This window comes from Dipteris shenzhenensis, chromosome 18 (genome assembly GCF_047967505.1).
Source record: "Dipteris shenzhenensis isolate YYH24624 ecotype China chromosome 18, Dip_SZ_1.0, whole genome shotgun sequence".
Taxonomy (NCBI): Eukaryota; Viridiplantae; Streptophyta; class Polypodiopsida; order Gleicheniales; family Dipteridaceae; genus Dipteris; species Dipteris shenzhenensis.
In genome coordinates, this window is record NC_141613.1 from 15,701,410 (window position 1) to 15,773,498 (window position 72,089).

General features: G+C 41.9%; 1 protein-coding gene across 1 annotated transcript; it reads left to right on the forward strand.

Moving 5' to 3' along the window:
• Positions 1–25,833: 25,833 nt before the first annotated feature.
• On the forward strand, positions 25,834–51,051 carry RFC2 (replication factor C 2). The gene is made up of 8 exons (XM_087389604.1): positions 25,834–25,975; positions 45,209–45,389; positions 45,833–45,939; positions 46,153–46,254; positions 46,381–46,576; positions 49,627–49,755; positions 50,124–50,318; positions 50,423–51,051. The coding sequence occupies exons 2-8, from the start codon at positions 45,213–45,215 to the stop codon at positions 50,531–50,533; spliced, it is 1,017 nt and encodes a 338-aa protein (XP_087245730.1). The 5' UTR covers positions 25,834–25,975; positions 45,209–45,212; the 3' UTR covers positions 50,534–51,051.
• The last annotated feature ends 21,038 nt before the right edge of the window (positions 51,052–72,089 follow it).

The following is a 72,089-nucleotide window of genomic DNA, read 5'->3' on the forward strand; positions in this document are numbered from 1 at the left end:
TAATTAATGAAATAATCACAAAAAAAAGTAATTAATGAAATAAACGAAAGCATTGTTCGTATTAAATGTAAATTTGCATGTCATCTTATCTAACTTTTAAATGTACTTAATGCAATTAATGAAAGTATTTTTCATATTCTCATGATGTTCATATCTTGTTCAATGCCATTAATGTCTTATCTCATCTCATATTATTTTAAACATAAGTTCAAATATCATCTCATGTAATTATTGAATGTAAGTTTAAGTGTAATGCTGTGATACTTTTTTAATTGTGAATATCATGTGTCAAGCACTTTATAGCAAATCTTTCAATTCACGTTAATAATTATATATAAAGTGTCTCATATCCCAAAGCACAATAATTATACAAGTCAAATTCCAAACCAATATCATCCATATTGTCTCTCTCTTAAGCACTTTATAGCAAATATTTCACATAACTTTAATAATTATATACTAAATGTCTCATATCTCAAAGCATAATAATTATAGAAGTTAAATTCCAAACCACTGTCATCCATATTGTCTCTCTCTTTACTGTTATCTTCATCTCCTTTCCGATGTCCTTTCCTGTTTCTCTCATCTATGTTTTGGCTTCTATAGTGTTATCATCTCATTTCCAATCTGTTCTCCTATTTCTACTCACATAGTCAGTTCAATTTGCGTGTCATCTTATCTAATTTTTAAATCTAATTAGTGAAATTAATGAAAGCATTGTTCATATTCTCATGATGTTCATGTGTTGTTCAATGTCATTAATGTCTTATCTCATCTCATATTCTTTTAAATGTAAGTTAGAATGTCATCTCATGTAATTATTTAATGTAACTTTAAGTGTAACATTGTGCTACTTTTTTAATTGTGAATATCCTATGTCAAGCTCTTTATAGCAAATCTTTCACTTAACTTTAATAATTATATATAAAGTATCTCATATCCTGAAGCACAATAATTATCTTTGTCTCCTTTCTATAATGTTATCTTCATCTCCTTTCCAATCTCTTCTCCTATTTCTACTCACATAGTCAGTTCAATTCTCATCTCCTCTCCTATCTCCTCGCTAGCTTTTCTTGTCGTTCGTTCTTCTCTAACATTTCTACTCACATACTCAATTCACTTCTCCTCTCCTATTTCTACTCGCATATTTAGTTCTCATCTCCTCTCCTATCTCCTCGTTATCTTTTCTCGCCACTCTTTAGTTCTCCTCTCCTATTTCTACTCAGTGCATACTTTGCAAATGGAGAAAGTTCTTGTAATTATTAGTTCTATTGAGCACACAATCAACAACAACTTATCATGGATTGCTGAGAATAAAAGACAGCGAGAGGAGAAAAAGAGGCAAGGAACATTGGCACAATATGAGAAAGATGAGTTTGCTGCCCAAAAGCGGCTCAAGGCAAAAGAGAATGACAAGATAAGACATTGCAGAGAAGAGCTACAAAAGTACTCTTCAACAAGAGAAGAGCTTGCACATCCATTTGGAGAGATGTCTTATAGAGTCGTTGGTTTTGGATATATATATATATATATATATATATAGAGAGAGAGAGAGAGAGAGAGATATTTATATGGTTGAGCCGACGCCGAGTATGGGTATGGCAGCTCTAGTCCAAGCACCCGCCGATTTAAGGAGTTTTAGCGTGGTAAGCTGGAGGCCTGGGGGTTAAAGGCAAGTCCCGCGTGGCTGGGTCCGCCTAGTATCTTCTGTGAAGATAGTGGGAGAGAGGGAAGGAGTCTCACTTGCGGCTTTCTCACATACACAATGGGGGAATACACGCATAGGTGGAGGCTGAAAACAGTTTTCCTCTTCTTAGTTGTGAAAGCCAAAAGAACTCAAGTACAAAGAAATAGAAGAACCCTATATGTGGGTCTCAAACCAAACTCAACTAACTAAGGTGGCATACTAACTGAGCCACAAACTAGAGTAGATAAGGATAGCTGTCATCCAGCTATTATTCGTGGGCGGTGTACCAACCGCATCTGTAGCTAACAAGTCAGTGACATAAATGCACAACGGTCACCCTGGCATATCACGAGTGGAGCTCGATATCTCAACACTCCCCCTCGAGCTCAATCCCAATTCTTGCACACCAAGCAGCTCTCTGAACTTGCGCAGCTTCTCTGCGCCCAATGCCTTTGTGAATATGTAAGCGACCTGATCCTCTGTGCTGACATAAACTAGATCAATAAGACCTAGTAAAACCTTCTCCCACACATAGTGATAATGCACCTCAATGTGCTTTATTCTAGCATGATAGACTGGGTTATTTGCCAAGTGTATACTGCTCATGTTGTCACAATAAATGACAACTCGCCCATCTGTAGACTGATGCATATCATAAAGTAGCTTATGCAACCAAGCTACCTCACATGCAGCCATTGCTGCACCCTTGTACTCAGCCTCTGTGCTCGACAAGGCAACTGTAGGCTGTTTCTTGCTGCTCCAGGTGACTGCAGCACTCCCAAAAGAAAACACATATCCACTGGTAGATCGTCTATCAGAAATACTACTAGCCCAATCAGCATCAGTGTATCCATGCAACTGTATCTAAACCCCAGCCTCATAAAATAGTCCATACTACAATGTGGACTTCACATACCTGAGTATGCGTCTAGCCGCATCCAAATGCGGTTTCCTTGGAGTCTGCATAAACTGACTTACCAATCCAACAACATAGCTTAGATCTGGCCTGGTAACAGTCATATAAATCAAACTTCCTACTATGCGTCTGTACATAGTAGGGTCTTCCAGAAGCTCACCTACATCTGTGCTCAGCTTCACATTCTGCTCCAAAGGAATGGAAATAGGCTTACAGCCTGTCATCCCATATTTTGATAGCATGTCCAATCCATACTGCCTCTGCAAGAGTTGTATCCCACTTGGTGATCTAATCACCTCAATGCCCAAGAAATAACGCAGCTCTCCCAGGTCCTTCATCTCAAACTTCTGCTTCAATGGCATTTTCACATGAAGGATATCTTCATCACTATCACCTACGATGATCAAATCATCAACATAAATGACAAGCAGCATAATACCTTTCTCTGTTTTTCTCACATAGAGTGAGAAATCTGCCTTGGAAATCTGAAAGCCAATAGTGACAAGATACTATCCTATCTTGTCAGACCATGCTCTAGGTGCTTGCTTCAAGCCATACAAGGCTTTCTTCAACCTGCAAACAAACTCAGGATGAATAGCATGAACATAACCTGGTGGCTGCTCCATAAAGACCTCTTCTTGCAAATCACCATGCAAGAAGGCATTCTTTACATCCATCTGCTGATGTAAAGACAATCCCTTTGATGCAGCCATAGCAATGACTGCTCTTACAGTTGGCATCCTTGCAAACGGACTAAATGTTTCTTCATAACCAATGCCATATGTCTGTGCATACCCCTTGACAACTAATCTTGCCTTGTATCTATTCACAGAACCATCTGCATTGTGCTTGATCTTATAAACCCACTTACAACCAATTGCATTCTTGTCTTTAGGCAAAGGCACCAATTCCCATGTAGCATTTGCTTCCAAGGCATCCATTTCTTCATCCATGGCTTTCTCCCATTTTTCATTTCCCATGGCTTGCTCAAAAGAAGTGGGTTCTGGTTCCTGTATTACTTTGACCATATAAGCATAGTGAATGGCTGTAAATCCATCATATTTCAGCCTATCCACAGGATACCTAGCTCTAGTAGACCTGCGCAAAATAGGCTCACTTCCAGGTGCTCTCAAAACATCCCTGGTCTTTCTTACTCCAGGTGTAACAACAGAAGGAGTACCCAACTCATCATCAATGCTCTGTTCTGAGCCACTAGATTCACCATCCACATAAGAGTGACCTGCATTCACATCAAACATGGGCTAATCTACCTTCTCTTTTCCTTTTCGTGATACCTGTGTACCATTATCTGCATTGCTTTGAGGAGATTCTCCTAATCTCAATCTGCCTGTCCATGGCGAAGTATGTGAACCACTGCTAGAGGACATTGTAGGACCACTGATATTTTGTGATTGCTGGTGTGAATTCTGTGCAGCATTACCATTTTGTGCATCTACATCAATCATCACATTTACTGGTTTATACCAGCTGCTCATCTCATCAAAAACATCATCTTTGCTCACTGTAAACTTACGAGTAGAAGGGTTATAGCATCTATACCCTTTCTGCTGTAGAGAATAACCAATAAAGACGCACTTCTCAGCTTTTGGATCCAACTTGGACCTCAACTCATCTGGCACATGAACATAGGCAATGCAACCAAAAATCTTCAAATGAGAAATATCTGGTTTCCTACCAATATACATCTCCTCTGGCGTCATGCCATGTATTGCTGCAGTGGGAGTCCTGTTCATTATGTAAACTGCTGTAGCAACTACTTCAGCCCAATAATAATCTGGTAGATCTTTTTCATTTAGCATGGCCCGAGATACCTCTCCAATGTGCCTATTTTTCCTTTCTGCAAGTCCATTTTGCTATGGGGTATGACTGCATGAATATTTCTGCTTTATGCCATGCTCCTACAGGAACCTTGCAAACTCATTTGAGAGGTACTCTCCCCCTCCATCTGACCTTAGGCATTTTATTTGTAGGCCTGTTTCCTTTTCAACCATAGCTTTAAAAGCTTTGAAGTGCCCAAACACTTCACTTTTCTTTTTCAAAAAATACACCCAAACTTTTCTGCTGAAGTCATCAATAAAAGTGATAAAATAGTGACAGCCTCCAATAGATGCAGCTTTAGTAGTCCACACATCAGAGTGGATTAATTCCAATGGCTTTTTATTCTCTTGAACATGCCTAGGAAATGGTTTCCTTGCCTGTTTTCCAAATTGACAGGCTTCACAAACCTTATGCATTTCTGCAACCTTGAATTTAGGCAATCCTGCAACAATATTTTGGGCTTGCATTGATTTAAGTCACTGTATATTAACATGACCAATGCATTTATTCCAGATATCAATATCTGCAACTACACTGGTCCCATGTGCAAACATTGCTGCACTCAATTCAGACATGTCCGCATCCAACGTAAACATCCTGTCCTTCTTCTTTCCTTTTGCTATCAAGCGACCGTTATTTTTCATATCCTCAACAAAGCAACCATGAGGATTAAATCTAACCTGCAAGCCCTGCTCAACCATTTGACCAATAGAAACCAGGTTCTTGGTGATGTTTGGGACATGAAATACATCAGACAGGTATTTCTTTTTCCCATCCTGCATAGACAAAGGAATTTTACCAATCTGCACAATAGGATGCGCAGTATCATCACCAGTCTCCACAAATCCTGGTTTTTCCATTTTCCTTGCATCGTGCATCCACTCTGCATGACCTGTCATGTGGTTTGACGTACCTGAATCAACATACCCACGTCTTTTCGTTCTTCTGCACTTGTCACAGAATTGGTCATGTGCTGCACCATAAATAGATCCTCATTTCTGTCATCACCCTGTCTACTAGAAGATGCATAATTGCCTTGCTGCAATTTTCGATTCATAATGTCATTCTGCTTTTTGTAGCAGTCCTTAGCCATATGACCCATTTTACCACAGTAGTAGCATTCAACATTGTTATTTGCATTTTGGCCTCTCTGCTATCCACCACGGCCTCTTTGGCTCCCCCTGCCTCTAGAGTTACCACGTCCTCCTTCATAGGACTGGTTTTCTTAAGTTTGCTGCATATTCTAATTTCTACCACGGCCTGCAGATCGGCCTCCTCTTCCTCTGCCTCTACCTCTACCAGCATTTGAGTAGAAGACAGTTTCTTTTGAAGTTCCTCCTGAAGAAGATGCACCCCCATTTCTCTGCTCTTCAGAAATTAGAAGAGCAAACAACTCTTCAAAATCAAGAAATTTTTCACGGACTGCAATGGATGTCCAGAATTGTGCATAATCCTTTCCTAGACCATTCAAGGTCGCAGAAACTAGATCATCATCTTCCACTGGTGACCCAATGGAAGTAAGTGCATCTGCAATTTTCTTCACCTTCATGTGGTAGTCATTTATGCTCAAATTTTCTCTCTGCACATTGTGCAACTCCTATTTGAGTTGCATTTTCCTGGCTTGCGTATTTGTGCCGTATATTTTTGCCAAAGTATCCCATGCCTCCTTTGGCGTACTTGCATCCTGAATATGCACAATCATAGAATCCGAAATACTAATAGACAGCCAGTACATAACTTTTCTGGCTCTCTCATGCCATCCTTTAAATGCCTGCATTTCCTATTGATTGGGAACATTAGGAAGAACTGGTTCTTCTTCATTTCCTGTAATGAACTCCCAATAGCCTTTTCCCATAAGGAAATTCGTCATTCTAAACTTCCATGCCTAGAAGTTGTTCTTGTCAAGCTTTTCAGTGACAATCTGTGAAAGAGAATCAGATGCCATTACAGAACACTGCAAAATATTTTGTCACTGCGAAAAACACAGCTTTTGCCTCACACGGGCAGATCTACAAAACTGACGAAAGTGGTATTTGACCACACAGTCACTTCCTACTAACGATTTTGCATCAACAGGCAACAAGCATGATTCTGCAACTCCCAATATCTCTGCGCACAGGCATACGATGCAATTTCTGCGGCAACTTTTCACCGACCAGCCGAGCAGTGGTTGCACAACAAAAACAGGGCCTTTTTCAGAGTGCCTGCGAAGAACTTCCACCTTCAAAAATGGCCTCAAAATGGCCTCGAATCAGAAAAATAACGTCATCGAGGGCTCACAACATATATTGCACTCTTGCCACACTGCGAAGGGTGTCTCAATGTGCACTCTTGCACTTCTGGCTGTGCTACCTGCAAAGATTTGCTCCCAAACTCGAAATAGGAAAGCAACACTGGTCCTCTTACCAAGACACCGCGAACTTGGTTTGCTTTCTTGAGCTCCTTACCACGAACCTGGCTCTGATACCATGTGAAGATAGTGGGAGAGAGGGAAGGAGTCTCACTTGCGGCTTTCTCACATACACAATGGGGGAATACACACACAGGTGGAGGCTGAAAACAGTTTTCCTCTTCTTAGTTGTGAAAGCCAAAAGAACTCAAGTACAAAGAAATAGAAGAACCCTATATGTGGGTCTCAAACCAAACTCAACTAACTAAGGTGGCATACTAACTGAGCCACAAACTAGAGTAGATAAGGATAGTTGTCATCCAGCTATTATTCGTGGGTGGTGTACCAACCGCATCTGCAGCCAACAAGTCGGTGACATAAATGCACAACGGTCACCTTGGCATATCACGAGTGGAGCTCGATATCTCAACATCTTCTCCGCTCTCTAGTGTTATGTTATGTGTGTGTGTGTGTGTGTGTGCGCGTGCGTGTGTGTGTGTGTGTGTGTGTGTGTGTGTGTGTGTGTGTGTGTGTGTGTGTGTGTGATTCCACCATATAAATCCCTCTCCCCCTATATATATATCGTGACGTTGTGGCTTGCAAGTCAACACCATGGGCCAGCTCAATTGCACCTCATGGAAATAGTCCGTATAAGCAAGGCCATAAACGGCTAGTATATCACCTTGATTTAAGGACGCTAAACGAAGGAAGGTGTGCATGTTGTCACAGAGGATTGCCATCATTCTTGTTTGATGTCTATGTCTTTCCATGTCCCGAGTCCGTTTAGTTGTTGCATAATTGCTGGAGACACCAGGCAAGGGCAATGGAGTACGAGAATGTGAAACAAAGCTCTCCCTCACGTCAAGTGACACCTGATCTATTGGCAATGCTTATGTCCGAGTTAGTGCAATCAAACATGCTAGTTGCTAACCAGAGTGCACATTTGACTTTGAGGCAAGCTTCCAGCATGGGACATGATTCTCATGTGCACCTTAAACCATTTTTGGAAATTTGGAAGACGACATCTATCTGTGATTAGACCATTTCTCAAATCTTGCTGAGTACCACCATTGGTTGAATGCTCAAAAAGTTTTAGAGATCAAGCCATCCTTCCAAGGCTTAGCTACAACATTTTATCATCAGCTGGAAGAGGGCGTGAAGCTGCCTTGACCACTGCTTTTGGGACTGTCAACAACGCCTTGACTCAGCTTCAAGAGCTCTCCCAGTTACCCACAGAGTTGGTTTCCTAGTTTGGTGTCAAGCTGACACATCTTTTACTGGCCAATTGATCCAAATATGATTGAAGACCTCAAGCTGTACTTTTTGTGGCCAAGGTTGCGTCTAGATATCTCTCGAAGGACTCAAGATCAAGGACCGACTACACTCAACAAAGCACCCCTAGTTGGTCAAAGAATCGAATTTACGTCCAACAAACCGGGTGCTACTTTACCTCCTTTGTTGCCAATACCATCTCAATCGACTCCCATTCCTATCGAAATTGATCACACACAAAGTGCACAAGATTTTCATAAAATCAATTCACGTCCTCATCCTATGAATCACAGTGAAAAATCTAAGCTACTAGACCGTGATGCTCAAGGCAAACCATGTTGTTTCTACTGTAATAGATATGGTCATGTACATAAGCACTACCGACTACTCAATCCCATCCAAAATGCTGAAGTCATAGAGTCCTCCACACAGTTAGTGTCGGGAACTGATCATCTGGAACTGTGGTGGAGGATTTGTTTCCAGAAGTCATCAATCCTCCTTAACCAATAGCATTTGTGATTGAGGCATTAGTCTGCTGGATACCTACTCTTCTCTTAGTCGACTCTGGAAGTTCCCTTACTTCATCTTTTGCACCATTTATCGTAGAACATAAAATTCCAATCTATTCCTTCCTAGGAGCATTCGATGATAATCTCATTCAGTCGGCTCGTCCAACGGAGCTGACATTGAGATTGAATCAGCTGGCAGATAGCACATTATTCCCACGAGAGTACTCCCTAATCAAATCTTTCCTATCACGTTAGGATGTGATTGGCTTTTGAAGAACCAAGCCTTAGTCAATTTTCAACACAAATGTTTGCACCTCCCAAACTCAGATCCCATTCCTTGGTTATTCTCAAAGTTTGTTCATCCATCAAATGTATGTTCATCAATGATTAATGAAGAGATGCTTCAACAAACTCTGATAAAACAAATCCTTTCTTCCTGCCCAAACTCATTTGCTACTAATAATCCCATAGTTACTTTTGCATGCATTTTTCATGAGATTCCTATAGGGACGACACGTCCGATCACGAGGCTCAACGCCGCCGTTCAATTAAAGAGATTCAAATTTTGTGGAAACATGTACAAGCAATGCTTTGTGATAACATCATACAACATTCCAAGAGTCTATGGGTTTCAGAGCCACACTTGGTGAAAAAAGCGGATGGTAACTACCGTTTTCTGTGTAGATTTTTGACCACTAAGTAAGGTCACCGTACACAAGTATCCTCTTCCTTGATTAGATGATATCCTCGACTCACTTGCCAACTCAATGTATATAATGACATTGGATCTTAAGGCAAGATCCTAGCAAGTTCCCATCAAACCAAAAGATCATCATAAAATGAAAAATGCCCTTTCTCACACCTTCCGGCTTATACCAATTCAACATCATGCCCTTCGATCTGAACAATGCCCTGGGTACTTTCCAATGGGTGATGAGTTTCACTTTTCACGATTTGATAATTCAAGGCAAAGACATCATCGTGGGAAGAACATAAAGAAATATTATCTCAAGCTTTGCGCATTTTGCAAACATATAACCTCATGTTGCATCCCTAGAAACATAAATGGGCACAAGAAAAACTCAAATATCTATGTTTAATAATTTTGGCCGATGGAATTCAACCTGATCTAGAAAAAGTTGTTGTGGTGAAACAATTTCCAACACAACCAAATGCTAAGGCCTTGTACCAATTCTTGGGGATGACTGGTTTTAGTTCCAGATTTATCCCGGACCTAGCCAAGTTGTGGGCACCTCTACAAAAGTTGATGCTAAAGAAAGAAAAATTCTCTAGACAAAATACTATCAACAGCCTTTTAGTTCTATCAAAGATGTTCTACAAGAGGATGCTCTACTCTGTCATCCAAACCTGATGAAACATCTTTCATCTCGATGGCACAAGATCATACTCTAAACCCTCTAACAGCTTCTTGGACTTCTCTCCCTATTCTTGACCAGGTTCCACCTCTACTGACAACAAAAGAGTTGAGGCAGTTTCAAAAACAAGATTCAGAGGTGACTAAGATCGTTCATCAGTTATAATTGAAGAACCCACCTCCAAATTTTTGAATATTGGATGATATACTCTACTACCACAAGGTGCCATTTCAACATCGAATATATGTGCCAACAAGCTGCCATCATCCGTATCTCGATTCTTACCACAACGGACCCTTTGGCGGACATTTGGGTTTCTTGAAGTTACTCACAAAATTACAAGTCAATTTTTTCTAGCCAAAGATGCGACATTCACTTCATGAAGATCTTCAATCCTATCCATTTTTCTAGTCTTTTAAGTTGCCAACAACCAAACCTTCAGGCAACATGAAGCCCATATCTGTCACCCAATCATTCGAGCCAGTGGCCTACAATATTACAAGACCTTTTCTAGAGTATCGTTAATGCATTACAAGTGCTATGTTGCATGTGAAGCATGTGTCTTGAAGAATATAGGATATAACAATTAATTTAAAAACATCAAAAGTTTATTTTGTACATACATGCAACCATTCAAAACTACACTAAGGGATCCAGAGCCCTGGTGTGTGTGGTGATCAGTAGGGCGGGCCTGTGACTGCCTCTATTCCCTCCCACCTCCCTCCCCCTTCGAACCCCTCTCCCTCTCCTCGCCCTCCCCCTCCTGCCAAGCTCCCCCTCCTCCCCCCCTTGCCACTCCTGCTATGGTCATCCTCACCACTAGCCCCCTCCGCCCCCCCTCACGATTGTGTGAGGAGCTCTCACATGTCACAATCTCGAGACTCATAGAGGAAAGATTGTGTGAGACACTCTTGGATTGTGCAGAGACGGAGGAGTAGGATGACACATTTGGGAGGGGATCCAATATAAGAGGGGATAAAAGTTGCAGGAAGAGTGCAACAGAGAAAGGAGGAGAGGTAATGGTGAAGGGAGTCAGAAATGGCAAAGGCATAATTAGAAAAAATAGTGAAAGAAGTTGCAAATGGTGAATGAAATGGAATAGTGGAGGCTTAAGTAGAATGAAGGCTGCCTCCATGGTCTGGCTCATGCGACGGTGGTTGTCTGAGGTGGATAAACCATAAGTCATTTTCTAACAAATTAGGTAGAATGCAATAAATTAGTAGCCAATGCGCTAGCTCCTTGATGATTATTTGGACGAAGTGAATAATTGGCAGCTCAAATCTCGGGGGGTCCACCTGGGAAACATAAATATACTATGAGAGTTCAAAATGAGGGGTATTTTTATTCTTAAAACTTGCAGAAGTATATTTATACCAGGGGTAATTTTATACATAGTTTTAAAATTAACAAGAAGGGTGCGTTTATTTTCATATCTAAATTTAGAGTTATTTTTTAAATATTGTATTATTTAGGATGAGGTGTAAGAGCACTCACAATTTGATGATGGGCAGCTTAAAGTTTTAACGTGCTTAATAGACCTCAATCAATTCATTGCGCACCCTCTACGAGTCTTTACTTAACCATTTGATATGACTTGGAATAGGGAGAAATAAGAGGGGTGTGTGTGTGTGTGTGTGTGTGTGTGCCTCAATCTGTGTGAGAAAAAGATTGAGGCATGCACGTGCACGCGCATGTGCACACACACACACACACACACACACATAGCTATCTTATAATATAAAATGAATCTAGTCCATAGTATTGCCATCCAACAGCAAATTCTGACACTAGAAGAACTTCAGTCAGTTTTACTTGGTGAAGAAGTCAGGACTCATGCCATTCATGAACGCAAAGGTCATTCCAATGAGCAAACATTCATAGCTTTAGATAGAAGCAAAGGTAAAGGCAGAGGTAGATCATTCCAATGAAGTGGTCATAATCAGCAAAAAAATCATCATCAAAGTCAAAAATCAGCATCAACATCATCCTCAGCAACATCAACATCATCCTCAGCAGCATCAAAATCAGCAAAGAGGAAATCATTCCAATCGAGGAAGATTCCAAGGACCAGGGAATGCATCCACCAACGTGTAAAACATCCAGTACAACTACTGTCATAAGTTTGGACACTAGAAAGAGATTGCCACAAGAAGCAGTACGACCAAGGCGGTCAATCCAACAGCAATTGAGGAAATTTCCACGGAAGAGGGAATCATCATGGTGGTGGACATTCTAGTCATAGTCATTATGCAAATGAACATGGGAATATGTTCCTTGCAAATGAGAAAATGCAAAAGATTGATACAATGTATCTAGACACTGATTGCAATTCAAAAAACGATTTCAGTTATCAATTCAAAAATCAGGATCCTTGGTACATTGACAACTGCTTTCACATACAAAGCATTAGAAGAGCAAGGTAAATGTTTTCTTGGGTGTATCCAATCGTGGAACTATTTCTGGTAACAAATACATAATTGTCCTCACAGATTATCCGACAGTAGTTGGACGGTGGCTCAACCTCTTAAGTACATCATAGCTTCAGAGGTGGAAGAATTTCTGATGCAGCACTTGATTCTCCCTCATGGCTGCCCCAAAAACATCATCTTAGATCAAGGTAGCAACTTCAAATTAGAAGTGCTATGAATTATCGCACACCGGATAAACATCAAAACAACAATGTACTAGCCCTCATCATCGCAATTGCTGTAATGGATTCACTAAGCGGCTAGATTGTACAATCAAATTGATGCTCACTATGTACGTCGATCCTCAGCATACAAATTGGGATGTCTCCTTACTTTACATGGTTGCCACAACATTGCAAGAATCAACTAGGCTAAGTCCCTTAAAAGCTTTGTATGGTCAACCACCAATGTTACCTCTAGAAGTCGAACACATTGACAAAAGAAACATCAAGTCAAAGAAGCACAAGCATGGGCACATTATCCTCAGTAGGTTCTATCCTTTGTGAGGCATAATGAAACAGATCATCTAAAGAAGACGCAACAATGTCAAAGACTTCCCTACAATCGACACCAGAAGTCTATCCAATACTCTGATGAAGACCTCGTGATGGTACACTATCCCGTTCGATAGAAGGGCTAGTAGAAAACTTTTTGGCAAAATGGATCGGTCCCTACAAAGTCATAAGAAAGATGGGCAAGACAACCTATTCTCTAGAACACTGTGAATCAGACCATTGCAAGATGAAGATCCACTCCTCATGTGTCCAGAATGAAGCTCTTCCATGCTTGAACAACTCATTTGTCCAGGGGGGGTATGAAGACGTGGCTTGCACATAAGTAGCATGTGACAGCTTAGTTGTGACAACATGGTTGGCATGTCTACAGCATGGGCCAGCTCACTCGTGCCTCATGGAAATAGTTTGACTATATAATAGTCTCACCCGTGCCTCATGGAAATAGTTTGACTGTATAATAGTCTCACCCGCACTGCATGGAAATAGTCCGACTGTATACCAGTCTCTTTGCAAGAAGTCATAGACTTCTTGATGTATCTAAACGATCATAAATGGCTAGTATAGCACCTTGATTTAAGGATGCTCAATGAAGCAAGCCGTGACCTATTGTCATAGAGGATTGTCGTCATTCTTGTGTATTGTTTGTGTCTTTTCGTGTCCTGATTCCGTCTAGTGGTTATTATATGTATGGTTAACTTCTTCTTCTTCTTCTTCTTCTTCTTCCTCTTCTCTTCTCTTCTCTTCTGTTACTTAAATAAATATGCCAATGCTAATTTTGAAATGTTTTTGAGAGAAACTCTTCTCAAAATTTTCAAAAAACAAAAGACCTAAGAATACGTTAAATATGATCTTGCAACGTTAATTCTTTCAAATTCAACCCTCATAAGAAATATTTGTAAACTTTACATGATGAGTGAAATTTGTATTTGACGTCCATAGTGACACGATTTATATCGAGTAGATACATTGAAGAGCTAAAGAGTGCTTGGGTGTAGGGAGGTTCTATCAGGTGTAGGGAATATATTGCATATGGTAACTTGCTAGTGCTTGGCTTGGCTTTATGCTTAGTTTACTCTATGAAGGTGCATTATATCTTGAACATTTCTCACACTTATCATGTTTATAATCTCTCTCTCTCTCTCTCTCTCTCTCTCTCTCTATCCATCCATCCATCCATCCATCCATATATATACATATATATATATATCACACAAACATTCTCTCTCTTAATGCACATATTAATTTCTCTCTCCATCACAAACCCACGTGTGCTCTATCTTCCTCAAACATGTGAGGTCCCTCCCCCTTCTTCTCTTTCCCACATACTGCACACATATACATGCTCACAGCCTTGTTATAGAGACACTCACTCTCATACACAAAAATATTCTCTCTTGTGACTATTCCCATCACACACAAACACACAAGCATAATGTAAACAAAGGAAGTAATGATAAGCCTCTCTGCATAACAAGCCTCTGTGTGTGTGTCTGAGAGAGAGAGAGAGAGAGAGAGAAAGTTTCCATACCTCTTGCATATTCTTGCCTTTACTCCCCTTGTCATTACTCCCCTTGTTAGATTAAGAACTTGCAAAGAGGCTTACCATTACTTCCTTTGTTTACAGTATGCTTGTGTGTTTGTGTGTGATGGGATAATAACAAGAGAGAATATGTTTGTATATGAGAGTGATGTCTCTATAACAAGGCTGTGAGCATGTATATGTGTGCAGTATGTGGGAAAGAGAAGAAGGGGGAGGGACCTCACATGTTTGAAGAAGATAGAGCATACGTGGGTTTGTGATGGAGAGAAAAATGAATATCTTTCAAACATAGTGCACACATATACATGCTCATAGCCTTGTCACAGACACACTCACTCTCATACACAAACATATTCTCTCTTGTGACTATTCCCATCACACACAAACACACAAGCATAATGTAAACAAAGCAAGTAATGGTAAAGCTCTCTGCAAGTTCTTAAGCTAATAAGAGGAGTAATGACAAGGGGAGTAATGGCAAGAATATGCAAGAGGTATGGAAACACACACACATAGACTCTCTCTCTCTCTCTCTCTCTCTCTCTCTCTCTCTCTCTCTCTCTCTCTCTCTCTCTCTCTCTCTCTCTCCCCCCCACACACACACACATTAAATTAGCCTAATGTTTTTCTCATTTTCACACACACACACACACTCACAATCCCCCCACACACACTTACACACAATGAACCACCAATGATCCTAAGGAGAGGATTGCCCATGAGGCATACATATGTGATGAAATCATCCATCCTGAGTGCAATAAACCTAGCATGTGTAGACAGGCACATGTGTAGATAGGCAAAAGATATTTTTTTCATCTTTGGACAAGTGTTAATAGATTAGTTAACAATACCATTGATTAAGTGATGTGATTTGATGGACAGTGGCAAGTCCATAGAGTTAGGATTGTGTCTTGGAGCTAGATGGGCCCAAGAGGATGGTAAAAGAATGAGAAGAGAGAGTGCTTAGGGTTGGCCCTCCCTTCAAAAGGTGACATGTATAAAAAGCCAAATGGTTGACTTTGGTCTTCATTATTATATGCACAAGTTTGGAATACAAGCTCCCTCTTCTCTTCTAACAGTGTCTTTGGTTGTTTCCTTTGTAGTGCCTTTGTGTTTGCCACTCCATCCCCCTTCACACTCTCTTCTTCCCTTCTCCTTCTCCCTTCCTTCTCCCCTCTCTTCTCCCTTTCCCCCTTCCCTCTTTCTCTTGTGGAAACACATTGTAACAATTTGGACACATGCGGATGGCTCATGCTCTGCATTGCTCTCACAAGGAGTAGCTTAGAGTGGAGGCTCCATCGGTAGTCCTTCAAGATTCCCATGACACGTGAGTCACCATTGAGACCACATTTTTGGTGCCACTGTCGGGGAGTTCAAGGTATGCTTTTGCATTGCTCTTGCCTTTTCTCGTCATCTACCCATTGCTTATTGTTTCAAGCTTAACTTGGAGCTTTGATAGTGGAGTTGTAGGAGAGGAAAGAGTGAAGAAGTGTGAGTTTGGACAAAAAAGTGAGAAAAACTATCATTTTCTATTAGAAAGTCTTTTTGATCATTTGAAGCTTGTTTTTTATGCTTTTTAGCATTTTAAGTTGGTAAGAAGATAGTTGGGAAGATTGCTAAGGAGTATATATGTCAAAACTCACAAAAAACAACCAAGAATGAGGAATCAAGCTAAAAATCGAAGTGGCTTTGAGTGTTGACAGTCACCCCTTCAAGAAATCTCTCATTTTGCATTCAAATGTTGTTTTTATTTCTTCTTTTCTGAATTGAGGAGGTAGATTAGGTAGTTTAGCATCCCCCCATTACAAAAAAACATGAACAAAAACTTCCAAATCATCAAGAATCATCAAAAACCAATCAGTGCACTTCATGTTCCTATCCCCATGGATCATCGCCTTAGTGCTATCTCGTCGGTCAAACTTGCATTGATCCATCGCCTTAGCCCTATCCCTGCAACCTAACACATGTCAGTACCTAACTTGTCACCCTAATTAAATACTATCAACCAGCTATCCTGTCGGTCAAACATGCATTGACCCAGTGCCATAAGGCTATCCCATCAGTCATTGCCTTAGCTCTATCCACACGGGTCGTCGCCATAGCTCTATCTCACCAGTCAAATAGGAGTTGACTCGTTGCTTTAACTATACCCTGTGGGCCGTTTCCTTAACTCTATCCCGCCTACTTGCTATCCCCACGAGTCGTCGCCATAACTCTATCCTGCCTGTCAAACAGGCATTGACTCATTGCTTTAACTCTATCTCGCCGACTTGCTATCCCCATTGGTCGTTGCCATAGCTCTATCCCCATGGGTCATTGCCATAGCCCTATCCGCACAGCCATAGGGATAGCTCTGGGGACACAAAAATTAGGAAAAAGCACATGAAAATTGGGAAATTGAGCATGAGGAAGTGATGAAATTTGCATGCAAATTGCATTGAAATAGACCCCATTTTGCAAAAAAATCATTGGGGCGTTGCCCCCACACCACCCCCCGCCTAGGCACTATCCTTGGGCCCTGCCCTGCTATGGCACAAGGAAGCCACAAGGGGCTGCCGTCCCTTGACCCCGCGTTGAGGCGAACTCAACCTAGAATTGGAGCCTCAACTGTGCCAATGAACACATGATCTTGAGATCAGGAAGAGTCCTACAAGCTCACCCTAAGCTTAAAGACAGTGCCTCAAATACGGGGACGAGCATTTTCCGAGCGAAATCTTCCGAGCGTCCGAGCGAAGGAAAAAAAAAGCTTCCAACTATGCAAAAATATGACAAAAATGGATCAGAAGAAAACATAGTTTCACTTAGAAATATGAAAAGTATTATAGGAATGCCTATTTTATACACGAATATTTATGTGAATCTTTGGGAATGGTGAGAACATAATGGGATGGCTTTTGAAGAAACCCACATGTAGAGTAGACTTCTCTATGAAAATTCCCTTATGATCCTTCTTACAACTTTTTACTTAATAGGGGGTGACATTGAAAAACGTCTCTCAACCTATCTTCATGAAAGGGTTTCTCCAAAGAAAACTCATTGAAGCAAGCCATCAAGGTAGTTTCGCCAGCGAAACCCCTTTGAACAAGGTCTTTCAAGGTAGTTTCGCTGGCGAAACTACCTTGGACAGCACTTTTAAAAAGTGACATAACTTTCACATCCAATGTCCAAATATAGTCATTCAGCCACTCAAATTGATCGGAAAACCCCATTTGAGCACATCTATGGGGTTATATTTTGGAAAACCTTGCATATATAGTATTAAATATTACATGTATTTTATGAGAGTGATATATAAGCCCAAGTTAATACTTATTTACAGTAATTTAAACTTCTTTAGAAACATGTCCATAAATATCTTGTTATTAATACTATAAAAACACTTGAAAGATATTGCCATATGATATAAATGTGTTTAATAAGTAATTATTTATGTATAATATTATTATATTGAGAGTGATTATGAGGGACATTTCTTAAATGAATTATTTTTCAATACTTTTTTAAGGTAATAACAAGGGTACAAAGGGATGTCTATGAGTAAGAAGATTTATGTTATGTAAAAATGAATGAGTGACTAGTCTGTATAATTTTATGATAAAGGGATCTAGTTCTAATGAAAATAAAAGTGTAAAAACCATGTTTCCTAAAGAAATACTATTTTTAAAATCTCTTGAAAAACACGCTCGTATAAACTTGCTCATAGGTTTTTGCTCGTAAAATTGACGCATCCCTCAAATACCATCTAATCAACCTCCATACCTAGCTTGGCACCCTCATGGTCAGCAAGTGCAAAAGTTGGTTCTCACTCCTTGCAAGAACCACTACCAGACAAGTGAATTATCGATCTCGAAAGAGCCCATGAGTCAAGATAGAGACATGGGTGAGCCCTCTAATGTTAAAACCTCAGTAGCTCTAAACTCCATCCCTGATGATCTTCACTCTCGTGCCCCATCTATAGCAGCAGCTACTTGAAGGGAAACCTTTTCCAACATCATGGGGAAGGTTTGAGTTTACAGACCCAGCTGACCTACTAAACCCATTTGCTCGGCAAACTAGAGCACCAGAAGAGCCTCAAATGCTAGCCCAACCACTGATGTCAGAAGCAATACTCAGGGAGCCAAGTCCCATGATACCTAATGGCAATCAACCCCCATCGTACCAATTCTTTGATGATAGACAATCCTATGGGGATGGATTTGGACCCACATTCTCACAAGGGCCTCAAATGCTAGAGGAAAGGGGGCATAGGAGTAACCTTGAAGGTCCATAGTTAAGACCGTCCACCTCAAAATCCCCTATGATGCCTCCTTGGCAACAAAACATGGGAAATATTCCCTACCCAACAAGTGCCCCTTATAGGCCTATGCCTGCTGCAGGGAACATGCCACTCCCTAGAGGACCTCCAGACCCAACCTATTAACCCCAACCTGATCCAAGTCACAATGCAAATGCCTAGTGGTCCTGGATCCTCCCATCCCAACCTCATGCCATTTAATCCATGGAACCCTTCAATAGGACCACCAATGTATAGGATAGGGCCCGTCATTCCACAACCTCCTCATGTATCACAAACGGTCCTTATGAACGAAGCTATGAGAATCCTAGTGCAAGCGCTAAGAAGGGGGGCGACTGCTCCACCACCAATGTTTCTAGAAAGGGATAACAACCCCTCAAGGAGCAAGCCTATCATAATATCCAAGGTAATCACCAAGTTTGTAGGAGAAGGAGACCCGATCTCCCATGTTGAGAGATTTGAACAAATTTGTGAAACTTTGGTGATATCAGGGAACTAGACAAGGTCAATGCTTTTAGCTTGAGTCTTGATGGCAAAGCTAGACAATGGTTTAGAGCCTTAAACCTTGAGGATAAAACAAATTGGGACACACTGCATAGATCTTTCATTGTGGGGCTTGCCCCCAGTGGTCCCAAGTGGAGCCTGCTTAACCAACTTTATGAGGTGAAGCAAAAGGACACTGAGTCCTTAAGAGACTACATTGCTAGGATTAAACATTTTTGAACCCCACGAGAGGATGAGCGATGTGCAACTTCTACCATGCTTCCTCATAGGGCTACGAGATGCTAAGCTGCATGATCATCTATTTGCTATGAATCCCACATCATTTGAGCTATGCAGCAATAACATGAGGGAGACGCCCCAAAAGGATGGATCCTTAGGTTCCTCTAACATGTCTCAAATAGCACATGCTTCAACCTCAGAATTAACCAGGGAGGCAAGCATTATGCCCAAGGTGCTCAACATGGAAGAGTTGCCCACAGATCTATTAAACAAGTTGAGCCAACAATGGAAGATAGAAGCACCAAAAGATGCTCCTAGCAACCCCCATCTATTTCCACAAAGAGATAACATATGGTGTGGGGTATGCACAAATGCCGCATCTACCATGGCTTGCACCACCCAATCCATCCAATCAGGCACAATGGGCAATATAAGGAGCCACATTAGCCAATCAAGGGAAATTGAGGGCTCAAAATATACCATTACCCCCGCTAGTACTGGGACCTCAACCACCACCTCCACGAATCTCCCCTGAATCAAGTATTGGTGGAAGAGATACCTAGTGATTGGGGAGACCCCAAACCTACCTACAATGGACTCAACTATCCCCAAAATGGTGACAATGTAAATCGGTCTAGCATTATAAGTCACTACATTATACAAGGTGACCCTATACATTCTGTTCTACTAGACAACGTTGATTCCTCAAAAAATGGGATATATGAACTTGACCAAGACACAATCCATTCAATGCCATATGTGTCAAGGGCCATACCCAACCAATGAGTGTCCATGTAAGGGGCAATCTAATCAACCAATCACATGTGTACTAGTGTCTAATACACCACCACCATTATGCACTAGTGTGGACCATCTCTTTAAGGATTGCTCGCCATCTAAGTCCACAAGCCTTGAGAGAGGCCAAGTGTCATCAGTATCCTTGAATGTAATCACGAGGTTGCAAGTTAAAGCCCTTAATAAAGAGTTGCACAAACAAGCCAAAAGGGATAAAGCTAGCACGTCACAACCTAGAGAGGCAACTGAATCAGCACGAGTAAGCACCAAGGGTGCAACAAAGATTGGGAAGGGACATAATAAGGTCATCATCCGGATGAAGACATGGCCTCCCTAGCAACATCCTCTTCCTCTTGTGGTACTTTCTCAAATAGTAGCAACAACAAACACTTGCATGAGGCAAATGAGGCAATGATAATGGATTCAAAACCCTTGGCCAAGCCACAACACCTAAGGTTCACGATGAATATCCCAACCCATGGGTGAGGAAACAAGGTCTCATTGAGGCTCAAAAATTTGGTAAGAAAGGGCCAAGAGGAATGTGAGCAAAGGCTCAAGGCAACCAAGAGTGCTAATATAATTTATCCAAGATATGAGATAACCACTCAAGCCTCAAAAGCCTTGCAAATACCTGAAAGGGTAGATGAAGAAGGTGTGGCATGCCCTTCAATAGAGGGATCCACCCTAATGCAATGGATGTTTGAAGAAGACCTCACCTTGTAGCAAATCCTGAGAATATTGAATCTCCCAATCAAGCTCAAGACCTTCCAAGGGTACCAGTCGACAAACTGGGTCAATAATTTGAGAGTGATGGTATGAATGCAGTGTTACCCATCTCCTTTCATGATAAAAAATCCATGGCAATCTTAGACGGAGGAGCATGTGTTAACATCATCACGAAACAATCTTTTGAAAAAGTGGAAAAGTCTTGACTGAGAGAGTACTTCCTTGGTAGTTAAATTAGCTGACGGAAACACAGCTCATCCCATAGGAGTATTCAAGGACATTAAAATCAAAACCTTTGGTGATTGTCTCACATATCAGGTGTGTCTTATTGTAATGGATTTCCAAAACAACCCTGGGTATGAGGCTATACTAGGGAGACCTTTCTTGCATGTGGTAGGATTGATCCATGATTTGTGCTCCAACAATATTTATCTAAGGAAAGATCAGCAAATCATGAAGGTTGATCTCCAAACATGGAAGGCTCACACTAGGTTTGGAGATCTATTTGCAGCTGAATCAGATACCACCAATAGGTCTGGGCCAATAAAGCTGGTTAAAAAATATGAGAAAGAGGACAATGAGAAGAGTCTTGATGAACCTTGGTGTGCTCCTTTACCAAAACTAGAAGACTCACTTGATTGGATGCATACACTGGTGGAAATAGATCTACCACAACTGGTGAGACGGCACTTAGACGATGTACCTTGATGATGAACAACTTAACTCCATTACACCTTTTTACACCATAAGAGCGGTACTACCGAATCAGATTGAACTAGGAATTGACAATGCCATTGATCCTAATGAGATAAATATGACTCCATCTCAACTTTGTGTAGAGCTAACATTAGCAGGTGCAACTTGCTGAATACAAGCCAAAAACCTCATCTCTTGGGAGACATTAAAGCATCTCGGGCCAGGTACGCCTTCAAGTATGTGATTCTAAAATTCAATCCATATAGGGTACCTCTATTAAGGTTATTGATTCTTTAATGTTGAATGTTTCCTTGGACAATTACATTGTTCCTTTTGTAAGTTTTTTATAGCTCCTGCAGGTACCTTGACGAAAGCTGCCATTCTTGGTAAAAGCTGGATCCAAGGCCCTTACAAAGGGTTATTTGGTGATGAATCATCCCATCAAGATGCACCGATCGCTAGCCAAGGATCAACATCAGCAACTACTTCCACCTCCCCACCTCAACAAGGATGCCACCAAGGAAGAAGATGAAGACAAAAGGCAACCAAGCAAATATGGGTCCAAAAGGATCTATTGAAGGCTCAAGGATACTTTGAAGGTGAATCATATTTTTGGATTCCAAAGAAACCTCAACATATAAAGCCACCCCCTCCTCTAAACATTAAGCCTCACCATTGCTAGCCACCCCCTCATGTAAACAACAACCTCAACATCAAAGATGAAGACGCCATCTAACAAGGAAGGTACATTACCAATGGGTTCCCACAAGACTACTCAAGGCCCAAGGATATTACCTTGGCAACTCTTATATATGGTTACCCAAGCCTCGCGAGAACAATCAACAACCCATCCATGCTTCCCCTAAGCCTAAATGTACACCATCTCCATCACAAAAGTAGGAGCGGAGCAACAAATCTAGCAATACAAAAGCATCAATGAGTGTAGATGCACCGGTAGTAGTCACACAAGAACCTACTCTGCATAGATGCCAAGAACAGTAAGAACCCGAGAAGAACCTGCTTGCAACAAGGATAAGGGAAAAGCACCAATGTAGGAGAATCATACGCAAAGGAATTCATCTACCTCCTCTCAAGTAGTTACACAAGAACCTGTCTCAACACATTTCAACAATTCGAGAGCCACTTAAGTGACACATGCGGCTCGTGCTTTGCATTGCTCTCACAAGGAGTAGCTTGGAGTGGATGCTCCATCGGCATTCCTTCAAGATCCCCATGACACATGTCTTGGCAAAATTTGTGCATAGTTTTTGCCCCTATGGAATGTTCCCATTTGATGTTTGGATGAGTGGATATGATCTTGAATTGGACCCCTTTTCATTGGATAAGCACTCGTGCTTTTAGGTGATCTTCCGCTTGTAGAGCAACCACAAGCTCTTGGTATACCACCATCGTGCACTGTAGTGGGACTTCATTTGTGGTGTTTTCCATTGCCTCATTGTTTTGCACTAGCAATGGGAGTTCAAGCTTAGATAGCTACCTTTTGGGATTGCATCTCATCCATTTTTTCCTTATACTTATGGTAGATGGATATATATGCATCCTTAAGCTTTTTCATTCACAAGGTGACTTGTGCTTGTTGAGGAATGACTTCACTGGTATTGGACCATTGGTCCAAGACTTGTGCTTGAGCAGTGCTTGCCTCTGTAGCGGTGGCAATTTGGTCCTTTAATACTTGGCATTCCCTTGTAAGCTCTTCAATGCTGAAAGTGCATGTTGACAAAGATTGTTGAATGTCTTCAAGCTTTTCTTGGCAGTTTTGGAGCTCTTTTTCTTTTTGGATTAGAGTGATTCAAGCTTGTGCAAGTTCCTTTGCCTATTGAGCATGTGGTGAGGTCAAGTGGTCATAGGAGGTCCATAGGGGATTGCCGTTGCTTGTAGTGCTGCTGTCCAATGTATTTTGCTCTAGTGGACATTGGGAAGTCACATCCCACACTACCTTCTCTTGAGCTTGGAGAGCTTGGTTCATGCGCACTTCTTCAACCTCTTTTTCACCTATTTGGGCCCGAAGTGCCGTGACCTTTGTGGAAATTCCCTTGAATTGGTCTTGGATGTTTGCTACAAGTTGTCTTTCCAATCCTCGGGCCTACTCCTCCTTGGCCAAGCTAGTGAATAGTTCTGACATTTGAAGCATTTGGTTTGCTTGATGATGGAGGAGGACAGACAGTGATGAGGATTGACAAAACTGTTGATACAATAAGTGCCCATGTAGCCATCCTGATGAGATTCTGTAGTACTTGCTAGGGGTTGTTCCAATGGTAAGTTAGCCACTTGGGTACAATAGTCGTATTGCTGATCTGGTGCTAGATCTCCTTGTGGCTCATTGATTGGCATGATGTTGGCAGTGTTGATACCAATGTAGCCTCGAGCTCTTGCTGCTACTGCTATTGATGGAGATATATTGGTTGCAACCGTGTGTCGAGAGTTGTAGCATCTTGTGGGGCAATTTCTCATTTTCTACCTCCATAATAGGCATTTCTTCCGAGGTATCCACATTTGCCAATGTGATAGTAGGAGAAGGTGGTGATGGCTTCCATGTTGGTGATAAGGGAATATCTAGATCCTCAATAGGTATTGGCGACTAGGGCAAGGTCATTTCTTTTTCTTGTATCTCCTTATTGATGATTACTGCCAATAAGTGAGGAATATTACCTTTCTGGTCAGATGAACCATCGAGTTTCTTGTGAAGAAGATGGCCAAATGCTGGATCCAGTCTTGCTTTAGCTGCCTATTGAGCAAAACAAACGTGTGGAGTGGGAGGGATCGATTCTTGCCCACTTGACTGCGCCAAGATTGTTGATAGGAATGTTGCTACTTCCTTGAGTCGGGGGTTGATGATTGTGCGAAGTAATATCCCGTCCCTATGGAACTTAGTGCCCTTGGTGAGGAGAGGCTGTATTTCAAGAAATTTGGCATCGACAGGCCTTGTGGGGTATTTTGCACCTTGAGTTGGGAGTGAGAAGGCCCTCTGAATCAATGTACTATCGAGCATAATATTTAGTTGACTTTGATTTACAGTGATGGTGCCATACTTGCCAACCTGTGCATTGCTGGAGTGGTAAGAATGGAGAAATTCCCTGATGTATGCAATCACTGTAGGAATGTCCTCCAAGGATTGTAGGCGCTTGAACAAACTGCCAAGACCCCTTTGCTCTAAGAAAGCTTTTGCTTCGTTGGAAAGTGCATAAGTCGATGGAGGTGGCCACACAAGCTCCAAGCATTGGGCCTCGTCAATGGTTGTGTAGGCCAGTGGTGAGTGGGGCGGCATTTGTACCTCTTTTGTCTCCATGTCATGCACGTAATCCTCATTGGAGCTATCACTCTGAACCACAAATACTAGTGGTTACCTTGGTTGAGAGGAGGTAGATGGCCGCAAACTTTGGAGGGGGTTTCGTGGTGGCTGAGGCGGTGGGCTCTTTCTTCGAATCCTCTTTAGCGGCAGCATTGTTTCTAAACCTGCATACATTTTGAGAGGGTGTACCACTTGTACCACCATCCATAAGCTGAGAGTTGTTCCAATACCTTATGTATAGTTACATTATTGGTGTCATTCTAATTTTACTGAGTTGCCTCCCATGCTCAGGGCTTCTTCCTACTTCAACTCATAATTTCTCATTAGGGTTCCAAGGGATATTGTTACTAGATAGCTATTGATTAGATGAGCTAATGTTGCTCTTACCATTGGGGTTCACCACTCTTTGATTGTAATTAATGTATCATTGCTTGGTTGTATGGCTAAGTGCAATGAAGGCTTAAACTCTATATGAACAGAAATGAATGATAATAAATCTATACACGATTATAAGCACATATATGTTGAAGTTCGAGTCTTAAAATTGGTTCTCAAAGTATTTGCTACATGATATTCTAAAACTATACATTTGCAAAACTATTACATTTGCAACATGATATTCTAGAACTATACATTTGCAAAAAAACAATGCTACAAATAAAATCTCAATTATACTTTGGCTCCTATTTATTAGTCTACCAAACATGTGCGCTCAAAACTATGTAAAATGAAACTTTAAATTTCAAGTTTCCCATAAAGTTCTTAAAAGTTTCCATAATTTATGTAGATTTTGGCCTTAGACGTTCAGAGGTTTCACTATCTAAACTTGTTCTTTCCCGCGCTTTCTGCAATACTACTGAGAACAGAAGTGAGAATCTTTGAGTTTGATTTCTTCACGAGGATCGTCCAAATTTGAGGTCAGTCCCGTTGCTTCTCCCTGTTCCGTCGTTTGTTTGTCTCCAATTCGAGCTAGCAGGGTTTGAGCTTGTGGAATTGCGGCATCTCCGGCCCCTTCGACAATTAGATCGCTTTAGGGGGAGTTGGAGTGGGAGCAGAGCTTGAGTTGAGCTGGCTTGATTGGTAGACGGGGCTAGGGGTAGCTGGTCCTGGCGCACTCGCTGCCACCCACCGCCCCCACTATTAGCTTCCTGCTCTCCATGCAATGGCTTTACGAGGCACCGATGAGGTAATAAGAACTAGAAGAGCAACCGGTTTGGTTCCGTTTAAGGAGGAAGATAACCGTGGATGATGCGAGATGTTGTTTCTTGGAGACTGGTGGTGTGTTTCTATTACTCAAGATGGCTGCACCCGTTTGGGCTGTAGGAATGATCTGGTTACCCATACAATTCAGTGAGTCCATTAGGAACTTCTGATAGCTGCAGCCTCATGCTTGTAGGTCGGCCAGGCTGAAATCAGTTTATTGGCTGAGATGTGTGTCAATTGCTGGAGGGGCAGGCTACGATATATGATTACCTGTCTTTTAGCTCTCAATTCAGTTGTTCCAGCCTTTTCGTTAATCGCAGATTTTATATATCAATGTATGCATCCGCTATCATGAATGCAAGTCAGTTTTTGGGTTTCATCTTGCGTGTTAGATTCTGAACCTACGTCAAGCGGGTAGGGGTTTTTATTTCAAAGCGCCCTCTAATGAAAGCCTCTTTTTTTTGGTTCTCAAATAAACGTTTGCAAAAGTTTGCTTGCAAGTGTCATTGCCAGCCGTAATCTAGGTCCCTGGAGCTCTAATACCAAATTTATGTGAGAGCCCAAATGTATGCTCATTTGTGTGTGTTGTGTGCGCAGGGTGGGCTTTTCAGTACATGGGCTTGTAATTGACAATAGCCACAAAAGCTGCATTGCCTTTCATAGAGGCTAGCTATGATTGTAACAATGCTATTCCAGTCTAGAAGTGACCTCTAGCAATTTTGATATGCGTAGAGAAGAAAAGAGGTTGCTAATGTGAGCTCAGGGGTTTTGCAAACGGGTTTATGCCATGTCAGCACTTTAGAACGCCTCTATGTCCTATCTTGGAATCGTGGAGTGTCTAGGATGATGAAATCAGCTTGTACACAAGTCACAAGAGCCAAGAGAACCTCCTTTAACCAAGGAGAAACCTTTAGAATAGTGCTGACGACTTGAGCAAGCCAACCTATAAATTGGTGAGCCGTAGTTGCAAAGACAATTAAGTTAAAGACATAGACTTCAAGTGATGTAAGAAAGGAAGTTTATTATATTCCAAGAAATTACATCGAATATTGGCATTAAATGCCACAAAAAAGAAATTCATGACTAGTGTTTGTATATAATGACCAACCTTGAGCATCTATGGATTGCCTAAGACATAGTACAAACTATCATGCTCATAGTGACCCACTTTCTATCGATGGCAACCAATTGGATGTCATCCATGAGTTCTAACTATAAATAGGCCTCTAATTCTTGTTGTAAGTCAAGTCAAGCATTTGTAAGTATACAAAAAGGGGCCTCCACAATCCCTCCTCATGTGCACCATGTATGTAGCCTTGCCACTATTGTTGAGAACTTGCATTACTTTGCATGCCATCTGTGCAAAGCTAACTGGACTTTATGTTTTTCAATTGCGTGGGTGGGTGCCATTTGGAAGCCAGCTTGTAACGGTCTCATCAAGCTTAGCCCCTTGTTAGATTGTATTGGATGTGTTTTGGAGGCTTTACTTTGGTTGGAGGAGTCTATGCCTGCTCCTCCTTGTAGTCTTAGAGCCTACTTTGATACCATCTTGGAATTTGGCACCCTCTCATTGGGCCATGTATCGGTGGGCTACATGTTGGGTCCCAATCCCCACACCTAGCCACACATGGGACAGTCCAATCTCCTAAAATGGATTCAAGGATACAAGGGCCTCCTCTACCCTTAGCCATTATATGGCTTGCACCATGAGTATACACTTGCATTTGGAATTACTCATTTTGGACCTTGTACATGTGGTAGTCTCACATTTGGCTTGCTAGACCATATGCTTCAACAATTTGAGCACAATGCCTTCATCTGTATATCCAAATAATAGTGCAACGAATCCACCATCGAAAAATTGAGATCTAATTGGTGTTGAGGAGCCAAATCAACGAGCCACTCATCAACTTTCTATGCAATGCTGCATCCACCCATCCCTGGGATCATGTTGGGATAACTTTTGTGTTAGGATCCATCGAAGAGGAAATGGACTTACAGTTCTCCGTCTCCAATGCTTCCAGCAGCTTATGAATGAGGGCAGTCTTTGTCTTGGCAATGTGTGCCACATAAGTATCGATCAAGATGAGATCGTCGACGTAGAGGATAATGAGGGTAACAAGACCTTTCTCTCAAAAGATGTACAGGTTCAGATCTGCTCTTGACCTTCGAAATCCCTTCCGAAGAAAGAACGCATCAAGATTCCATGCTCATGGTGCCTGCCTGAGATCATACAATGCCGTCTTCAACCTATAAACCATCCCCTCTGATTTTGGAACTTCAAATATGGGGGGTAGCTCCACATATCTCTCCTTGTGCATGTCGCCATTCAGAAAGGCTGATTGACGCCCATCTGATAGATCAACCATTGCGGACGAGAATTGACTGTCGAAATTGTTTGGATCGTAGCCATCCGTGTGGTGGGGGGTATCTTCATAATCCATTCTTGAGCGTTGTGTGTACCCTTTGGCCACAAGTCAGGCTTTCTGTTTCCCCATAGCTCCCCACAGCTCCATCGGATATGTACTTGGTCTTATAGATCAACTTGACATCTATGACAGCCCATCCAAAGGCTGTGGATGTAGCAGGAGATAGACTATCCTCACTCTCTCTTGCTCACTAAATCCAAACTGCAAGATGATGCACTCAATACTCAAAGTGATGTTGTGCATGTGAGTGAGAGAATCAGAGGGAGAGAATATGACTGAAATTATGAATGCCCAAAGGGCTGAATACAACTCTATGGAGGGGCTGAAATGCTCAATTGCAAAATTGGAAAGAAACTAGACTACCTAGAGGAGGTGAATCCTCACTAGATCCTTGAAGAGGCTAAGGCTAACTTGTTGGTTTGCTGCGGGGAGGCTTGGGTTCTGCTGCTCTAAAGGCTTGAAGGCCTGAGGAGTGGATGAGAAATGAAGGCCAAGGGGCTGCCTTTTATAAGCCCCCTTGGGCCTCAAAATTGACCGACTAGTAGCCTATTGCTGACCAACCGGTTGCTCCTTGTGTCACGATCTGTGACGTATTCCTTTCTCTTTCTAGACTTATGGATGGTTTAATGAATGGACACTTGTGGAAGGGTATGACCTTTCGATGGGACACTTGCCCTTTCGACGGGACACTTCCTTATGAGGCACAACCCTTCACAAGAGACATTCTAATGAAGAGACATTCCTATTGTAATGTACCCTCTCATCAAGGGTCACACCCTTCACAAGGGGTACACACCTCTTCATGCACATACCCTTTGGAGTTCACACCTTTTCATGTGTGACTCTTCACTCTCTATATAAGAGAGGCCAAATTGTATGGATGACAATCACATCCACCCTACAGACATTCAAGCAATACAGTTATTCCTTTGCTCTCTGCTATCTCAGTCTCTTTTCTGTTCCTTAGCACAGTTCTAAATATAGTAAATCTAGGATTTCTTACAGTGGTATCAGAGCAAAATTCGCTCCTGCCTGTAGGAAATGCCCCTCACCTTCTAGCGCTGATCTGATACATTTTCTGCCGCTAGAAGGACATCCGTGCACATAGTGCATGGAAGAGATGGAGAGGATGAGCGCAAAATTTTTAAACGCCTAAACTCATCCTGGCCTCTCCATCCCCCTCACATCACAAGTTGATGTGAATGGACACGACCAAAATCGTGTCCTTTAAGGTGCTTGGGTTGTCCCAATACCAAGGGACGCGCCTTTTCCACCATGGGACACACCTTTTGGTGACGAGTCTCGAGTCCTCACTCATGGGACATACCCCATCGTGGGCAAAGGGACATACCTATTCATGCAGGGTCACACCCCTTTTGACAATAGGGACATATCCCCTCATGAACAAGTGCACCTATTCCAAGGGTCACACCCCTTCGAATAGGCACACCTCCTAGGCCCAAGTACCTACAAAAGGGAACCTAGAGGGGTAAAAAGGGATAAAAATTAAACCCATCCCCTAACCCTAGGTTACCCTAACTACCCTAGGGGTAACTTAACCCCCAAATTAATTTGGGGCAAATAACCCATTGGGCAGCCCCAACGAAAAGAGGCAACCGTACGGATTTCGAGACCTTCTGCGCAGCCAGCCGTACGGATTCCGTCCATCCAGTCGCAGCCAGCCTGCGCCATCCGTACAACCCTGCTCGGAATTCCGTACCACCTTGCGCGATCCGTACCACCCTGCGCGATCCGTACTTTTTACCCCCAGTCTGCCGTACAGGCCGTACAGGCCGCACAGCCTGTACCGTACAGGCCGTACGGACAGCCTGCGCAGCAGTCCATAAAGGCCGTACAGCCTGACGTACAGGCCGCACAGCCTGCCGTACAGGCCTGGCCCGTACACACAGTACGGCTAGTACATTTCATTCCTACGCTGCCCAGCCCTGCTTCGACATTTTGCGCTGCCAGTCCCTGTTCCTGCCAGCCCTTGCCTCGCCTTGTTCGCTGACAGACTACTCCTTATTTGCAGTCCTGCATACCCGATTTCCTGACAGCCTGCTGCCTCTCCTTGTTTCGCCATTTTTACCCTGCCACTTCAGCACTAGTTGCCATTTCTCGCAATGAAGAAAGCCCATTGACAGCCCGGACCAGACCAGCCTCGAGCACTCCTCGCAAAACACTGCAACAAGGACCTCCGGACAACGATTTGCAGCCTTCTTCTACGCAATCATTTGGCAGATTAAAGTATTGTCAGGTGGAGTCTTTCCAATCAGCTTTTAAGGATTCTTTTTAACAAATTACAGCAAATGAAAGAATCCACATTAAAGCATGGAAACCCTTGGTAATTCACCCGGCCATTCAAGGACATCAGCTACTACACAATATCGTGTTCAAATTGCACAGCCAGCCCATTTTGGAGCCTTTGCATCTTGGGTCTTCTGTGTCACGTGCCCTCCGAGTGACTTGGATCACATCCTCTACCTTCTGCGTGAGGCACCTCAGTTACATTATTTCCTCAGCACAGTACAGGTTGTGTTCCACGAGACACGAAGATATCCGGAACACGATATTCCTCAGGAGTTTGCTGTTCATTTTTGGAGAGAGTTCTACCCTTCACCTTCGGCATCCCCAGGGTACTCTCCACCTCCTTCAGCTCCCCGATATCCTCCTCTACAGGGCGTACCTTCTCCCAGCCAGTATTTACATTCTGAAGGCACTCCCTCTCTTGGATATCCTCCTCTTCCGACAGCAGCTCCTTACCCTTTTTCAGATCCGTGGACTCTGCTACCTACCCCTGTCTTATCACGAGCAGTAACACCTTTCTCAGAATCTCCAGTGTTACCTCCGACAGGACCTCCCTTACCAGATTTCCACGGGTGGTTCCATCCTGCCTCGCCTGCCCCCTCCAATATGAGCAACCTCAGGGAGCAGCCCGAATCCTCTTTCAGGGATGGTACAAACTAGAGCGCAAGTTCGCGCCTCTCTCACAGGGATTTTCGACATGTCGCACCGCTCGCGTGAAGCCTCTCCCGAGATTAAAGAATCAAGTCCCAAAAAGACCCCTGAAGGCAACACCCAAAGTGAATCTCTATTGCAACTTCAAATATCTCAGCTTCAGGACAGCATCTCCGACCTGGTTCAAAAAGTTCAACAACTCCAAGATTCTCGAAGTCCAGCACATACAGAGGACGAGGTGACGCAACCCGACGACGATGCGGATTCTTTCCCCCCCGAGGTAGAAAATATTGAACTGCGTACTCTCTATCGATTACTTCAAGCTTCCAAAACAAAACGACTTGACGTCAAACTTCCGGAAGCCTACACTGGTCAACGTAATCGTCGAACTGTTGACCAATGGCTCGCCAAAATGCGCATGTATTTTGACACTGTTGACCTCACGGAAGGCAAAAAGATCGCCTTGGCAGCCTCCCTCCTGAAGGATACAGCATTTCTATGGTGGCAAAGACGCTTGAAGGACGGAAAAAGTGTGTTAACTTGGGAACGTTTTGAACACGTGCTCCGTAAGCAGTTTGTACCTGCCAATGCGGACTTCCAAGCACGATCAAAACTTCGACAGTTGGAGCAAACGGGTTCCCTGTCTTCTTATATCTCTCAGTTCACCACATTGGTGCTAGAGATTGATGGTTTAACTGAGGATGATCGCCTTCATGCTTTCATCTCAGGCCTACAACCCTCGTTACGCATTGATGTTCTTAAAGCCAATATTACCACCACAGATGGCGCTATTGCTTACGCAGAGCGCATTACAGATTTCCTCAACACAGGGAAGCAGAGTGCTACTCGCACACAGAACTCTCCTACGGCCAAAGGTGCTCGCCCTCAAGATAATACCAGGTTTCGCAAAAACTTCGGTAATCAAGGTCAGCGACAGTCTCAAGATCCCCAGAAGCCTCAGAAATCATTTGCTGGATCCCAACAGAAGCAGTCCCCTAAGGATCGTGTTTCTTCTTCTTCACAAAGTCATTACCGACAGCCCCAACATAAAGGTGCGGCCACTGACAAGCAGAACAACTCCAGCTCAAAAGGACTTTGTACCATCTGTACAGGCGACCATAGATGGTTCGATTGTCCCAAGCGACCAAAGCAAAATTCTAATATGGAATCTAGTACTTCCCCAAAAGAAGATGCTACCTCAGCACAAGACAAGAAAGGCAAAGCTGTTCGAATGGCAAATACCATCCACCTGAGCCTTGCCAGCAACCTCGAACCTTCCCTGGCCACTCAAGTACTTTGTGTTCAAGGATCGATTCGTGGAACAACGGTCACCATCCTCATCGACAGTGGCTGTTCTCATAATTTCCTAGCCAGTTCTGTGGTCGATAAACTTCGGTTGACCACCAGTCCTAGCCTCCTGGACTATCAGATTGAACTCGCAAATGGAACAACTTTCTTGTGCAACACCAGGATTAAAAACTTGTCTTTTCGCATCTAACATTATACGGACAAGTTGAACTTTGACATTATGCCTCTTTCTCGGTACGATGTCATACTCGGACAACAATGGCTCTACGACTATGATCCATCAATCAGTTTTCGCAGCCATACTATCCAGTTTGTCCACCAGGGAAAACTTATTGAGCTAACTGGTTCTAGGGATTCTCCTTCAACCCCAGTTGCCTCTGCCCTACAAGTAAAGAAGTGGGTTCGTAAACGCCAAGCAAAGACTTCACTTCTGTTGGTTACGGCAGTCGAGGAGACACCAACAAAGGATCCTCCTGAATACCTCAACCAACCTTTTTTCCAGCCTTACCTGGATCTTTTTCCACAGGAATTGCCAAAGCAGTTACCACCTCGACGACCAGTGGATCACCCAATCGAACTTATTCCCGGCAGTAATCCACCGTCGAAACCTCCTTATCGGGTTTCTCACACTCAAAATGCAGAAATCCAAAGACAGGTCACCGAGCTACTCGACAAAGGTCACATTCGGCCCAGTCGCAGCCCTTTCGGATCTCCTGTATTACTTGTGGAAAAAAAGAACAAGTCTATGCGCCTCTGCATCGACTACCGAGCCCTCAACAAGCTCACTATCAAAAACAAGTATCCCTTGCCTCGCATTGATGACCTTTTCGATCAACTTCTACATGCAACACAATTCTCCAAGATTGATCTTCGTTCAGGTTATCATCAAATTCGTATACGAGAAGGCGATGAATACAAGACAGCTTTTCGAACAAAGTATGGACACTATGAATGTTTGGTCATGCCTTTTGGGTTAAACAATGCCCCGGCCACATTCATGACATTAATGAACGACATCTTCAGGCCTTTCCTCGATAAGTTCGTCATCGTTTACCTCGATGACATCCTCGTTTTCAGCAGATCCCTACTTGAGCACAAACAACATCTTCACCAAGTTTTTGAAGTTCTCCGCGCAAATTCTCTCTACATCAACATTGAGAAGAGTGAGTTCTTCAAGACCCAACTTGAATATTTGGGACATGTTATTTCAGCTCAAGGTATCTCTGTGGATCCCAAGAAGGTCGAGGTAATCCGAAACTGGCCTACTCCTAAGAATGTTCATGATGTCCGCTCTTTTCTCGGATTGGCAAACTTTTACCATACAAAGGTTTATCAGTTTTCTGAAATCGCAGCTCCTATGTCCGAATTATTGAAAAGCACAGCAATTTTTCAGTGGCTTCCCGAAACAGAGTATAGTTTCCAACAACTCAAGCAAGCACTCACTACCACACCAGTTATGGCTATTGCTGACCCCAATCTTCCATTTGAGGTCATGACCGACGCTTCCGACATCGCTACAGGAGCAGTCTTGATGCAAGAAGGCAGAGTTATTGCTTTTGACAGCCATAAACATTCTGATATCCAAACCCGATATCCGGTTTATGATAAGGAGTTTCTTGCTGTTGTACATGCTTATCGCTCTTGGAAACATTATCTCATGGGTGCCGACTGTGGTCAAAACAGACCACCACTCTCTCAAGTATATTTTTACTCAGCCAGTCATGAACGCTCGACAAGCACGCTGGGTTGAGTTTCTGGCCAACTTTCACATGACCATTGAGTACATACCAAGACTACGCAATGTAGTTGCAGATGCTCTCAGCAGGTTACCTCTAGCATCAGCCATGGTAATCTCTACATTATCTGTGGATGTTCTGAATTCATTCAAAGGAAAGTATTTCAATGATAAAGACTTCGGCACCGCAGTACAGGTTCTTTCCAAAGATCAACCTTCGACTTCCGAACAGAAGATTTTCTCATCCTATTCTTATACGGACGACCTTCTGTATTATCAAGATCGCGTCTGTGTACCACATGACAAGGATGTTCGACGTCTTTTGTTAAAAGAGCATCATGTAGTTCCTTATGCTGCCCATCCAGGCATCAATAAGACTTATCGGTTACTCAGTGCAACATACTACTGGCCTCAGATGAAAAGAGATGTCATCAACATGGTTACATCTTGCTTATCATGTCAACAAATGAAAGCAAGTCGACGACTTCCAACAGGACTTCTTCAGCCTCTTCCAGTTCCAAATGAAAGGTGGGAAAGTATTTCCATGGATTTCATTACAACACTACCACGATCCTCCAGAGGTAACACTCAGATTATGGTAATTGTTGATCGCTTGTCCAAATTGGCACACTTTGTTGCTTGCAAAAGCAGTGCACAGGCCCCGGACATAGCCAAACTCTTTATACAACATATCTTCCGACACCATGGATTACCCAAGAATATCATATCCGACAGAGATCCTAAGTTTACCAGTCACTTTTGGATTTCACTGTTCGACTCTTTGGGTACTACTCTACTGTTCAGTTCAGCCTACCACCCAGAATCAGATGGACAGACTGAAAGAGTCAACCAAGTTCTGGAAGAAATGCTTCGACATTATGTTCAGTCACGCCTTGCAGCCTGGGAAGAGTATCTACCACTCCTCGAGTTTGCTTATAATAACTCTTTCCATAGTGCCATCAGCATGACTCCATTCCAAGCAGCTTATGGACACACTCCGATTGTACCAACAAATTTTGTACTTCAACATCGAGTGGCCCTAGCTGATCAATTGGTTCAAGAAATGCAAGATATTCTACTGCAAGTCAGGGATCATATGCGAAAAGCGCAAGAGCGGTATCAACGGTCTGCCAACAAACATAGACGTCACCTGGAATTTAACACTGGTGACATGGTGCTATTATTTGTGGCCCCACATCGCTATAAGACGGTTAAGTCTGTGTTTCCTAAGTTGCGACCCAGATACTATGGACCTTTCCGGATCGTCAAGAAAAATTCACCTTTAAGTTATAAATTGGAATTACCACCATCATGGGGTAAAATCCATCCAACATTTCATATTTCTTGGCTAAAGACGTACATTCCAGGCGATGAAGCAGTTCCTCCTGCAGGTGATTATGTCCCAGAAATCGAAGACGATTATGTTCTCCTTATTCTTGAGCGTATTCTAGACCATCGACAGCGAGAGACTCGACATCGACTTATCACGGAATTCCTTGTTCTTTGGCGAGATCTGGACGACTCCGACGCTACTTGGCAGTCTGATGAAGACTTACAGCAGTACCCTGATCTGTTACAGCAGTATTTTCAGCATCTACCATGATATTTTCTACATCAGTTCATTATCTCCACCAGGGTCTTCTTTTGAGTGGGAGGGGATGTCACGATCTGTGACGTATTCCTTTCTCTTTCTAGACTTATGGATGGTTTAATGAATGGACACTTGTGGAAGGGTATGACCTTTCGATGGGACACTTGTCCTTTCGACGGGACACTTCCTTATGAGGCACAACCCTTCACAAGAGACATTCTAATGAAGAGACATTCCTATTGTAATGTACCCTCTCATCAAGGGTCACACCCTTCACAAGGGGTACACACCTCTTCATGCACATACCCTTTGGAGTTCACACCTTTTCATGTGTGACTCTTCACTCTCTATATAAGAGAGGCCAAATTGTATGGATGACAATCACATCCACCCTACAGACATTCAAGCAATACAGTTATTCCTTTGCTCTCTGCTATCTCAGTCTCTTTTCTGTTCCTTAGCACAGTTCTAAATATAGTAAATCTAGGATTTCTTACACCTTGTTCATCGATCCCTTCTAGTAGGCTGACTTGTTGACGTGGCAGTCGACTGTGCTACCATGTGGCATCCTGTGATTGGTCCTGCGTTGCTGTTGATGTCTGCATCTTGCTGGTTGACTGCATGGCTGTCTAGCATGGCCATGTGTTGTAGATGCCCTTGACATCCCCTTCTGCTGAAACTCGAACTAGGATAGAGAGAAAGCCGCCTTGTATGCTGCAAGGAGGTCTGGATAGTCTGCGAAGAAATCTTCGTCCACCCATGGTGATTTGTGGGAGCCCCTGTGCTTGAACGGATGAAGTAAAACTGTGGGAGACCCATGGTGATTCGTTGTCGATTGCCTATTCCTCTTTTGAACGGATGAAGTAAAATTTGCTCCGGTTCCACGATCTCGGCTGCATCAACAACTTCAGGTTGCTCCACATCTGGTATTGTTGTTAATGTTGGACCCACATATGGTTTGAGCCAGGACACATGAAATACTGGGTGCATGGTCCATGTCAAAGGAAACTGCAACTTCATGGCCACGTCGTTCACCACCTTGATGATTGGAAAGGGTCCAAAACTACGATGAGAGCTTCGGGCACTTCCTTCCAATCGTTTCTTGATGATCCACATATAAACCAATTGCCCTTCCTTGTAACTTACATCATGCATGTACTTGTTGGCTTGCGTTTGGTCTCCTGGGCTTTGGCAATACGGTCTTTTATTGACTCCATGATCTGCTGATAGGTCTCTTTGATGTGATCGGCTTCATATACCTTCTCGGATTTCTTGGTGAGAAGGGACTTGAACTTCTTGCTGAAAGTTGCCTCAAAGGGAGTCCAACCCACGTTGGAAGAATGGGTGTCGTTCAAGATCCCTTAAACTAGGGGTAAGTCTTGTTCCTAGCGGGACTGAGCATCTGCAACATATATTTCAGAATATCAAATGCTAACTTGTTGTAGACTTCTGACTCACCATCTGATTGTGGATGAAAATTGTTGGAGAAACTAAGCTTGGTACCAAAGTTGTCGAATAGGGCTCTCCAAAAATGACTGGTAAACTTGGAATCCCTGTCGGAAACAATGATATGGGGCATGCCACACATCGGATACTACCATCTGAGAAATAAACGAGTTGTATCCTTTGTGTCGATGGTACCTTTGCATGGAATTCGCATGACAACTTGCTAAACCTGTCCACGATGGTCACATGGTGTTTCCTGGTAGCAATAGTTGGCAGAAGGTTTGTAACAAAATCCATGCTAATTTGCTCAAAGGGTTGGTTTAGAATCTTGAGGCGTTGGAGTAATCCTGGTAGCTTCCCTTGAGATACCTTCACTTGCCGGCACACTTGGCAATGAGGCGCATATTGATGAACATCACTGTGTAAATGAGGCCATAAAAACTTGCGCTCTATCTTCTCAAAAGTGTCTGCGAGGCCTATTGGAGTAAGGTGATAGGTCTTTTACTCCCGGTAAAAGATCAGTGATGTGAACTGCAATTTTAGCCAAATCCTTGACATTCTTCTGGTTGGCCTGGCAAATGCCCATAAACATCCGAATCTCCTGTGCTGTGGTAGGCACCTCCCACTCCACAATATCCTTCACCTTGGCTGGGTCCAGGCGAACACTTGTTGGAGTAATGATGTACCCTAAGTTATGTACCTCCTTCAAGAAAAAATTTCTTTTCTTGGCATTGATGTGTAATTGGTTGTCCTTTACCAGTTGTACTTCAAAATTTGAAGAATTTGCTTAACATGCTTCGCATGCTGTGTTGGATCCTTTGAGAAAATCAAAATGTCGTTGAGAAACACAAAGACACTCTTACCGTTCAACGGTTTGAAGATTCAAAGCATCATACAGTTGAAGGACGTGGGTGCCCCTGTGAGACCAAAGGGCATCACCACAAACTCATGCTAGGCTTTCTCTATGTGGAATGCCATCTTTTGAATAGCTCATGGATCCGGATTTGATGGTCATATCAGTTTTTGAGAACATATTGGCTCCATTAAGGTGCTCCAAGATGTAGTCGATCCTTGGCATGGGGAAACTGCTCTTGATGGTCAGCTTGTTCAGTGCGCGGTAATCCACATACATCTAAACTAAATTGTCCTTGTCGAAGAGGATCAAAGCTGGAAAGGAAGGCTTGGCCGGAGGTGAAAGTCTCTCCTTTCCTCCCTTGCTGGTTGGAGTAGAGAAATGAGAAGTTGCCGGTCTCGTTCTTTCTTCTCTTCTCGAGCGGTACGTTCTCGGAGCTCCTTGTCCTCTTGAGCCTCACGGTCGCGGAGTTCCTTGGCTTCTCGAGCCTCTCGATCACATTCGTCTTTTGCTTCTTGAGCCTCTAGATCACATTTTTCTTTTGCCTCCTGAGCTAACCTTTCATGCTTTGTGGTAGCCTGCTCCCGATCTTTCCGCATCTCCTGAAGTTGGGTCATGTAGGTGAAGAGAGCCTCGGACTGTTGTTGCTGTATCTACATCATAGCTTGCAACATGGCTGTCATGGCATACATGGAGGTATTTGCTGGATTTTGTGGTGGGGGTGGTGGTTGAGGCATTGAACCCTCCCCCCCTATGTTGGACTGCTCATTGGTGCTCATGGAGTCCTTACCGGATCTTGTCTGGACCATAGATGATGGGGACTATCTTTGACTGACTTGAACCTCTTGACTCCTGGAAAAGAACTTTCCCCACGCTGCAAGGTGTAAAGACCTAAGAGTGAAGATGGGAGCTGGCCTGATGCGCGATGTAGTAAGGGAGGGAGCGGCTAATGGAGTATGGTACTACCACTAGTCCGAGGTAGCAACAAAATACAAAAAAATCGAAAGATAGGATACCCCTTTGTTTGAAGAAAGAATCTAAGCTTTGATACCAATGTAGTGGGAGATAGACTATCCTCACTCTCTCTCTTGCTCATTAACTGCAAACTGCAAGATGATGCACTCAATACACAAAGTGATGCTGTGGATGTGAGTGAATTTGAAGCTTTGATACTAATGTAGCGGGAGGGATAAAATTCAAAAAAAAAAGATAGGATACCCCTTTGTTTCAGGAAAGAATTTGAAGCTCTGATACCGGAGATAGACTATCCTCACTCTCTCTCGTGCTCACTAACTGCAAACTGCAAGATGATGCAATCAATACACAAAGTGATGTTGTGGATGTGAGTGAATCTGAAGCTCTGATACCAATCTAGCGGGAGGGACAAAATACAAAAAAAGAAAGATAGGATACCCCTCTGTCTTAGGAAAGAATTTGAAGCTCTGATACCAATGTAGCGGGAGATAGACTATCCTCACTCTCTCTCTTGCTCACTAATTGCAAATTGCAAGATGATGCACTCAATACACAAAGTGATGCTATTGATGTGTGAATCTGAAGCCCTGATACCAATGTGAGATAGAATATCCTCACTCTCTCTCTTGCTCACTAACTGCAAGCTGCAAGATTGACACGACCCTACCACTCTTGGAACCTCTGACTTGCAAGCAAACACAAGAACACACCAAACATTAGGAATCTGAGCAGGCTGCGAACCACCCAACCATGACACCTACGGAATACGATCCTGAATCAGGAGATGTTCCCTCCGAGCCACGAGCTGAGCTATTGGCATGAACTCCCAACCAGATCCTGACCAGCCTGGTGTCCCATACCACTAGGTGGCACCTATAGGCCTTGGATCTGTTGCTGGGCCTTGGGCTATGCTAAGATGCAGGTGCGCATCTGTGACTCCATCTAGGATCAGACCTAGCACTAGGGAACGAGACTTGTTTCCATCGGCTCTTTGAAGACTGAACTTTTGGGCCCCTTATATAGACTCGGGCCCAATGCGCCAAAAATAGCGAAGACCTCTATCTGGTTCGTACCCTTGCCACTTAGCCGGAGAATCAAGCTTGCCTAGCCCTAAGCCTCCCCAGGCTACCTGAGCTAGTCTTGTGCGGAATGTCCTTTGGACGTTAGGTAATGTCTTCCATGTTGCATCCTCCTCAACACGATCCTTCTACGTGATAGTTCTATTCCGAATTTGTCTTTCACGAAATTTAAGAACAATCTCAGGTTCATGCGGAATAAAAGTCAAATCTGTAACTTCTATTATTTTTTGAGGAGAAACAAGTTGATCATTGACACCCAGTAACTCTTTCAGTTGATTGACATGAAAAACTGGATGTACTTTAACATTAGGAGGCAATTCTAGTTTATATGCAACTCGTCCAATAATCTTGAATGGACCGCAATATCTGGGGGATAATTTCGGAACCAAACCAGTACTTAGGCTCTTGGATTCCTTGGGGATACGTAAATATACCATCGTTCGTTCAGAGTACTCTTTGGGTGAATGATGTCTATTCGCATAAAATCTATCCCGATCTTGGACACTTCTAATAGACTCCTTGGCAAACTGCAACATTTTTTGCATGTCTTGCAAGAATGTCCTTGCAACATCATTATGAATTCCCTTGAACCCAACCATAACTGGTGACTTAGGTTGAAACCCGTACATAAGCATAAAAGGACTGTAACCTGTACTTGAATGCTTTGCACTGTTATATGCAAATTCTATCATAGGGAGATAATCTTCCCATGAAGATTGTCTCTTAGAAACATATGCCTGAAGCATATCTTCAACCAATTGGTTAACCTTCTCTGTGCCGCCATTGAACTGTGCATGATGTGCGGAACTCATACTTAGAGTAGTTTCCAACTTTTCAAAAGTTACTTGTAAACTTAGAGTCCCTGTCATTGACTATGTTGGAAGGCAAACCATATAGCTTAAACAATTGGTCCACAAACTCGTGAGCTAACTGAATAGCTAATATGGTCGATCTAGTAGGTAAGAATCTAGCCATCTTTCTCAGACAGTCAACTATGACCCAAATGGAGTCATGACCCTTGCGCGCTCTAGGCAAATCGGTAATAAAGTCCATGGAAAGACCTTTCCATTTATTACGAGGGATTTGCAATGGCTATAATAAGCCGGCACTTCTAAGGCATTCTGCCTTAGTAACTTGACAAACTCGGCAACCTACCACATAGCATTTCAATAAATGCACGCATCTTAGGCCGATAGAAGGCATGTTTCACAAGAGATAGAGTCTGATGTATATACTTGGATGTCTAGCACTAGGAGCATCATGACACTCCCAGAGAATCTTGGATCGAAGATCCGAAACATCTGGCACACAGATTTTTCCATTCTAGAACAACAATTTGTTCCTAATCATCCACTGATCTCCCGCTGCATGTACCGTAGGTGGCACAATTCTTGAGTCCTAGTCAACCATGGAGCTCCCATCCTGGACTTTTTGCCAATAAGAACTGAAATGACTATTAGTTATGCAAAGCCCTTTCAAGGATTGAAATAGGTCTGAGGATATTTTCGTAAATGACATAGCATCTACAAATTTGACTCGACTTAAGGCATCCGCCATACTATTAATAGAACTCTTTTGATAACGTATTTCAAAATCAAAATCTTGCATTAGCTTTGCCCATCTAGCCTTTCTTCCCCTCAATTCCGACCCGTCACATACATACTTTATTGACTGATGATCCGTCAATACAAGAAAATTGGAACCATACAAGTCGTGTCTCCAAACCTTTAGAGCATACACAACTGCTTACAATTCTTTTTTTAGTGTGGGCCAACGATATTAGGTGTTGTCTAACTTTTTACTTTCAAAAGCTATAGGTCTGTCCTCTTGGAATAATGTTGTCCCAATCGCAAAATCACTCGCATCGGCCTCTAAAACATAAGGTCGGGTAGGATCGGGCAATGCAAGAACATAAGCTTCCTTGATAGTTTGCTTCAAGGTATCAAAAGCCCTGTTCAATGCATCATTCCAAGAGATTGGCTAGGTAGACCTGTGTCCACGACCTTTCAATACGTTGGTCAAGGGTGCAGTGATGTTAGAATAATCACGCACGGACTTCCGTAGAATAATCGTAAATCCTAGGAGAGAACGAAGTTGTTTCACTGTCTGAGGGACGGGCCATTCCAAAGCCTTATGGATACGGTCTAGATCAATGCTGATACCTTCAAAAGAAATCTTGTGTCCTAAGCAAATGATCTCCTTCATAAAGAAGTCACATTTACTCATCTTGGCATAGAGCTTGTGCTGTCTTAAACTAACTAAGACAATTTGAAAGTGTCCAATGTGATCCTCTAGCGATCGGCTATATACCAAGATGTCATCTAAGAACTTGACAACGAATTCGCCCAAATGATCTTTGAAGAATTCATTCATCATTTGCTGCAAGGTAGCGGGAGCATTAGTCAATCCAAAAGGTAATATGAGAAACTTGTAGTGGCCATACCTAGTATGGAAAGTGATTCTATCTATGTGTTTAGCATAGATACGGATTTGATGGTAACCTGTATGCAAATCAATCTTAGTGAAGTACTTGGCTTCGGCCAATCGGTCTATCAAATCATCTGAATGAGAAAGAGGGTATTTATACTGTCACTTTATTCAATCGTTTATAATCTACACACATTCTCCATGAACCATCTTTAGAGGAAATTCTTCCCACTTGTGTTGGCAGTAGTGGTTCCCTTTGCGTTGGCCATAGTATCATCATAGATGCGCGCATAGTTCATTGCCTCTTGCAAAGTGGTACTCTTGTTCTTCTTAATCTGAAGCTTATACGAGTCAGGCAAACCATCCACAAAGAAGCCCAGTAAGGTGACAGGGTCCATCTTTGTAGCTTTGGTCTGCCAATCACGAAACTTTTGAAGATAAACTTCAAAAGTCAAATTCAGTTTGGACATATCGAGGGCCTTGAGCTTGCCTACGATATCATAATCCTCCTCTTTCTTCAGGAATTCTTTCCTGAAGACCTCTTCAAATTCGATCCAGGTGGAGGGCTTCGGTCGTAGTTCCTTCCACCACAGTAAAGCCTTGCCTGATAAATACCCTGTTGCAAGTTGCATCTTCTTCTCATCAGGATATGGGTGAAACTTGAAGTGTACTTGCCACTTATGCAACCAAGTGTCAACCACTTCCTTGGTCTTGGATTTCTGATCTCCGGGATAGGGATCTGGTGTAATATTCGGACCCAACACTGAAGCCAAGGCATCAACATGTGTGAGCGCTTGAACAATGTTGGTCAAAGCATGATAGACGCCTGAATCCCTTGGAGTTGCTGCGTCAACCCTGTTTGATTTGAATTAACCAGCTCAAACTTTGCGTCACGAGTTGTGATGAATTCACTGAAGGTAGTCTTTGTAATCAAATCATCGTAGAGACCCTGGTCGTCCCCCTCGTGGTAACCCATATCTTGATCACCCTCAGAAAGCTTGGGTTCCATTGAATCAGCCATAACTAGAACTGATCTCGGTGAAGAGAGTAGTCTAGGGAAGAGAAGCAATAGGCGGATTTGAATCTAGGAGTATGGAGCAAAGTGGAGGCTTGCCACGAGGATAGGAGAAGGCTAAGAAACGGCAAGGCTAGCTGAAGGGAAAAAAGGCGGCTGATCCCGAACTAATGAACAGCAAACCCCTACCGGTCTTGGCGGGCAAAGTTCGTACGGTCTGTACGGTCGTACTGCAGCATCCTTCTCTTTGTACATTCAGTCTGATGAGAGTCTCCTCACGGTTGGGTTCCTCTTGGTAGCATAGTAGAAGGCAGCTGCTGATCTACAGGTCGTAGGTGTCCATAGAGGTTATAGTCCTGTGTAAGGTTCGTCTTTTGTATGCAGCAACAAACTCTGTAGAGGTGTGCTGCTGTCCGTCCAGGTCATATGTCTCCGAGTCCACTTTAATGAAAGGTGTTTAGTCTATTGTCTGTGTCACAATATCTTTCCATCGTGCAAGCATTTGAATGATTATGGAAAACTTCAGTTTGCATTTCATGTGGAGTTCTTATTCATTTCCGGCAAACATTCGATGAACTGAGCATTGTGTTAGAGCATCAATTCCAACAATAATAGATTCAGCATAGTGTATTTCTAGCATTTGATAAAAAGTGATACATCCAGGGAAATTTCAACGCTCTGCTTGTCAGTACAATTTCTGAGCTGGGTTTTTAAAACTCAAGTTTGTGTGCTGTAGACCTCATTTATGGCTCTAGCAGAGATTCCAAACTTTATACCAAACTCTGGATCAAATTTTCTGTGGAATTTTTGATGAACCTCCTGATAGACGTGCCAATGACATCGATATCATGGAGAGACAGTCTAGAGCATTTGCCTCATACTTTCTGGGAAGGTGTATTTAATTGTCTCATATGTGTGTCAACTTTTTAGTCTTACTTGTCTTGTTTCCCTTTTTAGCATTATTTTGCTTCTAATGAAGAAGAAATAGCAAAATGACATAATGAAAATGTGTCTGGGTCATATCAGACTCAGCATGGAACATGAAGTGACGGGCTACAGATACTCAAGTTTGTACTCAACGTCCTACCTCAAATATCCCTTATCTTGTGATTGCTTACATGTGCTGTGCAGATATATGGCTGCTACTTCTTCAGCTAGTGGCCCTGCTACTTCTGCCACAAAAGATTACGACCTACCATGGGTGGAGAAGTATAGGCCTCACAAGATTGCCGATATTGTGGGGAATGAGGATGCTGTCTCCAGGCTGCAGGTTATAGCGAGAGATGGCAACATGCCTAATCTTATATTCGCTGTATCCTGTCCATATCTTGCGATTTCAGAAGAGGAGTATATATCTTTTTGTTACGATCAACTCTTGGAGGATTTTCTATAGGGTTTTGGGTTCATTCTGTTGAAACTTTCAATTCAAACCACAGGGATTTGTGCTAATTGCTAGTATGTATTTCCTTTTGATGGAAGCAAACATACTTTGTATGCCTCGGGTAGTTTTGAGTTGGCGTGGTCATGTTCTTACCGTCTGCGCATTATACATTAGCATAGGCCCAACAGTCAACGTTCATGTGATCATATATTCAACCATGACGCTTACGGATCTTCCATGGTGTCAATCATGGATGTGAAGTGAAAACTGGAGTTTCCCTCTGTCTTTCTGGTTTTCTGATTTCAATATTTTTGAGATGCTGGTCGGGAATATGGTTTTGGAGGCTTCTCAATCTTGTACCTTGACAGTTATAGGGTCCTCCAGGAACAGGTAAAACGACAAGCATTCTTGCTCTTGCTCATGAGTTGATAGGGACCAGTTTCAAGGAAGCTGTCCTTGAACTCAACGCTTCAGATGATAGGTATATGGGGATTAGCAGTATTACAAAATATTTTTAGGATGTATTGAAAGCACAAGTATAGTTATCTATTCTCTATTGGTTTTCTTGCTGCTGTTTCTGTTTTCCTTTTTTCCTGGGTGGTGTTTGCGCAATTGGTCCTTGTATGGGCGCATAATAGTCTGTTTGGATTTTGTTTCAAGGCTTAGCATTCATAAGGAGATTTCTTTTGAGCAGGGGAATAGATGTTGTACGAAACAAAATAAAGATGTTCGCACAGAAGAAGGTCACTTTACCTCCTGGGAGGCACAAAATTATTCTTTTGGATGAGGCTGACAGGTTGGTACTGGCCTTAAGAGTCTCAAATATAGTCACATGTGATATTTTGTAAATTTTTGTTATCTTTTCTTTCAGTTCTCCAGGCTATCTTCAAGTTTCTAGTAATATGTCACTTTGTGTGCTTAGTATGACTAGTGGGGCACAACAGGCACTCCGACGGACCATGGAAATATATTCCAATACTACTAGATTTGCTCTAGCCTGCAACACTTCCTCTAAGATTATCGAGCCAATCCAGAGCAGGTGTGCAATTGTACGGTTTTCAAGGCTTTCAGATCGAGACATTCTGGATCGGCTTCTTCGTGTTGTTCAAGCAGAAAATGTATGTCAAGCACAGAGCATGCCAAAAGTTTGTCATTTGCAGGATTTAATGTCAATTTTTTGTGAATAATTCTAGGATGATGATACTTTTCACATTTCTCTGGTGATACAGTAGTCACATTTCTCTGTTGCATGCTTTCTTGTTTTTTTAGTTTTGCCACTGATGCAAAATTTTAGAGCTACATCCAAACTTTGATAGATCCAAACGCATTGCATCATGCCATGATGCATTGTGCATATTTGGTTTCATTGCCAATCATAAATGTCCAATATGCATTGTGAGATCTTAGATATAGTTAAGACCCACCCCATTGGACCCAAAAACAAAGTATTTGCCAAATGTGTTCTTGCCAAATATAATTACATGAGTTGTAACTCACCATACATGATTGACATTTGTGTAGACCCTCAATTTAGAAATCCTATTAAAGAACAGGTTCCCAAGGGGATGCACTAGTGAGCTGCAGGGTGGGACGGGAACAATCTCCCATTGTTAGAAGTGTGCTTTTGTAATTGGTTATTTGAAATATAAAATAAACCTACCTTTAAACTTAGAACAATAAAAGCTTCAAACTTCACACATGGCATCCATGAGTTAGGAGTAGACTAATAAAGAAATCAATTAGTACGGGGTGTAAATAATGAGGAACTAGGATGTTACATATTGATACATTTCTTTATTCCAATTGAAGCGACCAATCGAGGGTCTCAAGGCTTCCTAGACCCTACAGTTCCTAGCTCTAACAGAAATGGATTTACCTTTAACTAAATCTGCATAAAGACAACATCAAATAGACCACTAAGAAGGAGCTAGCTAACTTAACTTCGAGCCATAGACTCAATATGTAAAGCCACCCTTGAGCTTGGGATCTAAATCATCTGGAGCCATGCAATTCCTCGATTGAAGCAACCATTTGAGGTTCCCAGGCTTCCTATACCCTACAATATGGTTAATCCTAGCTCCTGGATCTACTTATAACTTAATGTGCATAAAGGCAACATCAAATAGACCACTAAGAAGGGCTCTTGCTAACTCACCTCTCAAGCCACCCTTGAGGTTGGGATCTCGACCATCTCGTGCCAAGCAATTCCCTATTGCAAGCACTTGTGTCCATACCATGGGCCCTTGCTGTGAGGATGTCGTAGGAGAATCATGCTTATGTGACCTACTTGCCTTAAGGCATAATATTGAAGACACTATGTTTTGGGGAAGTCCATCTCCCCAAAATGAACCATCTTAGGTCCTGGTGTGTATTTATAGCGTCGGTACCCCCCAATCCAAATAGGCGGCTCTCCAAACCATTGACATGTGTCACCATGCAGATTTACGTGTGCAACATGGTAGTATGTTGCCATGCGGCACATGTTGTCCTAGTTGCCATAGTGCACCAATTGTCATAATTATGACATCCACGTCAGATGTGTCCAGCCTCCATCTTGTTTTCGGGTATCAAGAGCTTTAGAGGTTTCGTTACTTTTGTCATGATTGTTAGAGGGAGAAGACTAACTCACTCACTCTCTCCTCCTAACAGAATATTGATAGAGATAGAATCTGAAAGAAGAAAGCATTCATAAATCACAAGTGGAATTGTGAGGTGAGAGCGAGAAACTGAGGGGGAATATAGGGGGACCTTCGAGGAGGGAAATAAACTGAATAAATATCTGGGAGAAAAATACTGTATGAAGGAACTAATCCCTCAGAATGGAGGTAAGGGCTGCTCTAATGCAGACCCTGCTGCTGCTGTCTGGAGCTGAACCAGGCCTGTAGGTACTGTAAGGAATCACGGGAAAGGCTGCTGGTCTGCTGCTGCCTGTCCCGGCCATATCTGGTTGTATGCCCACGGCAGGTTGTTGAGAGGGGGTGTTGGAATAGATGGGTCAACTCCCACTCCCCTGTTGGAAGACTCACCTCCCCATTTGTAAGCCCCCATATGAGGAGAGTGTGGGGGAAGTTGACTTCGGGTTAGGCCTAGCACATGGACAGCTTATAGGCTGCCATGTGGATAGCTAACTCAAAGGGAATAAGTGAAGAGGGGGCTGCCACATGGGCAGTACATAGGCTGCCATGTGGGTGGCACACCTCAGGACCTACCTGGAAAGACGGGGTCTCTTCAGAGGGACATGACAGTACGGATCTGCCACATGATTGATTGGAGGACTGCAGCAACAGTACAGAGCAGAGAATTCTGTAGTACAGGCCTAGGACAGGTGTCTATAGGCTGGAGCAGGTTCCAGGACGAAAGGCGCACAGGTGGTGGGCTGTTTGGAGAAGATCAGGGCAAGGAAATGGCCCTGAATCACTGAGGCAGCACGTCCAGCAGCAGTTTGGAGCTGCAGAGCAGCAAGATATGGGCCACAAGGGGATCCAGTGGGGAAGAGGTGCAGACTCAGCGTAGCAAGTGGCTGCACCACACACACACACACACTCTTTTTTTTTTGGGTGAAAATTTTGATGCTTTATAGTAGCTTCCCCTGAATGGGTAGCTGAAAAGTACATCAGCAGAAGATCTCACTATATGACAAGTATACATTGTAATCTATGTAAGGAGTCTGCAGACAATCAAAGGAAGATTGTTGCAGAGAGTGTCGGAAGAAAGGGAAAGGGGATCACCAAAGACTATGATTTCTATCCTTCCATAAAGTCCATCCAAATGAAAAATAACTCGAACCCCTGTCTGCGCGTGCGTATACACACTTTTTTTTGGGGTGAAAATTTTGTTGCTTTATATTACAGAATCAATATCCCAAAACAGGATGTGGAAAAATACATCACGAGAAGATCTCAGTAAAGACAGATACACATCAGGATCTATGAACTTAGTCACACACACACACACACACACACACATCTGCATGCACTCAAGTTTCCACACTCAAGTTTCCAGCAACTCATCTGCTTGAAGTACTAGTCCAACATGGTTTTTCTGAGAAGCCTCATGTTTGTTAACTAATACATGGTTACGGGTGCCATATGTACTGGAAGGGTTGGAAGCGGTGGTATTTATTATACCAATAGAAGCCTCATATTGGTTAACTAGTACATGGTGACAGGTGCCATATGTACCGGAAGGATTGGAAGCAGTGGTATTTACTGCCGATGGTGATATGCGACAGGCTTTAAACAACCTGCAAGCGACCTACAGTGGATTTCGCTTTGTTAACCAGGAGAATGTTTTCAAGGTGAGTGTATTTGTACATGTTTATGCTCTGTATCAAACTTTTGGAATGTATGTTGTAACGTATAGTAACTCATGATCGCCTGAAGAGCTCAACCATTTCTTTTTGCTCTTTGTTAACTTCACGGAGGGAGTTATGGTCTTTGCCATATCCTTTAACACTTGCTTAGAAAGGGTATATTAACCTCTTCATAGGTGTGGCTTGTAATGGGATGATCTCCTGGGTCCCTTTGCTGTCTGGGCTCTTATCTGCTGCTGTGTTTCAGGTGTACCAATGAGGCAGTAAAGTATTCTGCAGACAGTTGCCCTGAATAATTTTTTTAATTTCAATACTCTGCTTTAAAATTGCAATGTACCCATGGTTGTGTGCAGGTGTGTGATCAGCCACACCCTCTCCATGTTATCAATATTATTCGCCACACTACAGGAGGAAACATTGATGAAGCTTATGCTGGGCTAAAGCAGCTGTATGACCTCGGCTATTCTGCTTCAGACATCATAACTACCTTATTTCGGGTTGTCAAAAACTATGACATGCCTGAATATCTGAAGCTGGAATACATCAAGGCAAGAATGTCTTCTTTTGAATTTGACATTTCAGTTCGAAAAGTTAATACCCTCTTCAGCTTGTGAATGCTCATTGTTGCAGCAATGTCTTCTGTTCTTTCCAGGAGGTTGGCTTTGCACACATGCGTATTGCTGATGGTGTTGGGACACTTTTACAACTGTCAGGACTGCTTGCCAGGTTGTGTATTGTTCGTGACAAGGCAAAAGCTGTATAGCTTTTGACAACTCTGGTGTCTGACGAGCATTCTAACAATCTTGCCTTCAAGTTTGGTGACTTACAGGATCTGAGCAAGGGATAGTAAGTAGAATACATTGTATATTGTGAAATATTAAGGCTCGGTTTAGAACTTTTTACAAAGGTAAAAAATCTGTAGCTCTAGGTGGATGGCTCCAATTGTGAACCATTTTGCAAGATCGAGCTCTTCCATCAGAGTACGCCAGGGCATGACTTGAATCTTTCAGTAAGTAGTTACGGATACTCACGTTCAAGCATCATGAGTGTTGGGAGAAAGGTCAAGTTGCATTCGATGTCTTTCAGGATTGCCATTGTGCAACCCAAAATGCCCTCCTTTGTTTGAGGGCAACAAATGGAAATGAGTCTCTTGAATGTATACAGAACTAAACTTTGCAATCTGGCATGCTGCTCAGCACTAGACACTACAAAGGATTCTACCGAAACCCAACAATCTAGCTATCTAATCCTATGTAACAGTGATCCTTTTGGAAAATAAACTTTACCGCACATTGTTGGGGTATTGTTGTGTCTCTAGGTGTGGTGTAAATTGAGGAACATTCACTTAAACAGTTTATTTGCTTTGATATATCCTCATCCACAATGTTTTTCTTAGTTAATACAGATGATACTAAACTCTACTCTCTGAAGCCTCGTTGATGCTGGACAATGAAATTCCCACTAAGATTTAAATAAAATAGCCATGCCCCAGATTTAAATGGTCATGATTGTGGTGACTCCTAAAAGTTTTCATCCCAATGGGTGAATATTAAAGGTTTTGTGCCTGCTTGCTTGGTGGTAGAGACCTTGTTGAAATACTGTTTGGATATGAGTGAGACGAAACATGTGGCAGGGAACTACAGTACATTCATTCCTTTAACTCAATATTGTAGCATACATGAGTTCTAAAGCTGCATTGTGTTGAGTTGCAAGCTGCAAACTATCAATTCCACCAACAAGAATTATATTGCAAACAGTTGCCAGAAAATACCCGGCAATCAGCTAGACTTGAAAAGGCTTAGAATCAAATTAGAGGCTATGCATCTTTATCCATTTGCGAGACTTATCCTCGGCACTAATACTCTCGGCATTTATATTCTCGACATTATCTCGGCACCAAGGGAAAAGACTGTTCCCTCCCATTATAACTCTTTGGGGAAGGAAGTGTGCCGTCTTCCCCTCACCTACACTATGTGTGGTTGTAATAATCATATATTATATATTATGATATAAATATTTTCAATTACTTGTCCATTAAAAATTTTTTGTTTTTAATTTGAATTCTTACAACATTTCTCTCGTTTAATGTATGTTATCGATGTGAGGGAGCAAGGAAATGTAAGATGGATGTACGATTGAAGGATGATAACACCTTTATTCATATGATTGTAGTCAATCTGATAATATTGTAAGAACTGCAAAACGAGGATTAGTTATTGTATTGCCTTATTTATGTATTTGTTGGACTTTAGCTTTCAAAATATGGACATCACAAAATCAATAATAAATCACCACCCTTGACATTTGCAAGGAGGATCGGGTCCTAACGAACCTTGTGTTGTGTTTCATGTTCACTATTTTACTCATTCGCTTTTTTCTTTAAAATTTTGATAAAATAGTAGGATTCAACTTCAATTTTGAGTTAGGAGTTACATGCTCCACTATGAAAAGGATGCTTGCCGCTGTAAATCTAGTTATTATGATGCTGAGGTTGGCCGACATTGTTGCTATCTTCTTGAATTAGGCTTTCATTTTTTGCTCTTATTCATTCTGCTACTTTGATCTTGGACTGGGGGGCAGAAGCAACGAGATCCAAGGTAATAAAATGTCCATAAATTGCAATATACCTAGATAAATTCATGAACATTCCCAAACTCATCCTCTAAAAACACATCATAGTGCAGTTTCAATCTCACGATAGTCACTCATAAGATTGAAAACCATAAACTCCACGCATAGCAGGGACTAGCTACTATGACATCCCCATTGACGTCATCAGCACCCAACAGTGGGTGTAGACCATAGTATAAAAGTATGCTCTCACACATACAAATCCACATATCCACACATACTTGAGCATACATTTATACAAAGTCTTCGTACTGAGTTTCCGTCGGCACTCCGGAGGTGAAGGGCAAACTCAGCCATGACGAAGGCTAGCACTAAAGGAAGCAACAAGATCCAAGGTAATGAAATGCCCATAAATTGCAATATACCTAGATGAATCCAGGAACATTTCCAAATGAGATCCAAGGTAATGAAATGCTCATAAATTGCAATGCCTATTCTAGTCGTCTACTCTTAGTAGTGGCATCTTGTGCACTTCAGACGCCGTGTATCTTGTGCACATTCACTTGATTGAATGCGCATTACATGTTTTCTTAGTTGATCATCCTAAAACTATGTGAGCATTAGTTTCTTCTCTTGCTGCGTATATGTTTTAAAGCGAGGCCTTCCGAATTTTGCCCAAAACAACATGCTGTTTTGCAACGTTTACGTGTTGATATTTTTTGATTAAGATGAATTCACTTTTTGCTAAGGCTCGCACATTTGATCTTTCCGAAACTATATTTTAAACCTTTCTTTTGATTCTATATACACGTTTTGAAGCGAAGTCTTTCTGAAAAGAATCAATGCTTATGTATTGATGTTGTTTGTTTGATGCTCACGAATTTCGATGAATTTAATTTGTGCTAAGTCACGGCTAGGTACTTAAATGCATACAATATAACTTTGTGATAGAACTAAGAAATACTTAAGCTTCGTTAAAGAAACGTGCAAGGCTTGACCCATGCTCACCCACATGCGGAGTCTTCCACATGTGGCATTTAATAATATATGTTTTTATTTTTAAGCTGATTCTAATAAGTTCATTAGAGTCACGAGACGTTATGAAACTACCTGTACCCAATGGATGGATGACTTTTCTCCTCTCACAGAATACGAAAGGGTGGGCTTGTAGAGGTTCGGGGTAAGGCTCGCAGAACTTCGGGGAGCTACTGGGCTGCAGGGCATGTTGGAGCGTTAGATCGAAAGGGGAAGATGGGAGATCAACCGCCGTGGCTACTGTTAGGTTTCGCAAAGGAGTAGGGAAGTTCGGCAACTTAGACACATGGCAGCACGAGAAATGCCGCAGCACGGGATGCGAGGAGATCATAAATGTACTAGGCATGTGGCGTTGGAATGGCAGGGGAATGGGACACGAGGAGATCATAAACGTACTGGGCACGTGGCCAACTAGGAGGCTGGCATGGTGCGGGGATGGGGACCCACGATCGTTATGCACACCGCCAGTCTGGCATGTAGGTAGTCTAACCCGCAGACTCAGGACGAGAGAGAGAGAGAGAGAGAGAGAGAGAGAGAGAGAGAGAGAGAGAGAGAGAGAGAGAGAGAGTAGATTTGTATGTATATCTATATTATATAAACAAACTACACATACACACACACACACACACACAGATAGATAGATAGATAGATAGAGAGAGAGAGAGAGAGAAAGAAAGAAAGAAAGAAAGTTTATTAAAGTCTTCGGGAGACCGTGAAGGTCTATGAGACTAAAGATAACTGATACAATGAACATAACGGTGGTGGTCTCAAAACGGGCCAACCAACCGTTTCTACAAAAAAGAGGTTATGAAGGACTATGTGTCTAGTCCTGATACAAAAAATATGTGTCTACCTCCAGATGATACAAAGAAGAAGAAGGGGGGGGCACCAAAAATGGGGCAGAGGGGGGAGATACAGTATACATGTGCAGGTGGTGATCGTCAGAGACCAATCATAGAGGGGTCTCGTCAAATGGGAAGTCGAAAAAAACCTTGCGATAGATGATTGGCCTCTGACGTCACGCGGCCTAGTCGGGGGCGACGGGTGGCCCTGTGGATGAGGGCAACGGTAACCCCAGTGGGGCGGGCCGAGAGCAGAGACGAGATGTCATGGACGTGGATGTGTGAGTCTGTCCGCTGACGCAGCTGTCGTGGCTCTAGCTCTCGCTCACGTCCGCGTCGTCGGCTAGACTGAGAAGAGGTATCCTGTGACTAAAAGAAGTCAGTGATAGGCCGCTGGGTGTCCTCACGCTGTGTGCTGCTCGTGTCGCCGTGCTCGGAGAGAAGTATCTCAGTGGTGGGTCATCTCATGTAAGAAAGCGGCTAGGCACCGTTGATCTGAGAATTGTAGCATGTGTGGGAGGGAGCCGAATCCGTTGCGGAAGAGGCAGTGGTATCGGCCTCGAATGGCATAATAGATAGGACATCTGAAAGCAAAATGCTCCTCCGACTCGATCTCCTGTAAGTCGCAAAGTGGGCAAAGGCGGTCCTCTCATGGGATACCCTCTGCGCGTCCACTCTCAATCCATAATCGGTGTGACGAGATCCTAAACTGACCGAGGGAGATCCGGAGCGCATGTGGTAGATGAAGTTGTGTGTAACCCGGAGGTGTAATGAAGCTCTCCTGTGAGATCTGGAGGCAGTGTCGGCGGTAGAAGTCGAGCTTCACAGGAAGCTCAGAGTGAAGAAACCATGTCTGCCAGGTGTAGAGCTGGAGCAAATCCGCCCGAATGAGCCCGTTGACCTCCTGGTCAGTGGGGGAGAGAGGAGATGGTGGAGCGTCGAGGCTGTACTGAAAAGGAGGCAACCGGTTTAAAAGTCGAGGCACAGTCGGGTGAACCAACTGGAAAGACGACTATACTAGCATCGCTGGCCCCCATCAACGGATAAGGCCATAGAGGAGGATAGGGCTAACCAAGATAGGCGGAGGCGACCGTCAGCGGAGGAGCCAAAATCCCTGACTCTGTGGAGGTAGGTGATAGCCTGAAAAGCCGCATCAAGCTGTAGGGGTGAGGCGCCGAACTCTGCTAGAATGATCTGGTGTGGTACCGATGGTTTGCTACGGATCATTCGAGCAAACATCAGTATCTGTAGGTGCTCAACTCGAGCCCACTCTGTGTCTGAAAGGTCGACTCCCCACCAAGGGCTACAGTACATGCCTGCTGGGCGGACCAAAGAATAAAAAAGGAGAGACTTGGTCCGCGGGTCCTAGAAGTGGGAGTGGTAGCACTGTCGCTCCAGCCTGGCAAGAGCGGCGTATCCCTGCCTGATCCTGGCCTGCATGGCCGGGCGCATCGTGAAGATCGGGCCTGAGAAGACAACGCCCAAGTATGTGTAGGAGTCAACTATCTCAACAGGGTCGCCGGCGAAGAGGAACTGCTCTCGGTGCATAGCGGGTCTGGAAGTGTTGAAGATCATCACCTTAGTTTTCCCAAGGTTGACCTTCAAGTCATGTGTATCACAGAAGACCTGAAGTCCATCCAAGTGTCGCTGAAGACCAGTAGCAGAAGAGGATAGTAGTACTACATCGTCTGCATATAGGAGAATCTGGATGGCAGTCTCCGTAAGAGAGCAGCCTGCACCTCCGAGTGTCCTAATGGTGGTGGTCTCGAGCTCGTCGATGTAGAGGCCAAATAGAGTCGGTGACAAGGGACATCCTTGTTTGACTCCGATAGTGCTCGTGATCTCTGGGGTCTAGCTAGTGCCAATCCTGACTTGCCTCGTCACCCGCTCATAGAGAGCTACTACTGCCCAGATAATCGCCGAGTCGTAGCCTAACTCTTGCAGACGTCTGATGAGTCGGGCGCGGGGAACGGTGTCGAATGCCTTGCGGAAATCCACAAAGCAACAATATACTCTTTGTCTCCTGTGTCTGGCCTCCTCAATGATCCCTCTAAGTGTAAAAATGTGATCGTAAGTCGAGTGATCCACATCCTGAAGCCGGCCTGTTTGCTACTTTGATCTTGGATTGGGGAAGCAATGAGATCCAAAATAATGAAATGCCCATAACTTGCAATGCCTATTGTAGTCATCTACTCTAGTAGTGGCATCTTGTGTGCTTTAGACACCGAACATTAGTTTCTTCTCTTGCCACATATATGTTTTGAAGCGAGGCGTTTCGAAAACTATATTGCAAACATTTCTTCTCATGCTGTATATACGTTTTGAAGCGAAGCCTTTTTGAAAAGAATCAATGCTTATGTATTGATGTTGTCTATTTGATGCTCATGAGTTTCGGTGAATTTAATTTCTGCTAAGTCGCAGCTAGGTACTTAAATGCATACAATATAACTTTGTGATGGAACTAAAAAATACTTAAGCTTTGTTGAAGAAGCATGCAAGGCTTGACCCATGCTCACCCACATGCAGAGTCTTCCACATGTTTCGATTAATAGTAGTTGTTTTATTTTTTAGCTGATTCTAATAAGTTCGTTAGAGTCACGAGACATTATGAATCTACCTTTACCCAATGGATAGATGCCTTGTCTCCTCCCACAGAATATGAAAGTTGTCATCTCATCTCTATATCTATTAAGGAGACGGTGGCTCCGGAGGAAGCTCGCAGAGAATTTCTTGGGTCTATTCCTTTTATGCAGTGCCTTGGATGTGACTATTAATTATGTTTGATGTTGGTGCAGTTTCACTTATACTCCATTTTGATTTTTGATTCCCATCATAATGGGATCCCGATTGCATTTATCATTACTTCCTCCTCTACTATGGAGGATACAATTACATGGTTGACATCTTCTCACAACCGTGTTTTGGATTGGAACAAAAAAAGCGATCCCAATGCTTTTATAGTCGATGATGTTGCTACAAAGATAGTAGCCAACCATAAGGTTTGACATATTTTTCTTTGTTTTCATCCATGGAATGAAGCATGCTTGAAGCTTCTTCTCCAATACTCAAGTTTTTGGTCTATGTTGGTTAGGGTTATTTTTAGTATTCCCATTTATTTGTGCCTCTGGCATGTTAGAAGTTGTTGGTTGAAGCACCTCATACCCAAGGTTAGAGATTGGCCACTTAGAGCTGCAATGTTTAGAGCACTTAGTGATATAATGAACATGCAAGGAATGCAAGGTTGAAGCACGATGGCGATGGAGGAAGAGGTGCATGAGATGATATTGCATTTCAAGGAGCAATTTGCAGCAGAGGTCAACTTCGTAGCTTACTTTGAAAGCAAATGGGTGCCTTGCATAGGTATATTTTCATTACACATTTACATAAACATTCCACATCACATTGATCAGCTCATTTTCCTTGTCCTTTCATACTTTTCACTTTTGATGCTTCTTACAGATATGTAGGTGCATGTGGCACACATGTTGCCTCACGCCAACCAAGACACTAATGGATCCTTTGAGTCATTCCACTTACAATTAAAAGGGAGGTTCTTGACGGGAAAGAAATCACTCTATGGTCATCGAATTGATTGGTTGTTTCATGGTCTTCTTACCACATGCCTCCCTTACTTTTGGTATATGGCCATACATGTTGAAGAACTCCGGATTTAAGAAAAATTGTACAGCTCAACATGTTGTGGAAAATGCGGTTAGGTTGGTTGAACTTGTCCCTGATTCTCATCTTTCTCATGTTTCTTTCTTGGATGATACAACAAAGAATCAAACATTTGAAGATCATTACTATAGTGTTTTCAATGCAAATGTGAATGGGCATGTAGTATGTGTGATTGGGGGGAGTGAGATAATAACCTTTGTAAGCACCAAGCGAAAGTGATGATGATGGCTGGAATTCCCATGGATACAATCGTTGGAAAGTGGATGTTTACAAGAATAACCTTGAGGTTGAGCATGGGGGTGCTCCATCAGGTTGGATGCTTTCTTGCTCTCAGTCTAGTCCATGGCAGTATCTTCCATTGAACTAAAATATGCATTACAACTAACCATGTTGTTGTGAATAAATGCATTGCCTTCATCTGACCAAGACAATTCTGAACTTCTAGCCTCAGCAGCAACAAACGATGTTATTGGAGGAGATATCATTCAATAAGTTTTAATATATTCTTTAATAAATGATTACTTTGTTTAACATGGCGTGATAAGAATTGGTACATGCACAGATGAATGCTTGAACTTGTCTTCTCAGCATGCCACAGAGAGAACCTTTGAAGATGTCGGTACATGTACTATTGATATGCTTTGGTGTTTTTGTTCTATTGTTATCTTCTCTTGTACTTCAGCTCAAGCAATTTCTTGGTTCATGTAGATTCTTACAAAGCTAGACTACAAGCCCAACTCACTACTGCAATTGCATATGCATGTTACCTTTCTCACTTGTGTCTTGAAACTTGCTATGTTGTTAAATTTTATTGAACGTTGACTGTGACGGGTGGTTTCACTGCATGATTACTAGGTGAACATCCCATGTTGCATGCCCATCTTTTTAGCCTGATGACCAAACTTGTCCACGACATTCATGCTTTGAAAGCTAGGGCCCAGGATCAGACCGTGCATCCTACTGTGGGATTGCAAGCCATACGAGATGGCTTTGGCATGACAATACAAAGAGCACATCCATTCATTGAAAAAAGGCATTCACGAAGGCCAAAACCACCACCCTGAGCCTTGCTTGATCCACCCGAGCAAACATTAGAGCAACAAACGAATCTACCACACCTGAATGAGCATGAGAGTAATGATAACAGCCCGAATGCAAAAGTTCTCTGCATAACACATTCATAGACATAGCACACTTATGTTTTAGCCCATTACATTCTACAAACATACCGTTCCATATTTCAGCCACAACTTACCTCATCCCACCCTCCAGCCCCTATTGTATCTACCCAATTGTCTCAGCCCACCTATGTTTCAGACCATAACATTCTACAAACTTACCGCTCCATATTTCAGCCCGTAAATGATCATTTATGCCCATTACAATAGCCCAAATTGTTTCAAGGTAGACTTACTATTTCAACGCAAAGTTCAAACATTTTTTTCAGTCCATTATCATTTCTTTCAGCCCATTATCATTCCCTCCCCCTTATTTCAGCCACAACTTATCTCATCATACTATTCAATGCCCTACTGTTTTTGCCCAATTATCTCAGCCCACTTATGTTTCAGCCCATTACATTCTACAAACTTACATTTTAGTAAACTGAAATGCAATGGGTTGAAGAAATGCCACATGGTACTGATATGTGTGACAATGCAATGGGCTGATAGCGATTCGAATGTTGCGTAATCCTCATTGAAAGGTACAACTGTCTGAAAAGAATTCTAAAATTTGGGTTCGCTACATTTCTCATCTGAGGGCAAAGCTGTTGCTGAAAAGCGGTTCGTTATGACTTACTCTTCATAACCACCGGATTTTGATCTTTCAGTGATATGCACGTTGGTAGATAGAGACACTGCAGCCAATGTTCAAATACAATTCAAATACAATTGTGGAAAAAGCGAGGCAGCTGAAACAATTTGATCTATTTTTTTGTCATTAATGCGCCGCCAAGTTAATGAGCAATCTTCATGAAAAACTCAACAAACTCAAAAACGTAAGTTCAAAAAGTTTGAAACCTGCAAAACCAACATTAAAAGCAAATTCCAATGGAAATTATATATTAATAAAGGCACCAAAATATAGAAACTTGAAGGTTTAATATTGCTGGCCTCAAGAATATTATTGCATGTCAGCATAGGCCACGTGTGGTTGGCCTCTCGTAGTTAGGCATGTTGCGTGTGGAGGGATGGGTGCATATTGTGAAAAAAAAGGGGGTTTAAAATAGAGATAATTACATCTCCCTTTAAAAGGAGACAATATCCAATGTGATATTTGATCATTGAAAACAATGGAGAAGAGAGGCGTGACGATTGTTTACTTACTGAAGAGCAAAATTGTTTAGATTGTGATCCATAGGCTCTTAAGAGCATAGAACCTATGAGGAAGGGGGGGGGGAACGTTTAATAAAGCTAGACAATTAATCCTGACTAAAATTAGTAATTGCACCATATTCTGTGAAGATGTGTAAGTAATTTGGTAGTTCGTGAAGTGACCACAACTAAATTCATTCACAATTTAAATATCCTCACATTCTTCTAATATCTTCGCCACTACTGTGTGCGGTTGCACTTTGCGAACAACTTTCCATAGTTGCCGATTGCTCACTCGAGGGGATCTAAGACGCATGGTTCTTTCTTCAATTACAAGTTGAGACTAGTAGCGTGTGACCATGTCATCCACAATCATGTCTACACTTACGGATGTTTCACCACCTAAAATGGCTACCACCCTTTCCACTCCCGGACCATTGCACTTTTCGATCTATCTTTGAGGATCGTCGCCCAGGAAATGTTTGCGCATCCAAGTACCTGAACTTGTGTACTCTTCATGGCAGATGTTACATCTCCACTTTATGGCAATTATGAGCGTGACATAATCACGCGCTTTTGTAGGGTTTCAACCTCGTTTCTCTGGAGCCATTTTCATGTCTGTGTGCACATACTAATGGATCAATAATGTGCAAAAGTTTCAGAAGTACAATTTTGTATCTCAATACGTCTCAAAAATATTTATCCTGCCTTGATCAAATTTATTTGACAATACGTCTTGCATGGTAACAATCATTTCACTCAATCTTATTCTGCCAATGCTCAATAAGTGTGCTAGGCCTCAATACAGAGCAACCATCCAATCGTCTTTCCCCCTCCTGACACAATTAGGTGGTTATAGATGTGGTACTCTGCCTATGGACCTAGGCCTGGGATGGTAAATTGCCTTTTCCCACATCTCGCTCTTTCTCGAGTAAGCATCTATTTGCACTATGATCTTTCACGACATCATGCTTAGTATGCAAAAGACAATATTTCACACATGCTAGTGCAGTAGCTAGCATTGCTTACATGTACATGACAGTTATTTCTCTCACACCCGCTACTTCCTAATCCCAACCATACGACACAACTATTCGAAAGTTTAAAAGCATTTGTTCACGTTACCAACAATCTTAAATATTCGAACACAAACAGAATACGTAAGGAACTAGCAATTGATTGATTTACAATACCCATGGTCCAAATCGATATCAAATTCCATTGGAATAGTTCCACATATTAAACATTCACTCATTTACATCTTCAAATTGTACACGAGTTGCTCTACTTTCTGCATGGTTAATGCCTTGTAGGATGCCAGCAACGGATACGACACTTGGTCCCTCACATCTCTTTATTAGTTTTTGTTCATCACCAATCAAATGTTTTCTTATCCTCAAGGCAGATCCTGTGAAGACTTGGTTGCAAAAGTTCCACATCCACTTCTAACGATGTAACATTGTGACAAAATCCCTATGGTTTTGCAACATTTTGCCCTCGCCCATGAACCTCATTTTGCGATTGATGTTATCCTACCCTATCCTCTCTATTCACCGTGATTGCTATCCATGTAAAAGAGATAAACCATCTCAGATCATTAATATGTTTTCAGTAGTTCAAGACAATGTCACTAACATGTCATCAAAAAACAATGTAAGTTTGCTAGAACTCAAGACAAAGCAACAATCCAATTGTCTTGCCCCCTCTCAACATTATTGGATGGTTATAGACGTGCTAATTTGCCTATGGAAATAGGCTTGGGATGGCAAGTTTCCTTTTCCCATGTCCTTCTCTTTCTCGAGTAAGCATCTATCTACACTATGATCATTCACGACATCATGCTTTGTACGCAAATGTCAGTGTTTCACACACACTAGTGCAGTAGCTAGCAATACCTACATGTGCACTTATAATGACTCTTTGTTCGAATCTACAAAGTAAAGGACACCTACCTAGGTTAGACATACCTAACATGAGTTTAGACGTACATAACATACCTACATAAGTTCAACTAATTGTTCTAAAAAGAAAGTATTGCAATCTACACATAAATGCAGGTATAGTATGCCACAAATTTCATTTTACAAGTAAGTAGACTATGGTCCATAACATTCTCTAGCATGTAATTTGTGGGTTGATACAAGCTTGCAATTACGAGCTACACAACCAGCTAGACTTTCAATGAATGTTATCAGCAGCTGGCGAATGTGAGCCACAAATGGCCAAAGCTAAGTATTTCTATTTTTCTAATAAGTACATATAAACTATAATATATCATTTGCTATTTCACATCCATGTGCGAGTAGTTACGAATTGGCATAAGCGGACCACCCACTCGCACATGGTTAAGAGATATTCCGTATCCATATACGAGTAGTTACAAGTTGGCATACACAAACTCCCCACTAGTACGTAGATACTTGCTTTCAAAACCATCTATCTTTTTTACTATTTTTTGTAAACTATATAGCTAATGACTACTAAACATGTAATTTCATTACAAGTTCATAAATACTAAAAACTATATGGTTTCACTAATGTTTAAAATCTAATTAGCTAATGCCTACAAAAATAACTTTCTTTTTTATTTTTTCATGAAAATAACTTCAAATTTATTTTTTAAAAAATACTTTTCTTTACGAAAATAATCCTTTCAAATTACAAATGATAAACCATAAACTAAGAGCTTTGCATTTATCCATTTTGCATCCTAGTGTGGGTATCTAGATATCAGCTGGCCTGAGCGAGCCCACCACTAACACTGGACACTTTTTAAAAGGATACAAAAACTTACAAATTAGTTTGGAAGCTTTCTTTATCCTTTTTGGCTTGTCCTTCTTTGTTTTTTTCGAGACTCCACCAAGCAAAGCTAGACTCTTTGGAATGCAAGTAGTACAAGGTGGACATATAGTATATAGATATACAAGAACTCCTGCAGTATTTGAACTGTACCATGTGATATATCTATCACCGATGGGTATATATAAACATCGAGCAATATATCTTTCTTCTTACCGCATGGTATGCACTTTTATAGTGTGGTAAATGGGCTACAGTAGCCAATCCTGGTAAAAAACCATGGCGAGGCTGGGTGAAATTGCTCCAGGAGGTTTCAAAAAATGTTTAAAATGTTTAATCTTTCGGTTTAAAACACTCATTTAATTCCCTCCCAAATTCCTAACCAGCAAGCCACAAGTGTTGATGGGTAATTAGTAGCATCGCCCAACAAGCCCATCCTCTAATTCAACCCTAGATAAAACTTTGACATTACCCCAACCTTCCTTATGGTGGCTTCCACCTTTGCCCACACACCACGTGTAGCAATGCAGCACCACATCAAATACGGAATGGAGTCCATAGATTTATTGCACAACGGACACACAGGGTTAACTGCAAATCTATTGGCCAATTTCGCTTGAACTGGCCATTGATGAATCACTTTCTAGAAGCAATAAAATCCAACTTTCCCATTCTATAACTCTACCATAACTCCTTCAACCTTCTGTGCCCACTTTTTGTTCAATTCAGGATATAGGGGCCGTGCTTCACACACCTTTTTGTAGATTACCTTAGCCAAGATATTTTTTAAATAGGTTTTGCCCAAAAACCATTAAGCGATCTCTAATCCTTCGAGTCCACACAATTTGTAGGCCAATTTCCAAGCACATTTTGGAGGATTCTATGCATAAACGCAATTTCTTGAACCAACATGGAAAACAAGCAACTGATATCCCCCACCGACATCTGACCACCTTTTGCAGGCACCCAACTAGCATCTCCATCCCTTTTTTAAAATTGTTGCAAGTCTTTGGGATATCCTGCCAATCCATCATTAATGAATAGCTCCACCAAATGGACTCACCTAACTTGCATCACCTCTCAGGCCCCCTTTACCTTTCCATAGCATCCTACATGCACACATCTTCCAAGCCGATACTAGACCTACCATCAAATCCGAACCTTAATATACATAAAGGAACAATCTTTCATACTAGGGGAGACCCTTCCACATCCCGACCTTCAAACCTTTCCCATGCTCTATAAACTAGCGAGCTAGCACACCCCACGAGGCATTATTGGAAAAGAGCCCAGGAAGAAGGCTCTTTTAGTTTTCATCACTTTCAATTCATCTTGCACCTTTGGGTTGTCTCTATCCCAAACCATATTTTTCCATAAAATTTTAGACACATTTTTGAATATATGCATTGGGTCCAATTGATATGTGACTTTTATGTTTCCTCTAGTTAGGAAGAGTGTAAAATATGGAGAGATATTGCATGCCAACTAGAGGCATTTGAACTTCTAGATCATTTCAAAGTGGGTACCAATTGCTGAATCTTATTACTGGAGGAATAGAAGCTAATTTTTACTCCCCAAAAGATGGATCCACAAAATATGGATGGTCCATAGGAAGGAACTACCTACACTGGTCATATACCATCTTTGAAAGATATTTTGAGTACCAACTGCACAAACTATTTCCACAATTTGGACATGCATGGTACCAGACACTTGGAAACCTATTAAAATGCAAGGTCACAAGCCAGATCTTGTAGAAGTGAAAGAAGGACATAGAGGTACAAGAGAATCGGGAGGAATAGAATAGCATGGTTGACATCAAAATTCCTTTTACTTGAAAATGACGTTGACCCAAAGGCTTTGAAATGTCATAAACCTGCATGCCATTCTATAAAATTTGCAACTCATCCACCAAAGGAGCCAGATACACATCAATGTTATTCACCTTGTGCTTATCTGATACAATGAGTGCCAACATCAAATGCCCCTTCTTTATGATCAGCCAAGGAGGAATATTGTATATATAAGATTGTGACTATCACTGGCCACGTGAACGATGATTTGGACTAGGATTAACACCATCCATAGCTAGCCTAAGATGCAAATGATGAGGCTCAAGCCCAAACTCTAGCCACTCCTTCTCTACCTATCTCCAAGCCTTTCCATCCACAACAATACTTAATATTCCATCTGTGGAGTGGTTGAGAGAATTCCCATTCATAAGTCCATCTAACAATTCGAAACGAAACAAGTGTGCAATACGTGTTAAGATGGACATGTGTCACAACACCTTTCTCAAATCTTTTGTCCTTGTGTGTGTGCTTGGTATCAAGATGCACCACATTATGGATAGGTTGTAGAGTGATGCTCGTATGTTCCTCTATAAAGGATGCAATCATTTGGACAATGTCATGCATGAATTGACTTGTAACCCATTCCTAATGATGCAAGCATTTTCCTTGTGTTCTTTCTTTAGTCGAGAATTGTATTTCCTTTTGGAGGTATTGTTTGAAGTAACCTAAGACATTGATCCATTCAATGAATTTGAAGCAACAAATTGGAAGTACATGCATGAAACCATAGTTTGGACTATAAAAATCTTGGGAATATAGCTTTTTTACCATGCAAATGGTACCCTATGACTATGATTGTTTGTACCAGACTTAAAATAGTTTATTTTAATTTATGTGCAAAGTATCATGGCCATCTAGTACCATTTACATGGCTAGAAGACCACGTAGGCATTTTTTCCTTCACTGATGTGCAATGCATGGTGAAAAACAAGAAAATATGGATCCTTCACCATGAAATGGTCCGAGATGGCCATGATAATTTTAACATACCTTAAAATTGGTGAGTTAAGAGGCTATGAAAATTATCGTGGCCATCGAGTACCATATGCATGCGTAAAAGACCACCGAGTCATTTTTTCCTATGCCCATGTGTGATGCATGGTGGGAAACATGGAAATATGTTCTCTTCACCATGAAAATGGTATCCAATGGACATGATACCTTGCACAAGATTTAAAGTACCTATTTTAAGTCACATTCAAAGTATCATGGCCATCGGGTACCATTTGCATGTCTAGAAGACCACCAAGGCACTTTTTCCTACACCCATGCATGATGCGTGGTGAAAAACATGGAAATATGGCTTCTTCACTAGGCAAGTAGTACATGATAGCCATGATACTTTTCATGAGCCTTAAAATAGATTATTGTAAGGCCCAAGCAAAGTATTATGGCCATCAAATACCATTTACATAGCTAGAAGACCACCAAGGAATTTTTTCCTACGCCCATGCGTGAAATATGCCTGCTTCAAAATGCAAATGGCTTGATGTCCATGATAAATTTTCATGGGCCTTAAAATAGTTGAGTTTAATTCCTGTGCAAATAATCATGTCCATTGGGTTCCATTTTCATGCCTAGAAGACCATCGAGGCATTTTTGCATACGCCCATTTGAGATGCATGGTTAAAAACATGGAAGATGGCTCTTCACCATGAAAATGGTACCCGATGGCTATGATACTTTGTATGGGACTGAAAATATGTGAATTTCAGACTCTTACAAAGTGTCATGGACATTTGCTACAATTTTCATGCCCAGAAGACCACTGAGGCATTTGCACCTTGCACCTAGCATCACTAAATTTTGATAGGGTAAGGCTTCTAGCCATCCAAATGGTACCTAATGGGCATGATACTTTGCACAAGAATTAGATATTTTTGTTTGAAGGCTCATATAATATATGATGCCCATCACGTACCATTTTGTATGGTTAGCAACCTTACCTTATAGAATAAAAAAAGGGATAAAAAAAGGGATACATTCCCTAATAAAAAGGTGCGATAAAAAAAAGGGATACAAACCCTAATAAAAATGTGTCATGCTACCCCAAATTCCATAATACCTTGCAAAAATATTTGTGCCATCATGACTTAGAGGTCTCTTAGAGGTTTTCTATTTTTTGCCCCATTTTATCCATGGATGCTGAACATGGCCATGGAAAATCGACATCGTGCACCCACAAGGTCTCAGTGCATGCCATCTAGGGATTTCATAATAAAAGTAGACCTCAAAAATGCCTACGAGGAGCAATGCCACATCTCCACTATGTATTCTCAACAAGCACGAGATGCACGAGTTGCACTCACAACATATTGAAGACAGAGGCCGTGTTCATAACTTGGATCCTAATTTTGTGGGCTTGGCTATGAGATAACCCTCCACCCTTCTGACACATATTACCTTTGTGGATGATGGGCCTTTATGTCCGATATGTCAAGATTGCTTTGATACAACAAACAGTTACTATGCGCTCTCATGCCACCAACGGTTTCACCTGGTGTGCTTGGCAAATACATTAAAGGTTAGGAGTGCATGTCCAACCTGTAATGCTCCTTAGGCCAAGAAATTGTATGACATTCTTGACATTGGATAAACCTTTTCAGCGGATCCTCGGTTGAGGAGACTGTAGTTCTCGTATAAGTTGAATGTCCTATATTGTAATGATAGATATCAATTTTGTATATGGATTTTGGAGATCATGCGATAAATTACAATATGTTCTCATGCTGTATTTTGTATTTGCAAATTACTATCGGTTTTTGCATTATCTTTTTTAAAATATAGTTCTCAAAGAAGAATTTTAGATGTTACAATATTCTTGACTATTGAGTGATTTTAATAATTGAGTTTTTACAAATCGATACTCTTGACTATTGAGAGATTTTAATCATTGAGTTTTAACAAATCGATATTCTCCAAATACACACCCGTCGCAAAAATGTTGGTAATGTTGCTCTCCATCTTGGCTTCCCTCATGTTGATGGTGCTCCTATGTAGTCTATTCATTGTTCTATTGAACAATTACCACCGCTGCAATTGTTCCTGTGGACCATCAAATTGACACAACTTCGTGGGAGTACGCAATGTTCACTTTTTTGGTTCTCTGAGTTAATATGGGATTACTTTCTAATACTTGGCCACATCCTATGTAATTATAACTTTTGGAAAATGGGCACCCCTTGTATTTTTTTGGCCACGTCAAATGTAACTATAAATTTTGCAAAATAAGCACTCCCTGTACTTTGTTCACATCGAAAGTGGCAAAAAATGTATACTTTGCCCATATTTTGCGTGGCTAACAGCTGTATACTTTGACCTTATATATTACGATGACAAGCTAATGTCATGTTGATCTAAATTAGCATGGTTGCTTAATCTACACTCTAAAAATACAATCTGTGTTTGTTCTACAAACTTTTGAGGAGTTACAAGCTCGCCTTTACAAATTAGCCATTCATGAGATTATAACTCTTTCCCGCACACCGATGGGGTTTAAGCTCCCTAAGCAAGGTGTCCTTGGAAAGATTTATAGCTTCATAAGTGGTGGCTACCACAAATCACTCCACCACTTGGTCTTTCCAACATCATGATGTGCATGTCAAAGAAATTGAAATGAATTGCATATTACAAACAAGCATTGCATTTTAAATGATTGCATTCTAGAACAATCACTTTTTTAAAAAATTGCATTTTAACCGAAGTGCAACATTTTATTTGATGGTTAAAAAAGAAGTGTGTATTGCAATGTCTCATTTGCACTTTAGAATAATTGCATTTAAAAATCAATTGCATTTTAACAGAATTGCAACGTTTCATTTGACGATAAAAAAGAGGTGCAAATTGCAATGTCTCATTTGATTGTTCCCTCCAATTGCAACATTAATCAAGCACACCGATGCACATCAAGACTACACTTCTTCTTCTGAATCACTAGAATTGGGTTCAGGGTGTACAAGTACAAGAGTATCATGCAAGGGACTTGGAAGATCTGTGTGTACCCACTTTGGCATATCACCGTGTCACTGCACACCCCTTTCACATCGTCCAGCACCCTACCATTCACATAGAGGTATACCAGCTTCTCTGATCTCTCCGATGTCAAGTGGTTCCTTGTGACGAAATGCACGAACTTGTAGTTGCTCTAGTTTTGTTTGCTAGAGGAGTTGCTATAAGGTTGTGACAATACCTTCATGGCCAAGGCTTGCAAATGAGGCATGGATGCTCCACACTCTTCCCACCATCTCCATGCTAGCATATCTTTAGCTAATTCTTTGATTCTTGGATAGGCAAATAGTCCTTCTCTATTTTGAAAAGTTGAGAGTTGCTTAATAGCAAAAGCATACTCTATCCTATCGCCAAAGAAACGCCCAAGAAGATCATGCCACGACTGCATAATTTGTACATTTTTCTCTGTAAAATATTCCCACCATTGCAGATCTAATATATGGGTGGCATAGTGCAAAGAGTTGTGAGCTTGATTCCATCATTTTTGCACCATCTTTTGCAACATGGTCTGACAAGCCACACTATACCCGCCTTCACCTGGCCTTGCATCGTCCTTCAAAACATCCCTCTTAGCAATCCACCAATCCATATAAGCACTTCCTATGCTCAGCCCTTTCACATCCAACCTACGGATTGCAAACCAAATTGCCTTCATGGTTTCCACTGTAGTAGATATCCTCTTCCAAAACGTTGGATTATTACAAAGCACCTTTAAGTCGTTGAATTCGGTATGGGAGCTGCTCGAACGTGACTCGAATATCCACTCTATGGCCTCTGCATTGAATAGTGTCTCGATTACAAGGCCCTACAACTTTAACAACTGCTCCATTATTATATAATTTGTGCCAAAACATGTTTCACCTAGCTTAAGAAGCTAGCGAGTGATTCGTAGCTGGTGATTCCTGAATCTACCAAGTAATTGCTTGTGGTTAAGAAAGTATAACACAACTGTTTGAGCCTCATCCACAGCAGCTTTGAAGAACTGGATCTCAAGTGTTTTGTACCAATCCTCCAAGACAAGGTCTAGACAGTGGCACGAGCATGGCGATGCCCAAATACGTTAAAACCTGCGATTTATAATTTTCCTAGCCTTTTAAAAATTCTTACCATAATTAGTAATCAATTGAACAATCTTGTCAGGACCAATATCTTCAATACATCTACTTAGCTACTTCGCAATGAATTCTCCCATGTTTACCTCACCGCTTGTATTGATTGATTGTCAAAAAGCCTCACCTTTGAACGTCACACCCATGACATTGATCAGGGGCCTCTTGCTAACATTCTTCCATCCGTTTGATATGATGGTGCAAGCCTTTTCTCAATTCCAATCGTAAACCACTTGCTGCATCTCATCTTTCATCCTATTGTAGTATGCATCCATCTTTTTCCAATGTGGGCTTTGCACCATGCTCAATGGATATCGTGTACGAAATGGGCTAAAAGATAAGTACGATGCCTTAAATTTTGGTTGAGATAAATGGGAGCAGAGACTAATGGGCTGAAAATGTTGCGTTTGCATACTCTAGCACAAGATCCTCTTTCAATTGTGAATGTTGTGAATGGCTGAAATTTAGATGATGTCTCCCCTTGTCGGTTGTGGCACCCAATTTTGTACGAAAAGTGACCATTTAGACTAGTGTCTACATGTCAAAGGCTGCCATTATCTACCAGGAAATGTACTCCAATTGCAAGTATAAACAATCTTTGAAATCTACATGTGACGATCTTCTGTGGGTTACAGAATTCAACGGTAAATCTTTCTTTCTTTCTCTAATGGGTAAGGAGCTGAAACGCCATGAATTATCCAGAAGATCATGAGAATCCTGCATTTAAGCGGAGAGAAACGATCAATTTGAAAAGTTTAATTGGGTGGAATAATGTGGTACTTGTTACTTTAAACGATTATGCCCACAGCATTGTAACAGCCTACAGTAGCTAGGTAAGATTCACAGTGTTCCGCAAAAATATTTTTCACAACAAATACAAAAGCCTTCTAAGTGCAAGTTTCCAATTTTTACACGATTCAAGAATTCTTCCACACAATAAGAAGTTAGAAAACCTTCAATTGTAAAACTATGCCTTCATATTAAATTTCAAAGAAGTAATCCTCTTACCCCTTTGTAAAGATTGACTCCATAAAGATTTGAAGAACTCAAGGAGCAAGCATCATTCGTATGAGCTCATTCTCACTAATCTACAAAGGCAAACTTGGGCACCATCATTAAACATGCTACTCACATTAATCTTGAATTTAATGCTCCCTCTATTGTGGAGTCACACCTATACAAGGTAGTTAAGCCTTATTAATTGTACCATAACGTTGACCTAGTAGTCTCAAGAGTGGGTTATTAATCTTAATAATTATTTTTTTATAAGTGCCCACTATGTAGTATCCACTCTCATCCTAAGCCTAAACCTACATCCTATGGGACTTTGACCTACTTTCTTACTATCTAGTTAAAAAATTGCAAACATTTTGTATACAATTTAAATGCCTTAATATCTTTCAAATATCATATTTAAAAAATTTCCTTTATAGCTTAAAAAATATTATACCCTAAAACTTGCAATTCATGAAACATTGTACTTTTATTTTTCAAGGTCAATTTTCAAAAATTGCATTCACATGATATCAAACCTTGGTTTTGCATTAAAACTGGGTAGGAGGGAAATAAGCTACAATGCAAGACAATGATCCTTTGCAATAGTATGCATAACTGGAATTTTTTCAACGTAGAGCTCGAACAAAGATAGTCAGTTGAATTAAATGGCCATAGTAGTATCAAATTATGGAAAAATGGTGATGGGCTTCAGGTAGTGATAGAACATGGATGGTAATCATGGTGATGGAATAATGAGTTGAAGGAGATGATGAGTTGCTTCTAGTATTGGAATTTAGCAACCAATCACATGAGATAATGGGTGCAATCTTATTGTTACTAGCTAGAAAATTTTGGACATCACTAAAGCTTGATTAATTCATATGTATGGCAATTCAAGAAGAGGTTGAATGACTATTTATGTTTAGATAAACGTGCCCATTTCAGTTTTCAAAGGGCTTAGCCTTATCTAAGGCCTTAAATCATGTGAGAAAAAAGGAGGGGGACAGTAAAAAGGGTCCTCAAATACATTCAAAGGTGTCTTCTATCCTATTCCCATCCCACCATCTACTAACTGTCACTCAAGGTTAGGTGGGAAAGGACACAACGTTTTTT

Coding starts and splice junctions, on each gene's coding strand:
- RFC2 (XM_087389604.1), top strand. CDS start 45,213: ATGGCTGCTACTTCTTCAGCTAGTGGCCCTGCTACTTCTGCCACAAAA. Junction 45,940..46,152: donor CTCAACGCTTCAGATGATAG/GTATATGGGGAT, acceptor TCTTTTGAGCAG/GGGAATAGATGTTGTACGAA. Junction 46,577..49,626: donor GTGTTGTTCAAGCAGAAAAT/GTATGTCAAGCA, acceptor ACATGGTGACAG/GTGCCATATGTACCGGAAGG.